The 60,948-nt window shown below is 38.4% G+C and overlaps 2 protein-coding genes and 1 pseudogene across 2 annotated transcripts in view; 2 read left to right on the top strand and 1 right to left on the bottom strand.

The window, feature by feature from the left end:
- Nucleotides 1-20,098: 20,098 nt before the first annotated feature.
- On the bottom strand, nt 20,099-20,629 carry LOC133817526 (pathogenesis-related protein 1-like). Its single transcript, XM_062250107.1, has one exon. The coding sequence runs from the start codon at nt 20,627-20,629 to the stop codon at nt 20,099-20,101; it is 531 nt and encodes a 176-aa protein (XP_062106091.1).
- Nucleotides 20,630-24,516: 3,887 nt separating this feature from the next.
- LOC133797074 (diphthine--ammonia ligase-like) lies at nt 24,517-28,239 on the top strand (annotated as a pseudogene).
- A 32,287-nt stretch (nt 28,240-60,526) lies between these two features.
- Nucleotides 60,527-60,948, top strand: part of LOC133797007 (uncharacterized) — a 534-nt gene continuing 112 nt past the window's right edge. The window contains exon 1 of the mRNA XM_062234791.1: nt 60,527-60,948. This exon is cut by the window's right edge and continues 112 nt beyond it. Within this exon, the coding sequence (XP_062090775.1) occupies nt 60,527-60,948 (422 nt within the window).

Here is a 60,948-nt window from a genome sequence, read left to right as displayed (position 1 = left end):
GGTACTTACGAATTCGCCTGAACGAGAAGTGTCTGGAAGGAGCCAAGCCATCCGTCCAAAAGAAAGCCTTCTTGAAGTCTGGGGGATGGTTGGGTTGATCCTCAAATATTTTCTTCTCTTTGGGATAGCTCGAGAGGTAATAGAAACCGTCTCCTCCCCGAGCTCGGGAGGGATTGCTTTTCAAAAAAAAGAGATATAGGATCTCCTTTGGTGAAGGTCCTTCCCACTTTAGCTCGTGGTAAAGCGACCTCAGGGCGGACAAAACCCTGTACGAATTGGTGTTGAGTTGGAAAGGGGCGAGCCCAACAAAGTCCGCGAAGTCCTTGAAAAGGACTTTAAGGGCAGTAAAGCCCCTGCCCTCATGTGTTCCTAGCTCCAGGCCGCATACTTCAGCTTGTTGTTAGGGTTCCCATCTACCGGGGCACGACAACTTCACTCGTGGGATGACGGAGCTTGACACCTCAGCGAGCCTGATAATCCAATGTTGTGAAGGCCCAAGATGGTGGAGATTTGCCCTAATGAAGAAATCGAGCTTTAGTAGTGCTCGGCCTCAAAGAACTCTCTCTTTGAAGTGGGAATGGAGGTTAGCTGCGAGGTAGAAGGGAGGTTTGACAGTTCTCCCATTAGTAAAAATTGAAGGTCCCCCAACTTGAAGGCGATTGTCACTCTAAGAGTGGGATCGACGGGAATTGGCCTGGGCTCAGAGTCTGGATCCGGGTATATGGTGACCCTAAGTCTCTTCCTTTTTCCCTCATCGACCTCGTCGATTTGGCGCGGAAAGTAATCTCGGGTGTCTTCTTGCTCGCGCCTTAGTTGGTGCTCCCGAATTAGACACTAGTTTTGGGTGAAAGGTGATTCCGGGCTCGGAGCCTTCGGCAAATAAGGAATTGCGAGCTTTGACCCCCACCGCTTTTTCGAGTTCTGCGGCATCTAGCAAGAGAAAAAAAGGTGAGGGCCAGGCGAACAAGCAGTTAATAATCGAGGCTACAAGGCAAACTCGGTCCAAAATATGAGGCCAGTCTCGGAGCATATATTCCACGAAAAGAAAGGAAGGTGGATTTATTTTTGAAGATCCCGAAATTTCAGGGAAAAAAGTTGGTGGTTACTCAAAAAGTGATATTTTTGGGAAACATGCAATTTATAAAACCCTAATTATGTACCCAATATCTTGGTGTGCAAGATATGTCATCCGAGATTCAAAAACTTAGTAAAAGAACCATTTTTGGGCCTTCTACGCATGATCTAGATTTGAAACTCGTGATATCAGAACTTAAGACTAATATTTACAAAAACACTCTAATGTGCAAAACTAGTGAAGGGATTAACAATACAACCATGCATGAAAAATATACAGCCATACGAAGCTATGAACAGAGACTTCAGCAATGCAGTTGGCAAACATGGAGAGATTGATGACCGAATGAGCAGTTGCAAAAACGATCTCACGGAGTCAAAGAGGCCAACGTTGCCCTGTCTTCTGAGCTTGGAGAACATGCAAGAACTGGGTAAAATTTTCTGGTTTTTTCTTCTTTTCTCTCTGCAAAAGCTTGAACATGAAAGTAAAATGGGGAAGATGAGTGGAGACATATTTATAGACCCATGGGAACGTAAAAAGCTGAATTAATCTGGGCCATTGGCTAGATTCCGTATCAGATCTGACGACCAGGGACTTGTGACATGATAGTACCATAAAGAGTGGCAGACGAAGGAACGTGGGCAGGTTTCCAAGGTACTCAAGTACTTTGATTGGCCAATGCCCAGTTGACGCGTTTCCACACTCAAGTGTTTTTTATGGTATAGTTTCCCAGGGGAGCAATTCAAAAGTTTCCTTCTCATAGGATTCGAATTGATACTTTTAAGGGGGCAAAATGTTACACCCAGATTTCGAGACAAGAGGTTATGACCCCGAAGACTGGGCTCGTCAAGTGTGAGCTCGAAAATGTATGAAAACATTGTATGGTCCAGCTATAAAATATCTGAAGTAAAACAATGACCTCGGAGATGTGTAACCTCGGGATACTTTCTGAGTTCAAAATAGCACAACGTTAGCATACATCAGTCTTCGATTATCTTCGGATTAAACAGTTTGAGCTTGGGAAGTGCAATCTCGAGTGTGATAGCTTCGACAGTGTCTATTCACTCCGAGCATGTCCTGAAGTAAGGTGGCAAGCTCGTAGCAGTACCATAAGTATTGATAGCCACAAGGTCGATTGCTAACCTCGAAGACCCGATGGGTCACCTGGGATAGCTCGTTACGTATGAACATATTTATTGTTGTAAAATCTCAATATTTAAGGGATATCATTTAGTCTGTTATCCATTCCCGATTCTTATGGGACGTTTCCGTGTATATAGGATATATTACAGTTAATGTCATTATTTAAATTGATATACAGAATATCTTCCCGAAATATGTGGGAATGAACTCTGTAACCTCCCCTATAAATAGAGGAGGAATGACCACTTCTAAAGGATCGATTTCTTTTGGCTACAGAAAAAGCTCTGGGTAATTCATCTCTGAAGAATTTCCAAAAATCTCTAAGTCTTAATAACATAGACTCGTGGACTAGGTATAATTAACTGCTGAACCACGTAAAAACCATCTTGTCTTTTTTCATCATTCATTCGCTTCATAGTTTACGTTCTTTAATTGCTCTACGATTTAAGTTGACGAAAAACGGCGTCAATAATATTCAATACATAACAAAAAAAATTTTAAAATACAAAGTTAAACTCCACTTACCTTAGGCAGAGGCTTCGGGTCGGGGATGGTGGTGGCGGCGATGAAGGCTTGGGGTGGTTGTGGGGAAGAAGAGAAAAGATTGTGTTGGTGGTGGCGTTGAAGGGAGGGTCGAGGTGGAGGGCGAGGGTGGTGGTCGGGGTGGTGGTGGAGGGTAGGGGTGGTGGTGGTGCCGATGAAGGGAGTATGAAGATGAGAAAATTGAAAGATTGCAAAAATGGGGAAAAAGGGCTCGGCGGCTGGGGTATATCATTATGACTTTTGCCGGCGCGTTTCATTGCGTCGGTAAAAGTCTAAAAATGCACTGGGAAAAGTCAATCAGAATACCCTAATCCAAAACGGTATCGTTTAAATAAGTATTTTTTACCGACGCAGTTTAGACTTTTGCCGGTGCAACGAAACGCGCCGACAAAAGTCTTGCCACCTACCTTCTTTAAAACGTGCATTAAGTTTAATATAACACGTTTGACTTTTGCCGGCGCGCTAGGTGAAATGCGCTGGAAAAAGTGTCTGCTATTTAATTTCCCAATTTCCATAAATCTTTGTCGGCGCAATTCGGGATTGCACCGGCAAAGGTTACCTTCGCCAGTGCAAATAAACGCCGACAAAAGACCTAGCTTTTGTCGGCGCCTTTCACTAATTGCACTGGTAAAGGTTTCTTTTACCGACGCAATTTCGAATTGCGCTGGCAAAGGCCTTCTTTCTTGTAGTGATTATAGTTTACCTTGTATGATAACTTCTTGAATATACGAAAATATTATTGATCAGTGACATTATTCATACTTGTTAGTTTTAGAAGTTGGCAGGTGTGATAAGTTATTATATACTATTGCTATTAAAATATATTACAATACATATACATATATTAAATATTTTATGTAGTAGCATATTTTGATGGGATGGTAAATTTATATTTTTTCCGTTCTATTTACTCGTATCTCTTCTGAAAAAAGGGAATGATTATTGGGAAAGATTATAGGCTTTTGTATCATAATTATAAGATTCAATTCAAATTGTACCAAAACTTCACATAATATAATAATAATAATATATTTAATAATATTCATCTAGAATAATATTTTATATTCATATACAAAAATATTTTTTTATAAAATATCATTAATTTAAAAAAAAAAGACTACAAAAATAGATATGAAGATATTATTATAAATAAATAAAAATAATATCTTATTTAAATTTAAAATAATAATAGTAAATTAATTAACCACAAAAAAGCAAATAAAAAATAAGATGGTTATATAAATTTTATTATTTTTCTATTTTCTATTTTCTATTCATTTTCAATAATAATATGTTACACCCAGATTTCGAGCCTTGAGAGTTGTGATCTTGAAAGCTGGATTCGTCAGGTGTGAGCTCACAATATCTAGAATACATGTTCGCAACCTAGGCGTCGAATCTTCATAGCAGGTGGCAACCTCGAAGATGGGCAGCCTCGAAGTTCTTACAAGCTCGAAAGACAGAACATCGGAGTACGTCCATTGTCAGATGAGCTCGGATCAAGTGGCCCGAGCTTGGCTGAGTGTGAGCTCGGGGTAAGGCGACCTCGGTGGTAATTACCCTCTCCGAACTGATTTCGGGAAAACAAGACAACTTGTACTTCACTCAGAGATATTATTGTTGAAGAGACACAGTTCATGCATTCAAGAGATATTATTGTTGTAACTTCCCTACAATAAAGGGATATTTATTAATCGGTTACACGCCCCCTGATCTCCAGGGGACATTTCCTTGTATATAGGAGTTACAGGCTTTAAAGCCATTAAATTTATTAATATACAGAATAACTTCCCAAAACGTGTGGGATAGTATTCTGAGACTTCCTATATAAATAGAGAAGTCATGTACCTTTGTAAATGGCCGAAATTTTGTGATCTTCAGAGAAACTCTAGAGAATTCATCCCTGAAGGATTTCCAGAAATTTCCTAAGTTCTAATAACAAAGACTCGTGGACTAGGCAGAGTTAACTGCTGAACTACGTAAAAAAACTCTCATTGTTTTATTGTGTTTTTCTGACCATAATTCTTTACTGTTAACGTGCTCTACATTTTAAGTTGACGAAAAACGGCGTCAACAGTTTGGTGCTTTCATTGAGAGCCTTAAGCAGTGCGATCCCTGAACAGTTATGGCCACACACGATCAAAACGTTCCTGAAGAAAACTATCCAAGACGCCCTGGGAAGCAGCCAATGGTAAACCCAGATACTGAAGAGAGAAGCGAGTCCTCCGATTCTCGGGGACCTCCAGCACCTCCATCCTCAAGGGATGAGGATATGTACTATAATCCTGAATGGTACGTCCCCATTGTGGAAAATGAAAACCAACAACTGAAAAAACAATTGGCTAAAGCCAATAAGCGGAATGAGGAGTTGGCTAGGTTAGCCGCAGAGGATCAGGCGGCTCAGCCCCCACCTCCGTGTGAGAACCAAGCCCCTCCTCTGAGGGACATGCATGTTCCTCCCCGCAGGCCTCGTGGATGTCCTTGAAAAAATGTCGCCACGAGGAGGCCAGAGCAACCTCTGGCACAAGCAGAGCAATCCGCTCCCTCGAGACCCCGAAGAAGTACCCGAGCTAGGGCTCCGGTTAATTCAACTGCGGAGGTACCAGCGGGAACTAGGAATAATCGAGCCCCTACAGAGGCTCGGACTGAAATCCCTGGTAACACGCAGAATGCAACCGACCCGTCTCGAGCAAACTCCAGACCGTCTAGGCCTCGAAATGGGTGGCAGCCACCATCACCCATACGATTCCCTCCATCGCCTATAAGATATCCTTCACTGCTTCGCAGGAATGCTCAACCAGTTCGAGATGATGAAGAAAGACGTACGGGAAGGAGGCAAGGCAGCAGAGAAGCCTTCAGGGAGCGGAGAGGCGCCCAATCTACAAGAAGTCAAATGTCCCGATCTCGCACTGCAGAGACAAGGCAGCATGAAAGAGACCCTTCTCAAAATAATCATGCGACGAGTCTTACCAGTGACGACTCAGGAGATACTAGATCAATCAGTATGTATGATCGAGGTCAAAAGAATACTGGGAACCACAGGAACCGCTCCGACCTGCGGGAACACTTGAATCAGAATCGGGGTAATGTTAACCCGTCAAACCCGGACCTGAGGGATCACCTAAATGGGCGTAAAGATCCTCTGCGGAGGCCCAAACCTGGAATTGTGATCAATGATAGCCAATTTCAAGCAAGGTCCCTCGCGAACCTGGTCCAAGAAAGAATTGATCAGTTGGAAAAGGCCTTCAGACTTTTGCAAAATGAGCAAGGTCGGAGTCGGCATGAGGATTCTGACAAGGAGCTCGAACCGTTCGCTCCCCATATTTCCAACACTCCGTTTCCTCAAGGATTTCGGATCCCTCATGTCCCAACTTTTGAGGGAAATTCTGACCCATACAACCATCTGAGTACATTCAATACCATTCATGAGATCAAGTAACGTGGGTTACGAGCATAGATGCATGTTATTTCCAACATCGCTTACGGGACCAGCCAAAAGCTGGTTCGAGAAATATAAAAGGCATTCAATCACTTCTTGGGATTAGCTATCAAAGGACTTCAAGAAGCAGTTCAGAGCCATGATGGGGGTTAGACCTGAGGCATTAACTCTGACCAACGTTCGACAACAACCAGGCGAGACATTGAAAAGTTACCTTACGAGGTTTAACTTGGAAGTTGCCCGGGCTCAGAATGTGGATGACAGCGGTCATCTAATGGCTGTCCAAGCCGGATTAATGCCAGGAAGTCCTCTCTAGGATGATATGCAGAGAAAACTGGTGAGGTCCCTGACCGAGTTTAATAAACGAGCTCAGAGGTTTGTCAATGTAGAGGAGGCAAGGTCGACACTAAATATGACCTCTCAGCCCGTAACTACAATGATAAATGTAAACTTTGCCTCAACCTAGGCGAACCCACCAGCCTCAAAGCCTACTGTGGAAAACCCTTCCAAGAGAGAGAAGAATGAAGGGAGTAACCCCGAGGCCGAAGGGGGAAAGAAGAAGAAGGGGGAAAGATATTTCTCCGTATAAAAAGTGTACACCGAGTTCAAGGAGTCTCGGGAGAACATATACCTGGCTAATGAAAACCAGGCCCTTTTCAGGCGTCCAGACCCCATGAGAAATCAGAAGTCCAAGAGGGACTCCAACAAATATTGTCGCTTCCACAGAGACACTGGGCACACTACTGATGAGTGCCAACAGTTGAAAGACTAGATCGAAGGATTGATCTCGAGAGGCTATTTCAGACAGTATGTCAAAAACCATAATACTAATTAGGCGCCCACAAGCCAGAGGGCAGCTGCACCATAACCTGCACAAAACAACAATTCTCGAGCCAGGGAAAGAAGATAGGCCCCCTCCAATTGATGGAGAAGACGTGATAACCATCTCGGGTGGGCCTTATCTCGTAGGTAAGGGCAGGAATGCCCAAAAAAGATATGTGAATGAGCTAAAGACTGGGGACAGGTCTCCTTATGAACCCGAACCTAGTGCTCCAAAATGCCAAAAAGTTGAGTCTCAACCGATTACCTTTACTAAAGACGATGCGTCCCATGTTCAGTTCCCCCACAATGACCCACTGGTCATCACTCTCCAGCTCGTGAACAAGAGAGTTCACCGAGTTCTCATTGATAATGGGAGCTCCAAGAACATCCTCTATAAGGCCACCCTAGAAAAGATGGGACTCACGCTTCGAGACCTAAAAGCGTGTGCAACAACTTTGTACGACTTTTCAGGAGAGGGGATTGCATGTATGGGGTCCATCAAACTCTCAGTAACATTGGGAGACTACCCGATCTCGGTAACCAAGATGATGGAGTTTGTGGTAGTGAACCTTCCATCAGCCTACAACGTGCTGCTCGGGAGACCCGCCCTAGTAGGGCTGGGGGCAGTCTCGTCTGTAAGGCATCTGGCCATCAAGTTCCCGACTTCTAGTGGCATTGGGACGCTGAAGGGAGATCCGTTAGCCGGAAGGGAATGCTATAGTATTTCCATAAGAGGAAAGAAACAGGAGAGCGAACAAGCACTCGTCATTATCCAGAATAAGGACGGGACCGTCTTGTAGATAGACGAAGAGATCGACCCAAGAGTGGATGAAAGAGCTAACCTCAAGCCATTAGAAGAGCTCGAGAATGTCAGGCTCGAAGAGTCAAATCCGTCGAGAATGGTAAAGGTCGGGAAACATCTGTGCGAAGAAACTAAATAGCAATTAATTTGCTTTCTGAAGAGAAACCAGGATGTCTTCGCGTGGTCACATTTGGACATGGTAGGAATAAGTCCAAATATTGTGAGCCACGCATTAAATATCGATAAAAGCTTCCCACCGAAGCAACAAAAGTGAAGACAGCTAGACGATGATAGAAAGAAGGAACTGAAAGAGGAAGTTGACAGGTTTAAAGCAAACCGATTCATTAGGGATGCTTTTTACCCCGATTGGGTAGCCAATTCGGTATTGGTTCCGAAGCCCAATGGGACGTGGCGCACCTGCATTGACTATTCGGATCTCAATAAGGCTTGTCCAAAAGACTGTTTTCCCTTACCACGGATTGACCAGCTCGTGGATGCCACGACAGGGCATGGACTGATGTCATTCATGGATGCCTATTCTGGATATAACCAGATTGCCATGCATGCCCCTGGCCAGGAGCATACGAGCTTCATAACGGACAATGGGTTATATTGTTATAACGTCATGCCATTCAGGCTCAAAAATGCTGGGGCCACATACCAGCGGCTCGTGAACATGATGTTTTTGGAGAAAATAGGGAACAACATGGAATTTTATGTTGACGACATGTTAGCCAAGTCCCAACTTAACGATAACCATGTTGATGATCTCGAAGAATGCTTTGCCATGCTCCGGAAGTATAACATGAAGCTTAACCCTCAGAAATGCTCCTTTGGGGTATCTTCAGAAAAATTCTTGGGTTTCATCGTAAACGCTCGTGGAATAGAAGCTAACCCAGACAAGATCCAGACCCTGATCGACATGCCCTCACCTCGAAGACACAAAGATGTCCAAAGTTTGACCAACAGGATGGCTGCACTAAGTAGGTTTATCTCGAAATCTATAGACTGTTGTCTTCCGTTTTTCAACCTATTGAGGGGAGGCAAGAAATTTGAATGGACGGAAGAATGCGAGTTAGCCTTCCAGGAGCTTAAAAAGCACCTCGCAGAACCCCCCATCTTATCAAAACTTGTTACGGGAGAAGTGTTATATTTGTATCTCACCACTACCGAGCACGCCATAAGTGCAGTACTCGTGCGAGAGGAAGAAAAGGTGCAAAGGCCCGTATATTACGTCAGTAAAAGATTACTGGGGGCAGAATCGAGATACCCCTTGATGGAAAAGCTAGCTCTCAGCTTAATTCATTCATCTCGAAAACTTCGACCCTACTTTCAGGCGCACCCCATCCATGTATTAACTGATCAACCACTAAGACAAATCTTGTCTAAGCCAGAAGCTTCAGGTTGACTTCTTAAATGGGCGGTTGAACTCGGACAATTCGAGATCACCTACCACACAAGGACGACCATCAGGGCACAAGCCTTGGCAGACTTTATAGTGGAATGTACTGGCATGACCAATGATGAAGTTATAACCCCAGCCCACGAGCTGTGGAAACTTTACGTTGATGGGTCATTTAATGAAAATGGATCGGGGACAGGAGTCATTTTGATCACTCCCATAGGAAGCAGATTCCATTCTGCCTTAAGATTCAACTTCAACGCATCAAATAACGAGGCCGAATACGAGGCTCTACTGGCGGGACTTCGTATAGCCAAGGAGCTCAATGCTAAAGCAATACATTGTTACAGCAACTCCCAGCTAGTAGTTAACCAAATTTTTGGAAAATACCAGGCTCGTGGCACGTAAATGGCAGCTTACTTAGAAAAGGCAAAGTCAGCGTTGGAACATTTCGAGTTTTACGCGATCAAACAGGTCCCCCGAGAACAAAACTCAAATATAGATCCTTAGCTCGGCTCGCTACTTCCACCGAGAATGATGAGCTAAATGTTGTGCCAATTGAACATCTCTCGGCACCTAGTATTAATGAGCCAGAGCTAGAAGACGTGTGTATGATCGACTCTGAGCCTACCTGGATGACTCCAATAGTCGAATATCTCGAGACCGACATCCTTCCAAAAGATCGAAACCAGGCTCGAAAGTTGATGTATCAAAACCCCCGTTACACCATCATGGATGGAAGGCTGTATAGAAGGGGATAGTCCATGCCATTACTTCGGTGTGTGACTTCACCCGAAGCCAAGAAAATCATTGAAGAAATTCACGAAGGGTTCTGTGGAGACCATACTGGGGGGCATAGCCTGTCCAAGAAAATCATACGCCAAGGTTATTTCTGGCCTACTATCAAGTCGGACGCTTTAGAGTACGTAAAGAAGTGTGATAAGTGCCAGCGATTCGCCACAATTCCTCGAGCTCCACCGTCCAAGCTGACCATGATGACCTCCCCATGGCCATTTGCGGTATGGGAAATCGACCTCATAGGCTCTCTCCCAACTGGCAAGGGCGGAGTGAAGTATGCGGTAGTTGCCGTAGACTACTTCACGAAGTGGATAGAAGCTGAATCGTTAGCAACAATAACCTCTAAAAAAGTCCTTGACTTTGTAGTAAAGAACATTATATGTCGATATGGGATGCCAAGGAAAATTGTGTCCGACAACAGAACCCAATTCGATAGCGACTTGTTCACCAACTTTTGCGAAAAAAATGGAATAATAAAGAGTTTTTCGTCAGTAGCTCATCCCCAAGCAAATGGCCAGTCCAAAAATAAAGTAACCAATCATTGGTATATATAAATACCACCAGCTTGAAAAATAAAGTAACATATACGAAATACATACAAGTGTTTGGAGATAACCAAATGCGCGAGCCAATATAGTTTGGATATAACCGAATTATCAAAAATATACAAGTGTTTGGATATAACCAAATGCGCGAGCTAAGATAGTTTGTGTTAGGAAAATATAAATTTGCCTCAATGAAAATAGTAAGAAATTACAACTCTATGCAAAATATTACAATAGACAAGGATTGATTAAATAAAGTGTTACAACTCTATAACTGAAAATACAAATAAAATAGAGAAAGAAGAAGAAGAGTATTGAAATAGAAAATACAACTCTTGACAAAAAGATACAAATAAACTTGAGGTAGTAAAAGGAAAGATGTAGATGAGATTACAAATCTTAAGCAAAGATACAAGTAAATATAACAAGAATGATATGAAGAAAAAACAATAGAAGAAAATAAGAAAAAGAACAAAAAAAAATAATAAGATACTCTCTCTCACACAACCAAAGTGAAGAGTGTTGGGGATCACCAACTTGAACAAGGTTTGAAACCTTTGTCAAAAAGCTTATTTCCCCCTAACTCAAGCACTAAGGGATCTCTCTCAGATTTTGGAAATGCTTTCTAGAATTATCAAGCCTTAAGGTGTTTCTAGCCAAGTGCTCTAATGGATAGAAAATGTTGTGTCTTACAAGTGAGCTATAGGCTCCTATTTATAGAGTTTAGAGACACCCTTTGAATTTCAAATTCCATCAACTCACATGGCTGTTACCAATGTTTAATTGGATTAATATGGAATTAAAAATGAGATTTGGGAGTTATTTGGATTTTTTGAGCCATTCAACAAAGATTGAAAAAACTGAAAATTTGGTCAGTTTTGGCCTGTGGCCGCGGCCACTGAATGTTGGTGGCCGCGGCCACTGACCAAATTTAGCACAAAAAATGTGTTGTTTTTCCAAACGGTTCCAAACCCTCCCAAATGATTTTGTAACTCTCAAAACACATTATTGGGCTTAAAATCATATCTCTAACAACAGCCATATCACATATGGCTTTATAAAATTCATCTCAATATTGTGTAACAACAATTTTACACAATAAAGGGTAATATTTGGAAGTTACAAATTTGTAACACCAAATATGTTATATTATTTGGATATATCTCATATATCTAAATATTGTAACTCTCTATTATATGTTACAATATGTGACACACTTTGTCACATTTATTTAATCTAAAACATTATATTATAATATAATATAATATAATATTACATTATATTATAAAATAATATAACAGTTTGGATCTAACCGAATTATCAAAAACATACAAGTGTTTGGATGTAACCAGATGCGCGAGCTTAGATAGTTTGGACGTAACCAAATTATCAAAAGATAAAATTGTTTGGATATAACCAAATATGCGAACTAGATTAAAAATATAAGTGTATGGATTACAAACCAAACACGACCTTAATAGGTTTGGAGCAAACCAGCTAAAACTAATCAACGATAAGTTGGAACATAAACCCACTTCGAGTTAAGTCGAGATTGAGGCTGGAGTATCTTATAAAACAATAGTTTCGAACTCATAACCTCGGAGAGATAACCGAGGACGAGAAAAAGTAACTAAAAAAAATATATAACTAAACCATTTGCATTACACACCATACAAATACTTTCGGGTTCATGGTTAAAGTAATATCCGACCTTGACAAATAACGAGATCGGAAGCGGATAATTCGAGCAAACTGTGCGTGAATGCATTGAACCTTGAGCCTAAATCCAAACTATGTTTGTGCGAATAAACAAGCATACACGATTCTTTAATATAAAATGTGCAAAATATTTCAAATCAAGAAATGTAAAGCATATATATTTAAAGAATGCCAAAAAGAAAAAGAAATTGTATCAGCCCTACGGGCATAAATTAAAACAATTACAAAAATAAAGGGACACAGCCCCGGAGTGAAATTACGAAGGAGCAGTCTCCTTGGCCTTCTAACCACCAGCAACACTAGACTCTCCAGGACGAATAGCATGACTGTCCTTCTGAGCAGCCTCCCGAACAGCCTCCTCCACGTCAAGCCGAGCCTGCCATTTAGCCACAAATCCTTCCTCGAAAGAGCCCAGGAAGCTGGTATTGAGGTCGGCGTTTCTAGCCCAGATCCTGTACATGGCTTGATCAACTGCCTTGTCCTTCTTTTCCTTGTACTCAGCAAGGAGGCGAGCCTTTTCATTCTCAATTATTTCGAAGGTGGCAGCCTTCTCCTCCTCAAGCTTGGCATTAGCCTTCTCCAGCTCCGCAAGCCGAGCATTCGCCTTTTCAAGCTCTACCTTCAAATCCTTGAGCTCATCAGCCATCTTAAGCTGAAGATTCCTCGACTCTTGGGCCAAAGACATGCTTGAGTGCACCTCATTGGTCAGCTTATAATTAAGCTGAGCTGAGACAACAAGAGCCTGAAACACAAAGAGATTGAGTTAGAACATAAGCCAAGGCACATAAGCAATTAAAAGTAAGTTGCGAAAATTACAGCGGCAGTAAGTTCAATACTCTTATCATAAAGAGTATTGCAGTCTTGAGCCTTATTCACGAACTCCCAGTGCTCAGCGTCGAATCTCGTAAGGCTCTGACCCACCCGAGAGAGGATATCCGAGCCAATTACAGCTCCGTGAGCCCCAGCGGCACTATCAAGCACGAACTCATCAACATGAGGTCGGGCCGACGACAAGAGTGACTTGGAGGTTGAGGGTTTTTTCGGGGGTGGGCCGAGTGCTGGAGGAATTGTAGCCGGAGGAAGCGTGGCAGTTGCGGCCGAGATGGATGCGTCGACCTGGGTAGTCAGGCCCTCGGGTATGCTTGCAGTAGTTGGAGCTGGTGGAGTCTTCTCAGTGCGCTTAAGGATTTTGGAGGGTCGGTCCGACCTCCGCGAGCCTCGCGGGCGCTTACTCCTTTGAGCCCCCTCGCCACTGGCAAGCACGGCGTCAAGGTCGGAGTCCATAGCACCTGCATGATAGCAATTAAAATTTAGCATGGCACTAACACACAAAGAATAAAAAAGACAAGTGGAGAAAACCTAACTGGAACTCTCCCCTGAGCTTGAGCTCGGCGACCAAGAAATTCCCCTATCTTCAGAAGAGGCGGGGGGAGTACCTTCCCTATAGGTGGACGTCAACCTCGAAAGGTCCCTATAGACGTTGGTCCCATATTGGACGGCTATTCCGTTCCATACCTCGTTCAAGCTATACATGGTGTCGTATTTCCCGAGCCAGCTATCGAACCTATGAACCCGTTCATCTACCCAAGTCCATACATAAAAATGGTCTCTATCGTCCTTGCACAATACTAACCTATCGGGTTTGTGTTTTAATAGGGAGGGGGACCACATTTTCAAGCTTAGGATGATTGTACGTTGATCATCCAAGCCCGAGCTCGAGGCTTCATCGTTGGCCTCGTTCCCTGATTGCGGGCTCCTTCGGCGAACTAGAGGCGGGGGCCTCACCTCTCTCCTTGAGGGGAGGATGCCTGTTGGCAAAGGCACGAGCTCCCAGCAGTCATATTTTTTATTGGACCAATCCGAGGTGGACTGGCCATTTCCCAAGAGCCCGCAAGCTCGAAGCTTACCTTCATCCAAAAGGTATGAGAGGGATCTCCTGCCATAAAGGAGTTGGAGCAGAGTGTCTCTATGCTCCTTCATCTCGTCAGTAGGAGTAGGACGATGGTAGTTGGCTGGAAAATAAAATACATTTCAACTAAGTACGGGCCTATAGACAAAATTCTAAGCACAGAAAAGAAGGAGGTTGGGATACTTATGAATCCGTCTGAACGAGTAGTATCGAGACGGAGCTAGGCCATCTATCAAGAAGAAGGCCTTCTTAAATTCAGGAGGATGGTTGGGAAGATCCTCAAACATCTTTTTCTCCTTGGGGTAGTTCAAGAGATAATAGAATCCGTCTCCTCCCCGAGCTCGGGAGGGATTGCTTTTCAAGCAGAAAAGATACAGGATCTCCTCTGGCGATGGGCCTTCCCTCTTCAGCTCGTGGTATAGCGACCTCAGGGCAGACAGAACCCTGTAAGAATTAGTGTTGAGCTGGAATGGAGCCAGCCCAATGAAGTCTGTGAAGTCCTTGAAGAAATACTTCAAAGGCAGTATCGCTCCTGCCTTCATGTGCTCTTGGCTCCAAGCCGCGTATCTCAGCTTATTGTCAGGATTTCCATCTCCTGGAGTGTGGCAGCTTCGCTCGTGGGAGGTAGGGGCTCGACACCTTAGCGAGCCTGATAATCTTATACCATGAAAGGCCAGGATATCATTTATCTAACCTAGCGAGGTAACCGAGCTCCAATAGTGCTCGACCTCAAAAAATTTCCTCCTCTACTGTGAGGTAGAGGGCTCCCCCATCAGTGAGAATCAAAGATCTCCCGGGTTGTACGCGACTGTCACTTTCAGCTTGGGATTAAGGGGGATCGGTCTGGGTCCTAAGTCAGATTCCGGATAAAGAGCCTCTCGAAGGATTTTTCGCTTCTTCTCTATAACCTCGACGATTTGACGATGATAATGAGCTCGGGTTTCTTCTTGTTCGCGAGTTAGCTCGTGTTCACGAATCAGACGCTGGTTCCGGGTAAACAACGACTCCGGGCTCGGAGGTTTTGGCAAGTATGGGACGGCAAGCAACGACCCCCACCGTCTTTCCAGATTCTGTGACATCTAGCAAGAAAGAAAAAATGGTGAGGGCCATGCAAGCAAGGAATTAAGAATAGCGAGCTTGGTGAAACAAGCTCGGAAATGCTTGAGTACGAGATGAGCTCGATCCTGGAGACCCAATTAAGTGTCACGACGTGTATTTCATGAAAAAGGGAAGGAAGTGGATTTAATTTTTTAGAATCCTGAAATATCAGGGAAAAAGGTGGCGGTTATTCAAAAATGGTATTTTTGGGTATCGTGCATTCTTTAAAACCAAGATTTTCTACCCAATATCTTGGTGTGCAAGATACGTCTTCCAAAATTTGAAAACCCATAAAAAAGAGACCATGTTTGGGTCTTTCTACATATAAACTGGATTTAGAACCAGTAATGGGAGAACCTAAACCTAATATCTATCGATCAAAGCGTCCTAGTACATCAAAGTAAAAAATGAACCAGTGCATTCCCAGAAACTAAAAAGCAGCAAAGCCAAAAACTGATAAAAAAAAATCAGATACTTACGCAATGAAGATGACGATTGCAGAGAAATAGTTGATTGAAGAAGAGGCTGCAGGTATAATCTCACGGTCTCGAACAAGCTGGCGGTCCTTTGCTTCTTTGGTTGGGAAAACATGCAAAAGCAAAAACCTTTCTGAGCTGGCCTCTGATTTTTTCTCTCTTCTCTTTTCTCTCTGATAAACGTAAAAATAAGAGGAAGCAAATGACTGGAGTCTTATATATAAACCATCAGAAGTGGTAAAAAAGGAATTAATCTAAGCCATTGGCCAGAATCCTTATCAAATCCGACGCCCAGGGATAAATGACAAGATGGTGCCGAAAAGATGGCAGGCGAACGATCGTGGGTAGATTTCCAAGGTACTCGAGTACCTTGAATGAGCAATACCCAATTGACGCGTCTCCATACTCGAGTGTGTGTGACGGTGCGGTTCTCGAAGAAAGTAGTTCAAAAGTTTCCTTCTCATAGGATTCGAACAAATACTTTTGAGGGGGCAAAATGTTACACCCAGATTTCGAGCCTTGAGAGTTGTGATCTCAAAAGCTGGATTCGTCAAGTGTGAGCTCACAATATCTAGAATACATGTTCGCAACCTAGGCGTCGAATCTTCATAGCAGGTGGCAACCTCGAAGATGGGCAGCCTCGAAGTTCTTGCAAGCTCGAAAGACATAACATCGGAGTACATCCATTATCAGATGAGCTCGGATCAAGTGGCCCAAGCTTGGCTGAGTGTGAGCTCGGGGTAAGGCGGCCTCGGTGGTACTTACCCTCTCCGAACTGATTTCGGGAAAACAAGACAACGTGTACTTCACTCAGAGATATTATTATTGAAGAGACATAGTCCATGCATTCAAGAGATATTATTGTTGTAACTTCCCTACAATAAAGGGATATTTATTAATCGGTTACACGCCCCCTGGTCTTCAAGGGACGTTTCCTTGTATATAGAAGTTACAGGCTTTAAAGCCATTAAATTTATTAATATACAGAATAACTTCTCAAAACGTGTGGGATAGTATTCTGAGACTTCCTCTATAAATAGAGAAGTCATGTACCTTTGTAAAGGGCCAAAATTTTGTGATCTTCAGAGAAACTCTGGAGAATTCATCCCTGAAGGATTTCCAGAAATTTCCTAAGTTCTAATAACAAAGACTCGTGGACTAGGCAGAGTTAACTGCTAAACCACGTAAAAACTCTCCTTGTTTTATTGTGTTTTTCTGGCCATAATTATTTACTGTTTACGTGCTCTACATTTTAAGTTGACGAAAAACGGCGTCAACATAATAGTAATTAAATGAAAAATATAAATATATTAGAATTCGCAATTGCTTCTACACCATTGAAGATGGTGGAAAATCTTTCGATTAATGATGCTACAGATTCTATCTGAAGATTTATCAATTAGCTTATACTTACTAATTTGTTAAAACTTTGATGTCTCTTTTTTCTTAACCACCTCCAACAATCTCAATATAACTTACACAACATAAGCATCCGATAACATCTAAAACATGATAGAAAAACAAGATGAAGATGTTAGAATATCAATATCAATAATTTAAAATAAAAACTTTATTGATTAACAAATATTAATAATTGAGTAAATACCCAAACTTTAAAGATTAACAAAAATTAATAATTGAATAAATATTCGAGAGGATTGTGTTATCATTAACACGTAAATCAATCAAATTTGGAGATATGAATTGGAATTCATTGAAAATTGAAATTGAAAGAGTTTAGAGAGAATAAGAGAAAAAAAATTAGAGTAGAGGAAAATATGAGATTAATAGAAAATGTTTAGAATATATATAGATTCACAAATATATATATGGAAGACTTCTCAATGGTTACTACCCATAGATGGGTAATAACAATTATGATGATTTGACAATATAGTGACTTGATATAGCAAGTCACCAACAAGTAAATATTTTTTATCTACATTAATTTTGAATTTAATTAATTTTTTTTGCTATAATTAATGATATTTCGAACCAATGAGAAACAATAGCTATATTTTGAAATTGACATACATTTGAAAAATGAAAAGCTTATAATATTATATTTTCATAATAAATACACATTTTTCATCAGGTAATCTTTCTAAAAATTTGAAAAAAAATCAAAATTTACTTTTAAAAATATTAATTAACAACTATAAATATGGACCATTGATCTTAATCCAATGGTTAACATTAAAGTAATCATCCATGGGTAGTAACCATTAAGAGTGCACCTATATATATATATATATTTATCTATATTTAAATAACAATATCTTATAAATATCTCATTTAAATTTAAAACATTATATTTATTATTATAATCTATAAAACGAATAAAATTATTATATTAAATGAGAAAATAGATAGAGTGGTTTGAAGAGTTTTTTAAAGTGTCACATCATCTCCTTGTTGCTCTCATTTATATAGATACTAGATACAAGCAACGTGCAATATGTACGTTTGCTTAGTTTTATTTGTAGAACTTATTAATTATTTTTATAAAATTTATACTAATGTCATATAAATTTTGAAATAAATATCTTATTTTAATTATATAATTTTTTTTTTAAGTTTATGTTTGTTCTAGTTTTTGAATTTGGGAGTGACAACAAGAGATTATATATTATATGTTTAATGTAATATTAAATATTATACGTGAATTTTAAATTTAAGTTTCTTGCTAGTTTTAAAAAAACAATTTGTTGATAATTCACAGTATATTATGTTATATGTTTAATATGATATTGTTATAATACGTGAGTTTAAATTTTATTTAAGTTATAAAACGTATGATTTTATTATTTTTAAATAATTATCATTGTAAAATATATCAAAATAAAATATCATATTTTAATTTGTTTAATTATTTATTATTTAAAAATAACTATCATCGTAAAATATCTTAAAAAATATTCTATTTTAATTTGTTTAATTATTTATTATTTTTAAATAATTAGTATTGTAAAATATCTCAAAAATATTCTATTTTAATTTTTTAATTATTTATTTTATTTTATTTAAGTATAAGTGTTTACAAACTACTGTTAAATATAAAAAAATTCTGTTAAATATGAGAATCTTCCGTTAAAGTTAACATTAAAAAAATAAAAGATCGTTAAAACCAAGAATTTCCGTTATCTACACACTTATTATATAGAAGAGATACATATTGGTTATCGAGTACATAAGTTTATTTTAATTTACAACAAATTTCAAAAAGAGAAAATATTGATTTTGCAAATTTATATTTTCACCAACTACTCTAAAAGATATATATATATATATATATATATATATACTAGATACAAGCAACGCGCAATATGCACGCTTGCTTAGTTTTATTTATAGAATTTATTAATTATTTTTATTAAATTAATATTAATGGCATATAAATTTCAAATAAATATCATATTTTAATTAAATAATTTATTTATTTTTGTTAAAGTTTATATTTGTTCTAGTTTTTGAATTTGAGAATGACAACAAGAGATTATCTATTATATGTTTAATGTAATATTAAACATTATACGCGAATTTTAAATTTAAGTTTCTTGCTAGTTTTTTTTTTTAAAAAAAGTCATTTGTTACTAATTCACAGTAGATTATATTATATGTTTAATATCATATTATTATAATAAGTGAGTTTAAGTTTAATTAAATTTTATTTAAATTATAAAATGTATGGTTTTATTATTTTTAAATAATTATCATTGTAAAATATTTCAAAAATATCATATTTTAATTTGTTTAATTATTTATTATTTTTAAATAATTATTATTGTAAAATATCTCAAAAATATCATATTTTAATTTTTTAATTATTTATTATTTTAAATAATTATCATTGTAAAATATCTCAAAAATATTTTATTTTAATTATTTATTTTATTTTATACAAGTTTAAGTGTTTACGAACTACTATGTGTTTAATTATTTATTATTTTTAAATAATTATTATTGTAAAATATATCAAAAATTTCTTATTTTAATTATTTATTTTATTTAAGTTTAAGTATTTACAAACTACAGCTAAATATAAAAATATTCTGTTAAATATAAAATTATTTCGTTAAAATTAATATTAAAATAATAAAATACCTTTAAAACGAAGAATATTTTTATAAGAGATATATATAATAGTTTAAGATTGATCACGAACATACGTATTCAAAATAAAAAAACATGATGATAATATTTAGCCAAAAATTAAGCTTTATAATTTCCACACGAAAAGACCACATATAATTACATGTATATGTGGTTGCATTATCACATTTGATATATATATATAGTACATTAAATATAACTATATATTTGTTTATTAATAGGGTCGTTGCCCTATATAACCCCCCGGGGGATCATAGCTGCAAATGACGAACATCCAGCCATTGGAGCACATGGTCCTGGCGCAGCCAAGGTGAATGGAGTTGCGCCACACCAGCTGAGTGTAGTGGCCGCACTCCCCACCCACGCACGAGTTGGAGGCGTAGTCATAATGGGACTTCTCGTCTGCCCAATACTTCACAGCCTGCCCGCCGCTCATTTCTCCATAACCTTCGGACAAGTTCTCGCCGTAAGGCCCTCCGGAGTGCTCGAACTCGCAGTTGTTTTTTAACCTTGAGTTGGCGTAGTTTTGTGCGTAGTTCTCTAGGGTCTTGTTCCAGGTCATTGGGCCAACGCCCACCTCTGCTCGTACGGCGTTGTGGGCATCAAGGAAGTCATTGTGAGAGGACTTCTTCGCCCGGAATGGTTTGGCAGCACTAGCGATCGCCATCATCACCATCAAGATTTGTCCCACCAACAAAACTTTTACTGAGGCCTCATGATTTAGAGACATTTTTAGAGACCTCATTATTTAGAGATTATTGGTGGTGATGATGATGAGCAATTCAGAGGCTTTTCTTATTAGTACAAATATGATACAAATGATTCTTATTTATAGTGCATATATCCAAAGGGTAGATAAATATTTGTGGTTTGAATTTTAGACACGTGAAAAGAAAAGAGGTAATAAGGTGCCTTGTGTTTCGTTATAATAATTAGTAAATGATGAGAATTATAAGATATTCGTAGAAAAGCAATGTAGTAATCAAAACGGAATTTCTTGAATAGTATTGTACAATAAATAGGGATGGCAATATAACTTAACTACCATTGGTTTAAATAGGGATCCATGTGTTTGTGTAAAGAGTTTTAAAAGCATCTATAAATATATATATATATAATATTTACTAAAAATACTCAAAATGTCTATTTTGTAAAAGAACCCTACCGAATAAACTAAACTTTTGCATCTTCCATCATATAGAACTTTTACAAAATTTGAACTACCAGCTAATCAGATGCATGTATATTTATATAGATAATATATAAAAAAAATTATTGATATGTCCTCTACATATAGGAAAATTCTAGAGTGATCCCATGTTTTTAGGAGTACTGGTGCACCCATTTCTTGTTTTTCGATACTGGAATGGTTTTCGGCATAAATTTTTTTTTATGATTGTGTACATTGTAATTATTTAGAACATCCTGCAAATTTTCAAGAAATTTCGAATAATTTACAATATCGAAAATATGGTTTAAACAGATTATCTTTCACGCGCATAAGAAAAAATAATTACGCATGCAACAGACTATTTGAATATTGTTTTTGGTACTGTAAATTATTCGAAATTTCTCAAAAATTTACAAGATCCTCAAAATAATTATAATATACATGGTCATAAAAAAAATTCGCCGAAAATCATCCTGGTATCAAAAAACATGAGGGGGTGCACAAGTATGCCCATTTTTAGGGGGGCACCCTAGACGTACTAATATATACACTACAAGAAAAAGGCTCTACAGCGACGACTTTTGTCGTCGCAGTCATCACTGTAGGTATACAGCAACGACATGTCGTCGCAACAATGGCGTCGTTGTAGGTCCGTATGTGTAGCAATCTACGGCGACGACAAAACACAGTCGTCGCAGTAGGGTTTTACTATAGCGACGACATGTTGGTCGCAATAGGAAATCATTTTTTTCAGTTGGACTGGGATATTGCGACGACATGTCGTCATTGTTGGTGGTGCAAGATTTGAAAATTTGAATTTCAAAAAACTTCTACAACGACGACATGTGGTCGTTGTAGGTCCATCGACTGCTCCATCTACAGCGACATAGGTATACAATTTTAAAAAAATATATATATGTAATAAATTATATTGATTAAAATTTATTTAATAAATTATTAAATATTAATTAAATAAATATAACCAATTTATTAATTAAATAATAAAACAAATTTAACAATATTCATAGTCTCCAAAATGTAAAATAACAAAACATAAGTAGTATTGTCTCCAAAATAAAAAAAAAAAAACAACACAAAATATTAATAATTTAAAAATAGTAACTTAATAAAACTAAATGTCATAAAAATCAATTCAAAAGTCATTATCGTCAAGTTGTTGTGGTGGTTGTTGTTGTGGTAGCTGTGGTGGTTGTGGCTGCTGTGGTTATTGTGATTGAAAGCTTGCCATCATGGACTGTATCATGTTCATGTCCAAGCTGATAGGCAGAAAGTTATGGAGGTTGGATGCTCGGATTTGTTGTTGGCAAATATTGCTGCATTTTCTGGAAGTTGTTGTTCTGGATCATAAAGGCTTGACTGAAGTGTTGAATCATGGGCTGGAAAGCCTCAGGTGGTATTGTCGGAGGGCCAATGGTGGTGGACGGAAACGGTGATGCCTCTGATTGTAAAGAGGATCCAGTGGCGCTTGAGGCAAATGTACTAGATGTATGATCTTGGAATTTAAATTTAGATGCATATTTCCTATTATTTTTCCAAAGACATAATAGAAACATAGAATAACATGACATACATATGAACATCAGATTCGTAAATTAACATAAACACAAAGATGTAGAAGCTTACGAATACGCAGCGGAACCAGAACAACTCCATCCTTCAACCTCTCTAATCCTTGATTCCTTTCTGTAGCAAAGTATTATCAAGAGATTGAATAAGATCAGTAACACAGTCTTCTTCACCAAACATTTGATCAACCTAGAACAAGTGTGGGCTGGTTCTTAACACATGAGATAGAGATCTTGAAGAGAAGAAGAAGAAGAGAGACTGGCCAAGAAAGGTTAGACTGTCTAGGTTTTCACTTACCAATCAACTGAAGCTCACTTCCTTATGAAAACCCTAGATATCATATTCCTTATATAGGCAACTTAATAGGCTTTATTTAAATTTAAATTTAAATTAATTAAAAATAATAAATAAAAAATAAAAGCATTGGGCTGCCACAAATGGCCTTGGGCCCTAGATTCAAAACTTTTTAATTAATTAATCAAATCCTTATTCAAATTAACAAATTATAATTTGAAACTTGATTTAATATTATTCATTTATATTGACACTAATTTATCAATATTAATAAATTTACTCAAAGATTCTCTTTTATTCTCTAATCCCATATCTCTGTAAATTTTCCAAAATTTACATATTCAACTTTAAAAATCCTAATTGATAATTAAATCAATTAATTGAGTCATTCTAGATAATTTATTCAAAGGTGATGCGAGGACCATGGATCCATGAAATCAAGCTCCAACAAGTTACCGTGAATTTATTTACGAATAATTTCACTACCTTATTAATTCCTCGTGACTCCACTATAGACTCAGAATTGAACTCTTGAATTCATGGAACGTATTTTCAAAACCATAAATACGTTATCCATTGTGATAACCATTACAGTCAGTCAATCTTCTATCGATGACTTACTAACGAGATGGATGCAAATTACCGTTTTACCCCTCATCAATATTTTATCCTTATCTCCCACTAAGTTCCTTATAAATGATATTTCTGTAAACTTAATCACAAAAATGAGATCTCAATCATTTAACCTTTTGAACAAAGCAATTAAGGAAACCATATTTTTACTTCTCATACAGAAGTTATAGATTTCATATCTATGAATAATACTCCCACTCAATTACACTACTAAATCTCCAAGATGTAAGTATGGGCTAGACCGTAGGCTAAGCTAGTAACGAACAAGTCAAAAGATTTAAATAGTACAATTAGAATAATATTATCACTTAGAATTAAGATCGACTTAACATATGGTCAACGTTGTGACATTGATTAGATTCGATAACAACCACTACAACAATTTTGACTATATATTACGGTAAAAAATGACATATATTACAAAGCGTTATTAATGGGAACACACGCTTTTTTTTTTCAGAGACAATTTAGGCGCCAACTATTTCATTTGCCGCCTAATGAAAATCTATCTATCCCATTTGCCTCCTCTGCCCTCTCTTTCACACTCACTCCATCGAATCTCTTCTCCCTCATGCGATTCTCCATCACGGCATCTCTCTTGTTGGAAGTAAGAACCCAAGAGTCTCCTGCCTATGGAAAGAACCCCTTCATTCCATCTGAACCTCTTTCCCTTTTCCCTCTTTCTCTCTTCAATTCCGAATGTGTGCTCCTCTCAGAAATTAGGGTTTTTTATTTCCCTCTTTCCTCTTCAAAACCTCACAACCGAAACTAAAGATGTTATATTCCCTAAAATTTGCCCAACTTTCGACATCTTCTTTGGATGGGTAAGTTTCTACACTTTTAGTTTCAGATTTTTGGCGATTTCTCCCTTACGTTGCTATGTATCTATATCATATTTATATATATATACTGACTCCGTAGCCTCCACCACTTCGAAAACAGCGACAATGGAACCCCCGGAAGAGGCCGAAGAGACACCGCAGACAAAGCTTGAGTCCGAGAAGCCTGCTCCGGTTTCTTCCAGGGTATCTTTTTTCTTTGTTATCTATTATCTATATTCAGCAGTATTTTTGTAAGTATCTATTTCAAGAATTTTTTTTTTTTTTTTTGTGTTGCTTGAATGGAATTATGGACTTAGCAAAATCAATTTCTACTTTTGTTATTCCTTATGATCTGTTCGAAACGTGATTTTAAGGACGAAAGGGAAAAGCAAGATTTATGGGATTTTCATTATAAAGAGGGTTGAAGGAGGAAATTTAGGGATGTAAATTCAGTGAAAGTTTGGATTTTTCATTTTTCTACGCCATGATGAAATGCATCCAATACGGTCACCAGGTCCTTTCACTTTTCTCTATTTGGCTCTCTCGAAAATCCGTTATTAGTTTTTTGAGTTTCTTTTTTTGTTTTGGTTAAATTCATTTTTATCATCTTCATGAACTCAACTGCCCAACTGAATAATCTAATGCTAGTTATTGTTATGGAATTTGATGAATTGGGTTTGTGTTATATCCACTAATGTTGGGTTGGGTTAAACTGAAAGAGTACCGATTTTTCACTTAATCATGTTGCCATTGGGTAGGTTGTGGCATTGGCGAACTTGATGCCAGTTGATGATTCAGTTGACGAGCTCGATAGCTACATGTACCAAACTGTAAGTTTTTTATTTTTTTAAATGAATGCCCCAGAACTTTATTTAATGATGAAATATGAGCTTCAAGTCCCGGAAAATGTATCTTAATTAGCTGTTTGGATTGGACTATTGATTGCTTTGATCAGGTTGGGCACCAGATAATCGTTAGCTATGCTGAATGCATGGGACTGCCCCTATTCAGAAGGAGAATACAAGGATCCACAAGGCAAGCCTTTATGCAGAAACTTTTGGTAAAACCTGTATCTGATATTTTGGCAAGTTACAACGTTTTCTTCATTTTTTCATAAAGTGATATGGGGAACAGTAACAGTATGACTAGCTTCATGATCAGATTTCAGAAGTAGAAGGGTTAGGAGAAATCTTTTATTTTTTTTGAAAGCTGCAGCTTTTTGAATGAAGTTATCTTGATGAGATCTTTGTACTTAAAAAAAGGATCTTTACTACATCACAAGAGCTTACAGTAGTGTCTTTTTTATTAGGCGATTTGGTCTTCTTAAAGAATTTTTTGTGTCCTGTGATAGAAGGGTGCATGTAAAGCTTACTTTTCAGTTTCCAATGAATTTTGTGGATATTTCAGGCATGAGAAGCTTAGCTACACAACAACTCCAGGTGATGAAGTTGAAGATATGTTCATTTTGTTAAATGAAGTGAAAAAGCAGATTCCTTCTATTGGTGTTGTATCTTCTGGTGCCATTGCATCCGATTATCAGAGGCTGCGGGTGGAAAGTGTGTGTTCAAGGATAGGGCTTGTTTCTCTGGCATATTTGTGGAAACAAGATCAGTCATTGCGCCTTCAGGAAATGGTAATTTGTATTTTGGTATGTGAATTTGTTCATTTAACATTGAAGATTCGTACATCTCATACAATGGTTTTCTTTTCTACTATAATCAGATAACAAGTGGGATATTGGCTATTACCGTAAAGGTATAATTTTTAATTTCACTTGTTATTTAGTCATGCCTTTTCTTGTTATATTTTGGAAAGAGTTCTACCTTCTATTGAACAGTATTTTTTCTCCTGTTATAGGTCGCTGCAATGGGGTTGGACCCTGCAAAGCACTTGGGCAAAGATTTAGCTTCCCTGAGTCCCTATCTGCATAAGTTGAAGGGGTATGCTATTTTTTTCCCTTATATTATTTTAAGTTTATCATTGTAAATTGATGGTTAACTATCATCCTTGGCAGGTTGTATGGAATTAATGTTTGTGGTGAAGGAGGGGAATATGAAACATAAACACTTGATTGCCCTCTCTTTGTTGTGAGTTTCTTCCTTTCCTATTGCCTGTGGATATTTTATAATTTCCTGCTTTCTTAAGAGGCTTGTTGTCTTCATGATGACCATGAGTGTGCAGTTAGTAACTTAGCATCATATATTTATAAATTTTTTGTTTGTGTAATTATCTGGTTTAGGTAATGATCTCTGCTACTAGAGGAAATGTTTTCAGATTATTTATATTTTGATAAAATATACACTTGTTATGGTGTCACCGTTACAAGGTTTATGGTGATTGTATTTCCATTTTTGGCTCTATTTTATTTATTTAATTTTGTGGTTACAGAATGCTCGGATTATGCTTGATGACTCTCAAGTTATTTTGCACTCTTCAGATTCTATTGCTCCAGCTGCGGTCCTTCATACCTTAGCTTTTCATTTGGAACATAAGAAATTGCATTGTTCTTTGCCTGGCAATGGTGAAACCCACGAGATCTGTCTGGAGAATAAGGGTACTGTCTTTGAAGTGGAGGGAGACATCTCACAAGTATGTGACGCTGCATTCCAGTCTGCTATTGAAGTCCTTGACTCGATCACTATTGCAGAAAATAAGCTTCACATTTCGAGAACACAGAAAGGTGATACGTTTTCCATTTGTTGCTGGTTGGAACATTCAAGCAAATCTTCAGCAGGTAATCAAAGGATAATTAGTTTGTAGTACACAGATCTGCAAGCTTCTGTGTTTCCCTCTTGTTCATTCCTTATGGTCAGTGCTTCTAGTCTACAACATAATCATTTTATGTTTTCTGAATATTTTGGTAGGCGTACAAGAAGAGTTGACAGCTGTGCTAAGGAAAATGGAATTGAAACTTGCGGAATATGGTTTTGGATGGGAAAATGTCCTCTATATTCATCTCTATATTGCTGATATGAAGGAATTTGCAACAGCAAATGAAACATATGTGAGATTTATCAAACAGGAGAAATGCCGTTTTGGTGTCCCATCGCGCAGTACAATTGAACTGCCTTTACTGGAAGAGGGGTTGGGTAATGCATACGTGGAAGTTTTAGTGGCAAATGACCATACCAAAAGAGTTCTACATGTACAAAGTATTTCCTCTTGGGCTCCCAGTTGTATTGGACCATATAGCCAGGTGCAAAGCTGCATGATCCTTGTTACTGAATTGATAATTGGGATAAGCAATGTGCATTATTCTTGTTTGGTCAATTATTTAATTCTAGAGAATTTCTTTTCTTGCTCTGATTTCATGTTTTTGTTTGTTGATAGGCAACACTGCACAAGAATATACTTCATATGGCCGGGCAATTAGGGCTTGATCCTCCCACAATGATCTTATGTGAGGGGGGCGTCACTGCTGAGTTGGAAAAGGCATTAGAAAACAGTGAAGCTGTGGAAAAATGTTTTAATGGTTCAATATCTACTTCAACTATTGTATTTGTCATTTACTGTTCAGCACGTATTCCCTCATCTGAGAGACATCAGATTCAAGATAAGCTAGATGTATTCCTTAAGCAAATAAGGCCTTCCCATTTCAACAAATCGAGCATATTTGAAGCTGTTGATCCCATTTTTCTGTATATCCTAGCCCCTGATCTGCCAAAAAGGTATATATGTAGTTTATCTATATGTAAACTAACTTTTCTACATTTTCACTAAATGTGTCTCCTGAAATTTGGTTAAATTTATATTCATATGCCATCGGCGTCTTTTGTCATACAGAGCACTTGTGGAAGTTAAGCCCATTCTTTTCATCCACACCTGGTGACTGTATTGGATGCATTTCATCAGGTTTGTTCTTTTTTTTCTTGGAAACATCTACCCTCGCTGCCCTGGTGGACATTGTTTGCACATGTTTAGAAACTCTATTATGTGGTCAGGGAATTTTTGAGCCTTTTTCTCCTTATTTAATGTTTAAGTTAAACTAATTGCTCATTGTTTTTTGTTGTTTTTTGTTGGAAGTTAAACTATGCTGAGCCTTTTACATATTTTATTTATGCATATTCTATAATATGATTTACACTAATGAACATGACTTTTATATATGTTTCATATCTTGCAAAGCTGCTTTGTTATGGTTTATACTGTACATATTTTTGTTTAATCTAACATTACTTAAGTAGTGTTGGGTTTCATTTCTTTTTGCTTTTCATATATGTTTCATTGCAGAGTTAAATTGTTTGACAATAAGAAGAGATTAACAGTTGTAGGCTTTAAAAAATTTCAGAGCAATATCATGAGGAGGTTTGCCTTGGAAACCTGAGGAGATTTCAATTTAGAGAGCTTCAGATGGCAACAAACAACTTCAGTAGCAAGTACTTGGTTGGATGATGAATTGAAGGATGGAGCAAGTTTCATGCATGATTTATTTTTGTGTATCTTGTAATGATTCTGTTTTTCATTTTTAAAGTAAAAAATGTTCTAAGATTATAAAACTTTATTATGTTATGCTTTCAAACTTAAGTTAGAACTAAGATCTCATGAAGTAGACACATTCATGGTTTGAATTAGTTATTGTTTAATGTAATACTTATGGTTTATCAATCTATTGAGAATTACATTTTATGATTAATTTTGAATTTTTTTATCAAAATACAATAATGAAAATCTTTTAATTAAAAAAAAACCATATAAGTATACTTATCAAAATAAAATTTAAAATTTTATTACTATATGTTATGATTTAAAAACATATTATAAGCGTAAAAAATCGTTATGGTTTATATAATATAACAAACTAAAAATGTTATCAAAATAATCAAATGTAATAGTTGAAAAGTGTTATGAAAAAAGTACAAGATTAAACTTCAAATTTATAATCAAAAACTCTATCTATATGTTATTATTTGAATATTATAGCACCTAAAAATGTGTTATTGAATAGTTTAAGATAACACCGAACATAACATTCAAAAAATGTTATAGAAAAGACTGGACTTTTAATAACATGGGCTACGTTAGCATTTTCAGAAGTGCTATCAATAGTCCCAGATAGCACTTTTTAAGTGTTATGAATACTGTTTTTTCTTGTAGTGAACGATACTTATTTATCAATCAATAATCAATACGGTCCTAGTCCAATGTAACTAAATACATCTGATCTTATCTACTTGGTCGATGCCTTGGACAAGACACCACACCCCGAATGTGTAAGTAGATCATATCGTAGCTTGCCTAATCAGTGAAAATCCAATGCACTGATCTAATCTTAGGACTCGTTCTTTTGAACATATAATTACAACTATAATCCACTGTGACCTAGTCACTATAATTGTAACTATCCATATGTTTGGGATTTTATAAATGTTTGTATTATTTCAATAATCATGTAATAAAACAAGCAAGCAACACAGTTGTCAAACTAAATTATTTCTACTACTTTTATTGATAATATGAAATAGTGCTACATGTACGACATGGTTTTATAAGGGCATAAAACCCAACAAACTCCAACTTTCCATTTTAAAACAAATGGGACATGTTTCTCAAAACCTTGCATTCTACATGCTTCACAATTATGCTCTCTTTTTATATCTTTGTAAAGGGATATGAAAGATTTCCTTCCAATGCAATCTTCATCACCTTCACTTCACGCCTTCGCCACACATCCTCGATAATAAGGTACTTTCTCTCTATATGATTTGCTCTTTTGCAGCTTCGATGTTCTTTCGAATTCGCTATTACCTCATTACTGTTACTAGACAAAATGAGTGGTTTATCCATTTCTGGAATAACACCAAGATCCGTATAGAACTTCCTTAGCTGCCATAGACGCAACTATGTACTCAGCCTCCAAGGTGGATTCTGAAATGGCAGATAACCTAACACTTCTCCAAATCACAGCTACTGAAATGGCAGACAACCTATCGCTTCTCCAAATCATAGCTCCACCCCCAAGAGTAAACACATTTTTCAGAAGTAGACTTCTTGTCTTCAACATTAGTCTAAAATCTGAATCTGTGTAGCCCAATAGGTTCAAAGATCCACCCGAAAAGACTAACATATAGTCTTTAGTCCATCAAAGATACCGACCCGCTCTATTGTTCATTTACAAAGTTTTACTGACACTTGCCCACCACTCCCACTGCATAGTAGATCTCCAGTCAAAACACACAACATAGTATGCGTTAGACTTCTAATTGCAAATGCATTAGGAATTCGTTACATCTTTTCTTTCTCTTGAGGAGTCTGTGGAGACTGCTGCTTAGAAAAATAAATTCCATGTCAAGATGCTAAGCATCTTTTCTCGGAATTTGATTAGAGTAATGACCAAGCACCTCACTAAAGAAGGTCGCTTGAGTTAGAGCCAAAATTCAGTTAGTTATTTCCCTGATGTTCTGGATACCAAGAACACGACTTGCTACAGCAAAATCTGGAATTTCATTTCTAGCCAATTCTTTATGTTTGATAATTTCTTGACATTGTTTCTAATTATAAGATATCATCTACATAAAGGATTAAGAACACAACAATGTCTTTTTCCCTAAGTTGTCAAACACAAGGGTCAACTACATTTTGTTCAAAACCTCAGGTCTTAATGTTTCCATTTAAACCTTAAGTTCCAAAAGCGCGAAGCATGTTTAAGTCCATAGATTGACCTACTCAACTTGCCAACTTTCTTGTCCAATTACTTTAAATCCTTCTGATTGATCCATGTTTATGGTCTCATCAAGATAGCCATTAAAAATTCTTCTTTGATATCCATTTTCCTTATCTCTTAATCAAGAGTCGTGGCTATGGATAAGAGTATACTAAATGAATTTTAACATGGCTGCCGGAGAAAAAGTTTTCTCTAAGTCAAGTTTCTCTCTCTGCCACGAGTCGAGCCTTTAATGTCTCGACCTTTCCATTAGCTCCTCTCTTTTTCTTATAGGTCCACTTGCACCTCATGGACCTAAAGTCTAATGGCACATCTACAAGTTCTCAGAAAAATTAAGAGTACTTAGACTTTATCTCCTGGTACTTGGCTTCGAGTGAAAGATCCCTTTCAGACTTACCCATTGCCTATTTAAAGGCCAACGAATCATTGTTACTTGTATCCCCAACCAACTTGTGGGTTTCACTATTCATATCATAGGTACTGGGTTCCGAGAAACCCTCCCACTATGACGAGGCATCGTAACTTTCTGACTTGGATTAATGGTTTCTAAATCTACCTTGTTTTCATTGACTTACGTCGGTGAGGATGGAACAATAGTTTATTGTTTTTCCATCTAATATTATTTTTCTACGAGACTTGAAATTCATTATGTAGTCGTTATCCAGTAAAGATGCATTTGTAAAGCCAAACAATTTCTTGTCTACTAGGCTATAAAACAGACTACCCTGAGTACCTTTAGAATAGCCATCAAACAAGCAAACCCTCAGTTCGTTGTTCTAGCTTTCTACCTTTTTCCTCAGGATATAAACATGACACCGCCAAATTCCATAATGAGGTAAACCAGGTTCACGACTATTTCATAATTCTAGTGGTGTCTTTGAGACATCTTTTGAGATGGCACAACATTTAAAAAATGTCACATGCGGTCTAGGTAGTACGTCTCTAGAAAAGATATGTGTAAGAAGTTGGTAGAGTTGAATAGATTATCTTAGAATACACACATGTTCATAAACATGTGATTTACGTCGTTTAGCAACACCGTTCTGTTGCGGAGTCCTTGGGATGGTTGCTTTAGACAATTCTCCAAGTTCAATTAAATGATCTAGGTTCTGATTATCCAAATATCCTCCACCCCAATCAGATCGCAAGATCTTTAACGTTTTACTTAATATGGTTTTAAAGCCATAGCAATGAATTTTTTGAACTTCTTAACAAATTCACATAATTTCTATGCTTTAGGTACTTACTGTTATATTATTTTATAATATAATGTTTTAGATTAAATAAATGTTACAAAGAGTGTCACATATTGTAACATATAATAGAGAGTTACATTATTTAGGTATATGTGAAATATCCAAATATGTAACATATTTGGTGTTACAAATTCAATCACAAATTTGTAACTTCCAAATATTACCCATTATTGTGTAGATTTGTTGTTACACAATATTGAGATGAATTTCTTAAATCCATATGTGAAATGGCTGTTTTTGATGTGATTTTAACTCACATAATATGTATGAAAGTTACAAAATCAAGTGGGAATGAATTTGGAACGTTTTGGCAAATTTGGAAAATTGTCGCGACCCAAGAGGAAAAAAAACATCGTGGGTCGTGACTCATGCGGCTGACAACATGTTCCAAACTTCGATTTTATCCAATTTTGAACGTTTCCAACAGCCAAGTAACTCCCAAATCTCTATTTTAATTCCATAAACATCCAATTAATCATTGGTAACAGCTATGGGGGTTGGTGGAATTTAAAATTCAAAGGGTGTCTCAAAACTCTATAAATAGGAGCCTATTGCTCACTTGAAAAACACAACTTTTCTATCCACTAGAGCACTTGGCTAAAAACACCTTGAGGCTTGATTATCCAAGAAAGCATTTCCAAAATTTGTGAGAGATCCCTTAGTGCTTAAGTTAGGGGGAAATAAGCTTTTGGACAAAGGTTTCAAACCTTGTTCAAGTTGGTGATTCCCAACACTCTTCACTTTGGTTGTGTGAGTGAGAGTTTCTTATTGTTTTGTTCTTGTTCTTATTTTTCTTCTATTGCTTCTCTTCTCATCATTCTTGTTATATTTACTTGTATCTTTGTTTAGAGTTGTAATCTTTATTTCCTTTGTTTCAAACCCTTCACTTTATTTGTATCTTTGTTTGAAGTTGTAATCCTTATTTCCTTTGTTTCAAATCCTTCACTCTATTTGTATCTTTTGCTTAGAGTTGTATTTCATTATTCTCTACTTCTATTTCTTCTTTTGTTTATTTGTATTTTCAGTCATAGAGTTGTAACACTTTATTTAATCAATCCTTGTCTATTGTATTTTTTGCATAGAGTTGTAATTTTCTTACCATTTCCATTGAGGCAAATATATATTTTCCTAACACTTACATGAGTCTCTATAGCAATCGTCGATGAAGGTGAGAAAATACTCGTAACCACCCCTTGTTTGAACATTCATATGTCCCCAGGCATTTGAACATACTAGCCCTAGTGGTTCTTTGGCCCTTTCTCCTATCACAGAGAATGGACGCTTTGTCATTCTGCCCTCGAGACTAGATTCACAAACAGGTAGGTCACCTTAGGTGAGTTCCCTCAAAGGCTCAGCCTTTGTTAGCCTTTGAATCCTACAATAGCAAATATAACCAAAGCGAAAATGCCAAAGGTACGTCATTTCTAACGTTATTGACATTTTGTCGTTTAACGGTCCTAGAATTAGCTATCTTAAGCAACTCATTATTTAGAACGTAGGATCCGTTTAGTTGCAATAGGTATAGCCTATTTTTCATACATCTACCCCACAATTCACATCCATTTAAAGAAATAGGATTGTATTACTTGTGAAAGTAACTACAAATTGTTGTTGATGTAATAAGAAAAACTAAAATTAAAATTTCTATTGAAATTTGAAATAAAATAAACATTGTCTTAAAACAATATATTTATTTCCAAAATCCATTCAAACTTATCCTTTTGCCTTGTTTGATACGAACAACCTTGATGGATTTTAAGCTTTGGCTTTTTATCCTTCATGGCTTTCATAGTGTTAAAAAGTTGAAAATAAAGGTACATGCATGGTTAGTAGATTTTGATTCGGCAATCCAAAACCGAAGTATCATCCTCTAAAATCACATGCATCCAAGACAAATTTTTTTATCTTGGGTTCCATATGCCTTGAGTGCCGGGCAATCTTGTTCTGATTCTCAGTCTCCTTGTAGTTGGAAACATTCCCTATTTTGTGTACTTATAATCAGGCCTTGCTCCAAGATGCTTTGCAGCATTTGGTGCCTTGCCAGTGCACTTCTTATTCTTTTTGTTTGAATTTCTTTCTCATTTACTCTTCGAAGAAGAAGCTTAAAACAACTTCTCCTTGAACTTGTTTAGTAGTATTAGCATCGTTTCCTTTGCTCGAACCACTAGCAACTATCCTCTTTTGAAGGATTTGGTAATCGTTGCATAAGAAAAATTAGAATATCTTTGATTATCAAGAACTCGATGTTTTCCATAATTAACACCATGTTGATGTTGGACAAACATTTCGTGAGGTTCTCACCGTAGAGTAACCTTTTAGAGATTAGAGAGAGTATGAGGTGGGAAGCCTAGAGCTACGATTATCAACTAAGTAAAAATCAACGCATTGCTTGACAAACATTTATTCATTAAATTTTTAGAAATATCATAACATACAAAATATTTTGAGATAAGAAAAATACTAAAACACTTATCTTCTATTTCTTAGGAACTTTAACTAGCCATGAATCCATGTGTCCCGGTAGGCGAGAGTCACAAATATTCACTTAGTTAAATAGAGAAACATCTCAATTAATAAAACGTCATAGACTTTTATTAACTACCTATTCCATCCGATCAAAGTAACGAAAACTCATATGTCCCGGTAGGCGAGAGTCACAAATATTTCTTACTTTATGAGTTTGACCCACGATTTCGATTATTATAGACTTAATTCATATAGTCACCGTAAGGATGAGTCTATAGAAGGTCCATCTATAACCATCTATTCTAAGAAATTTAACCATGTTAAGAAGTCCAGTGAACACCTTCCGTAGGGAGACGAAATCAAAGCGCCATGAGGCCCCGCTTGACTCTAACCTTGTTAAATCAAAAGTGGAGATCGAATTTAAATTTTTAAAACTCATTATTAAATATTTTAGTATTTTATTCTTTTTGAAAAATATCAACTTAGGTTTTCCAAATTATTAAAATAATTAATAAACCAACTCAGGTTTTCCAAATTATCAAATTAATTAATAAACCATAGTTTATAATTTTTCCATTAATTCTAAAATTACCATTGAAAATTAATCCAAAAATTAGAATTGATTTGTTTCTAATCAATTATTAGATCCAACTAAAAAGAATAACCTAATACAATTAAGTTTAACTTAGGTAAATGGGCCTTAACAATTCGAGCTTGCATGGAGGAGAGCTGGGTTTAGTATGTCGGACCCACTACTAAGGCTCCCAAACTTCCACACAAAGCCCGAAAAGACAGGAATTTGAACATTCGTTTTATTAATTGTTATTCAATTGATTAAGCCCAATCTAGTAATGTAAAACAAATGGGTCTTCACAAGTGGAACCACCCACAAGAGAGGAATTTAAACTTTACATGTTCAATGGAACCCAAATAAAACCTAACATTTTATGAAAGTTTTATTTGAGTTTTCCCACATTTTCATAAACAAAAAAAAAAAAGGGTCATCATCATACTTATATTTAAAGCCCAAATACAAAAATAACTTAATAATGATGCTAGATATGTTAATTTTCTTATTAATTGGATGGGCCTAACATGAAAACCTATATGACATGTTACACATCTTTATGCATCATTACATTTATCACCAAAATAAATAAATCAATTGCTAAAATAAATAAATCAATAAATATCTAAAACAATTAATTGAGTTATCAAAATTAATTTATTTATTAATTAATTACCATAAAGTTTTTTCCAATTGAAAACTTACCACATAATTAATTAAACATAAAATTAATTTAATTGTCATTAAAGAAAATATCTTAAATTTTTAAAATTAGATACTTAGATATTTCTTTAGCACAACAAAAATAAAAAATATATATATTAACCAAATTTTATATTATATATATAAATATATATAAACACATACGTTTTTTTTTCAATATATATAATTTTTTAAATTAACCATATAAAACAACTTTTTAAGATATTTTTTTTTTATACATAATTGTTATTGTTTACCCAAAAATGACTGCTTATGACGTGACAAGTATTTCTCACACGCGGTTGACACGTGGCAGAATTGAAGTGAAGAGGTGTTGTTCGGTTATCGACCAGCTACACATTGCTTCATCAAGGCTGACTATTAGGTATGACCAAGCTGGTCGTATGATTCGGTTTATTCCCTTATAAGACTATGATCTTCTAATAGTTATATTGATAATTTCATCTTTATTACCTTGATACACGGATATTAAGGAGAGTTAAGGCCCAATGGCCCATGTAACCCCCCTTGAGTCTATATATATGCATGAAATAGCTCAAGGAGGGGACTTTTGGCTTTTGAATCTTTTTCCTGAATATTGAAAGAGAGCCTATAGTGTGATTATCCATCGTCTTATTATAATTCCCCCAAGGTTTGTGAAACTCAAGAACCCTAGTTCTTTTATCACGGCATTGGGATTCAATATTAATAATAGCACTAAGTGGACGTAGGTCATTACCATTCTTTGGGGCCGAACCACTATCAATTGTTGGTGTTTTCTTTTTTACCATTAGATTAAACTCTCAATTTTCATCTCATTTCTTGTCGTATATTTGACTCCGTGTCGTTGGCCAAATTGAGGGTCAACAGTTATATATATAAATATATATCTTCCACAATTAAAAATGGCAGCCGCCAACTACAAAAAAAATTGTGCAATTTTTCAATGAGCATTTTACCAAGCACCGATTAAGATCTCAAAATGCATGAAAAATATGACAACTTAAATTAGCAATATGACACATAAACATTCAAAACATTCATATCAAATTTTATGTACCATCCAATTAAACTTTTAAAATTAAACATGTCAACAAACCTATAATCATGTATTCTTAACATCTAGATCTAGGCAACCTAGGCTCTGAGCCCATTTGTAGGATCTTGGAATTTAAATCTAGATGCATGCTTCCTATTATTTTTCCAAACACATAATAGAAACATAGAATAACATGACATACATATGAACATCAGATTCGTAAATTAACATAAACACAAAGATGTAGAAACTTACGAATACGCAGCAGAACTGGAAAAACTTCATCCTTCAATCTCTCAAACCATTGATTCCTTTCTATAGCATAGTATTATCAAGAGATTGAGCAAGATCAGCAACACAGTCTTCCTCACCAACCCTTTGATCAACCTAGACCTAGTGTGGGTTGGTTTTTAACACATGAGATAGAGATCTTGAAGAGAAGAAGAAGAAGAAGAGAGAGTGGCCAAGAAAGGTTAGACTGTCTAGGTTTTCACGTACCAATCAACTGAAGCTCACTTCTTTACGAAAACCCTAGATATCATATTCCTTATATAGGCAACTTAATGGGATTTATTTATGTTGACGCCGTTTTTCGTCAACTTAAATCGTAGAGCAATTAAACAATGTACACTATGAAGTGAATGGATGATAAAGAGAAACAAGAAGATTTTTACGTGGTTCAGTAGTTAATTCTGCCTAGTCCACGAGTCTATGTTATTAAGACTTAGAATTTTCTATAAATTCTTCAAAGATGAATTACCCAGAGCTTTCTCTCAAGAAATCATAAATCGATCCTTTACAAGTGGTCATTCCTCCTCTATTTATAGGGAAGGTTACAGAGTTCATTCCCACATATTTCGGGAAGATATTTTGTATATCAATTCAAATAATGACATTAAATGCAATATCTCCTATATACATGGAAACATCCCATAAGAATCGGGAACAAATAACAGACTAAATGGTATCCCTTAAATATTGGGATTATACAACAATAAATATGTTCACACGTAACGGGCTATCCCAGGTGACTCATCAGGTCATCGAGATCAGCAATCGGCACTGTGACTGTCAACCCAACTTCAAGACACGCTCGGAGTAGATAGATATTGTCGAAGCTATCATACCCGAGCTTGCACTTCCCAAGCTCGGACTGTCTTATCTGAAGACAATTGGTAACAGTTGTATCCCAATGTCGTGCCATTTCGAACTCAGAAAGTATCCCGAGGTTACACATCTTCGAGGTCGTTGTTTTACTTCAGAGATTTTACAGTTGGACCATACAATGTTTTCTTACATTTCGAGCTCACACTTGACGAGCCCAGCTTTCGGGGTTATAACCTCTTATCTCGAAATCTGGGTGTAACAATTTAAATTAATTAAAAATAATAAAAAAAAAATAAAAGCCTTGGGCTGCCATAAATGGAATTGGGTCCAATCTCTTTATTTTGAATTTAAATCCCAATTGGGCCTAAATTCAAAACATTTTATTTTTTTAATTAATTAATCAAATTCTAATTCAAATTAACAAATTATAATTTGAAACTTGATTTAATATTATTTATTTATATTGACACTAATTTATCAATATTAATAAATTTACCCAAAGATTCTCTTTTATTCTCCAAATCTCATATCTCTGTAAATTTTCAAAAATTGACTTATTCAACTTTAAAAATCATAATTGATAATTGAATCAATTAATTGAGACATTCTAGATGATTTATTCAAAGGTGATGCGGGGACCATGGATCCATGAAATCAAGCTCCAGCAAGTTACTATGAATTTATTTACGAATAATTTCACTACCTTGTTAATTCCTCGTGACTCCACTATAGACTCAGAATTGAACTCTTGAATTCATGGAACGTATTTTCAAAACCATAAATACGTTATTTATTGTTATAATCATTACAGTCAGTCAATCCTTTATCGATGACTTACTAACGAGATGGGTGCAAATTACTGTTTTACCCCTCATCAGTATTTTATCATTAACTCTCACTAAGTTCCTTATAAATGATATTTCTGTGGACTTAATCACAAAAATGAGATCTCAATCATTTAACCTCTTGAACAAAGCAATTACGGAAATCATCTTTTCACTTCTCATACAGAAGTTATAGATTTCATATCTATGAATAATACTCCCACTCAATTACACTACTAAATCTCCAAGATGTAAGTATGGGCTAGACCGTAGGGTAAGCTGGTAACGAACAAGTCAAAAGATTTAAATAGTATAATTAGCAGAATATTATCACTTAGAATTAAGATCGACTTAACATATGGTCAACATTGTGACATTGATTAGATTCAATAACAACGATACTTATTTATCAATCAATAATCAATATCGGTCCTAGTTCGATGTAACTAAATACATCTGATCTTATCTACTTGGTCGATGCCTTGGACAAGACACCACACCCTGAATGTGTAAGTAGATCATATCATAGATTGCCTAATCAATGAAAATCCAATGCACTGATCTAATCTTAGGGCTCGTTCTTTTGAACATATAATTACAACTATAATCCACTGTGACCTAGTCACTATAATTGTAACTATCCATATGTTCAGGATTTTATAAATGTTTGTATTATTTCAATAATCATGTAATAAAACAAGCAAGCAACATGGTTGTTAAACTAAATGATTTCAACTACTTTTATTGATAATATGAAATTGTGCTAAATGTACGAAATAGTTTTATAAGGGCATAAAACCCAACACTAGTGTTCTTCAACTTCCGTCCAATACCTCGGTTGTGGCCACGAAGTTGACCAAGTACCTTTGAGAAGACTTGTGTCTCATTGACATTGGCACTTCCTGCTTCAGATTCAGATTGAGACTGAGATTGGGATTGTGTCTGGACTTCTTGTTGTAAGGCATCCTGCAGTTTAGAAACAAGACAATTAATACATAATATAATTGAATAATATACATAGATACAAAACTTAGAAAGTTACTTACATATGCATCCTTAGCATTCATGTTCACCCATCCTCGTGTCGGATGATTGTGCATGTCATGGAACGTATCGATAATGCTGGGCAGTTCCTTGGTCTGAAGATTCATCTTTAGAAAACAAAATTTAACAAAATCTCAGTTAAATATTGAAATTATTATTAAGATAACTTAAAATATTTCAAATTATCTATATTTTTTTATTTACCTTCTTAATTCGAGAAGAAGCATAAGAAGTCAATCTATGGAGACTTGGATACTTCTGTTTTGCTCTGTTGGCAACATTTGCCTTTGAGTGTGCCATGAACTATGGAGTGGTGAAAAGGTTACCCAACTTCTGCCAACTCTCATTGTCAATGTCCTCCGGTGGATTCTTTCTGGCTGTCTCGATATCATCATACCCTCCATGTTCATCGAAGTGTCTTTTCTTGCGACCTTTTCTATCCTTGTAGCAATCCTAAAACTCTCCCTCAATCTCAATCTCTATCACTCGCTACTCAGGGAGATTTTTGGGAAGAACGAAAAATTCCTTAAAAAAAATGGTGAGATTTTTTAAATTATAAAAAAAAACATTACACGTGAATAAGTAGATAAATTAACCTCAAGTTTTTGCATCAATCCAATCTTATGCTCATCCAGAACACTCTACCACGAGTCATAATATAACAGGACATGGTGACCAATAAGGTTGCCAATAAGTCTCGTGAACAACCTCCCAATATCACCAACTACTTTGTAGGTTCCCTCCTTCAGATCAAATTGTAGAGCCAACGGACCTTTATTGGTGTTGACGAGTTACTGCAAATTTTTGGATCGAGACTGACCTCTTCTTTTTGCGGCAGCCGCTGCATATGTTAATTAAACAATACAATTAAATTGAATAAAATAATAACAATTTGTCATTTATTGATAAAAGATAAACTAATTATAGTATATTACTAGTCTCACAGGAAGTAGGAACTCACGTGGGATCTGGAGGAGGAGGAGGATCCACTCCATCACCGCCATGAGAACGAGCAACAGTAGTAGACATATCTTTGCAGTTTAAATAATTATTAACTTAAACTCAATTATAGTTGGAGGTTAATTACTTAAATAATTTTGGTAATGTAGTTGAAACTTTTGAAAAACAAACATTGTTGAGATAATTCATATATTGATTGAAAAGTCTTCAAATTAAAACATACAAATATGAATATTATCTGTTGTTATCCCAAAAATTTGAAAAGAATGACGTGGCAGTAAAATCGACACATGGCATGAGTTAGTGGGGTGATCTAACTTAGTAATGGCCTAATACATCAGTTAAGGAATTGGACAGATAGTCAAGCCAAATATGCCCGATTGAAGAGGATATTTGGACTGGGGGTTGCTTGGCTCAGACCTCAATTTGAAGACCCTTGTAATTAAATTGGAGCCAAGTCCAAGAAGTTGAAGGGGAGGTTTGAATTTTGGTTCAAAGTATAAAAGCAATAGGTCTGATCGGACCTAGGCTTAAGGGACCTCTTGTTAAGTTTGGCTCGAATGAGCTCAAAGAGAATGGCCAGGGCTCAAGTTTTACTCAAGGGGAAAGCCACATAATGGCCGATCGGGTATGATGTGGAAGAGGTACACTTGGGCTTGAATGAGGTGAGGAAAAGTATACCTCGGACCAATTTGGTCCGAGGAGAAGATGTTGAAGTCCGATCGAGCTTTGGTTGAAAAGGAGATGTTGGAGTCCGATCGGACATACTCATCGAAGAGGTACCTTGGACCATTTAGGTCCAAGGAGGTGATATGCAAAAGGAGGCTCGAACCACCTTGGCCCAAGGAGAAAGGTCCAAGGTCCGATCAGACCTTGGTTGAACAAAGGAGGCTCGGACCATTTTTGTCCGAGGAAAAGAGCATTGTGCCCGATCGGAGGTACCCATAGGAGAGCTACCTTGGGTCATTTGGGTCCAAGATGTTGGCGTGTAAAAGAAGGCTCGGACCCTTCTGGTCCGAGGAGAGGAGTCCAAGGTCCGATCGGACCTTGGTTGAACGAAGAAAGGCTCGGACCATGTTGGTCCGAGGAGAAGAAAGTAGTGTCCGATCGGACATGGTGCTTATGGGGTGCTTTGGACCATTTTGGTCCGAGGAGATGCTAAGAAGACATGGCTCGGACCACCTTGGTCCGAGGAGGAGAGTGCAAGGTCCGATCGGACCTTGACTGAAGGAGCCAAAGAGGGTGGTTTGAACCACCTTAAGCCAAGGAGAGAACCATTGTGTCCGATCGGGCACAATGGGGGGATGCCTCGAATTTGCCCGAAGTAAGAAGAAAAGTAAGTACCTTCAGACGACCTTGGTCTGAGGAGAGCCATGCACATACCACCTTTGACCTACGTAGAGCTTAAAGAGTAGTCAACATGCATGAGGGACTACATCAAACTGCCCGAAACTACATCAGTGAGAATTGGTCCAAACATCCGGGAATCTCTCAATCCTCATTTGAATTTAGGGATCAGTTGTATTTTGAATATTTATTTTGTAATATAAATATTAGGAAAATAATGAAATATCCCTATCTAAAGGGGATATCAGTTGAGAATCCCAGGTCTATAAATAGAGAGTTGGGAGGATCATAAAAGGACTTTTGGAAAAATCAAGAGTGAACTTGTGTTCTAGAGAGAGAAAGTGTTTTCCCTGAGAGAACCCCTTTTTGTATTCTGGAATATTTCACACTGAAGAAAATCAGTTGACACGGTTCATCTGATCTTGAGTGTGAATACATAATAAAATCTCTAAGTGGATTAGGCTATTACCGATCATCGGGGCTGAACCACTATAAAATCTCGTGTTATCTACTTTCATTGATAAAAACTGTCTGTTGTCGTTTATAATTCTCTTGAAGGTTTGTCGTAGTTGACGTTCTTACGTCGTTGGCTAAATTCACAGTCAACATTTTGGTGCTTTCATTGAGAGCCTGAAGAGAAGACAGACAGTCCCTGAAGCATTATGGCGCCTAAGAACACCACCACGGCCTCCAAGAGGGTAAGCACCTCCATGGAGCATGCTAGATCGGAGAATCCCAGCATTCAAGATCGTGAGAATGAGCCTAGAGTTGTGCTCGAGGATGCAGTTCCAGAAGTAGAGGAGCTCTAGGAGACTATGAGCGCATTCCAGGAGGAGCTAGCTCAGTTCAATGCTAGGCAGGAGGCCTTTGCTGAAGAAATGGCCAAGCAGAGGCGAGAGATGGACGCTAGGAGCGAGGAGATCCGTCGACAACAGGAGGAGGCCGACAGGCGACATCGCGAAGCTGCGCTTGCTCTGGAGGCAGCTACGCAATTGACCCGAGCCAATGCTCAAGCTGCGCCTGGGGTAATACCCACCCCAGAAGCAAGGACCACAGAGGCTGGTCATAAAAAAGCTGATAGACCAGGCAGGGGTAGTGGTAACCCACCTGGTCATGAGGAGGAGGGAGTACGATCGCGCACTGCCTCTACCCAAAGGGGGAATTCTAAGACCCCCTCAAGGAGCCACAGATCAGAGACTTCCAGGTCAGGAAGTCATAAGTCTGGCAGTAAGAAAACACCTTCTAAGCAGGGGCACAACAAAGCTCCTCGTGGCAAGGAAACTTCACACTTCAAAGATGGACATGGGCGTGATGAAGGGGACAGTTACCACACCAACCAGTCGAAGGAGAAGAATAATAACCAACGAGGAGGAGATGATCAACCTGCTCAAACAGGGAAGCCACCACGGCATCCCAACCAGCGTAATGGCAAGGAGCACGCTCCACCTAGCAGGCCCTCCGAAAATACTCAGAGTACGGTGTTCGACCGGTTGGGAAAGAACACTGCTCAGAAAGACCTAAGGGACGTCATTGATGACAGAAGGAGGACCGCTCCGGTCGAAGGGCAGGAGCCAATCCGTCCTACCAGTCGAGTAGAAATACTCGATGTGGACACGCCGGATAGGAGTGCCCGACCAAGCGGTCCCGAAGGTGCATCCCCAGCAGTAGCCCCAGCCATCCAAGCCCAGCTTGATGCTTTGACGGCGGCAGTACAAAGTTTGTCAAAACAACCAGTTATTGATCTGGTAGACCACAGGAGTGGCAGCCCTTTTTGTGCTAGAATAAGAGCAGCCCAACCACCAAGGAAATACAAAGCACCGGTACTGCCAGTTTATACAGAAAAGGCAGACCCGGTGAGACACGTTGGAAAGTTTGAAGATCAGATGGAGCTGCTTGGGGTGAGTGATGACTACCGCTGCAGAGTCTTCCCCACCACCTTGTCAGACACTGCCCAGGAGTGGTACCGGAAGTTCAAACCCGACTCCATCACCTCTTGGGAGAGCTTTAGGAAGGAGTTCTGCAGGCAGTTCAATACTGCCCGAACCCCTCCTGTTTATGCCAACCACTTGGTGGATATTAGGCAGGATAAGGATGAGTCTCTCAAGAACTACATTCAAAGGTTTATGAGAGAAGCCAATCGGGCTACCGCGGTTGGAGATGAAGGGAAGATGGTTGCAATCTCCTCGGGTATTATTTATCGAAGTCCTTTGTGGGACAGCATTCACCGCCATCCGATTTCAACTTTACAACAGTTTTTGGACCGGGCAGATAAGTACATGAAGTTGGATGATGCCATTGAGAAAGGAGAGAACGGGTTGAACAACCCAAGCGGATCAGAGGATACTCCAAAGGATAGCGGAAATGATCAAGGCGGTAGTAAGAAACGTGGGAATAATGGGTCTGACCGCCGCAGTGAGAAAAAATCTAAGTCTGGGTCGAATGACAAACCTACGAAGTATGAACCTCGATTCACCAACTACACCACTCTTTCGGCAACCCGAGCGGAGATCTATCTAGCCAGCCATCAGGAGGTCCCTTACCGGAGACCCCCTCCAATCAAAAAGGAAATGAGTAAGAGGGATAAGAACAAGTTCTGTCGTTTCCATGGAGACTATGGTCACGACACGAATGAGTGTAATCACCTTAAGGATGAGATAGAGTTTCTCCTCCGGTCAGGGAAACTAAAAAAGTATAAGGCAGAGAAGACCCAGGGAGAGGGAAGCAGCAATAATCCTGGGTTCAAGCGGCAACGGTCCCCACCTTTGCAACCTGAACCCGTGGACTTCACACTAGATACAATATGTGGAGGACCACATCTTTCTGGAGATAGCAACAAGGCAAGGGAGAGGTATGCTCGCACCCTTCGTCATGAGTTGGGGGCGACATCCACTTCCGAGGTTATGACGGTGGAGGAGAGACCATCAAAGAACCCAATGTATGAAAGTGAATCCCTCACTTTCACTGAGGAGGATGCAAAACACGTGAGGTATCCTCACAATGACCCTCTTGTTGTGACAGTTCAAATAGCTAATATGAAGGTGAAAAGATGTCTGGTTGATACGAGAAGCTCCGTAAACATTATTTATAAGTCCTCTTTTGAAAAAATGAAGCTATCCATCAATGACTTGAAGCCATGCTCTCACGTCATTTATGGGTTTACTGGAGAGGGACTGTCACCAGCTGGGACAATAAATTTGCCAGTCACCACGGGGGAAGCTCCCAAGCATGAAACCGTGATGACTGAGTTTCTGATTGTTGATTGCCCGTCTGCCTACAATGTGGTTATTGGTCGACCACTACTCACCAACTTGCATGCGGTAGTTTCAATTTGGCACCTCTCTATGAAGTTCCTTACCAGCGCTGGCATAGGTTGCGTCCAAGGAGACCAAAGGGAAGCTAGAGAGTGTTATAATGCCTCCATAGCTAAGGCAAAGAAAGGTGCCAAGGAGAACAACATGATTGTATGCGTTGAAAGAGAGGAGGTGGATGAGATGGATGTAGACCATAATCTTGTAGCAATGAACGATGAAGAAGTGTTGGAGGAGTGTGGCCAGGAGAGCACTCCTAGTTTAAAAGAGCAGAAGACCCCATCAGGTGATGAAGTCACCAAATAGGGCGTTGCCCAAAGCGAGGGAAGAGATATTGATCCTCGCTTTGGGGATTATGAAAGTGATGTGGGACTGTCCGAGGAGTTAGAGGAGGTCCCTATAGATGAGAATGACCCGACGAGAATGGTCAAGATTGGGAAGAAGTTGAAAGCTGAGGTGAGAGTACAGCTGATAGAGTTCTTGGGAAGGAATCAAGATGTCTTCGCCTGGTCTCACAAGGATATGGTGGGTATCTCACCAACTGTGATCAGCCACGTGCTCAACGTGGATGAAAGGTATCCAGCGGTACAGCAGAAAAGGAGGTTGCTTGACAAGGATCGAGCAAAGGCTCTTAAGGAGGAGGTAGAGCGGTTGAAGGAGAACGGGTTTATTAGAGAGGCATACTACCCAGCTTGGGTTTCAAACCCAGTCTTGGTGCCTAAACCCAATGGAAAGTGGAGGACTTGTGTAGATTTTACTGATCTAAACAAAGCATGCCCGAAGGATTGTTTTCCTTTACCAAGAATAGACCAGTTGGTGGATGCAACCTCAGGTCACGAGACCTTGTCCTTCATGGACGCATATTCGGGATACAACCAAATCAGCATGCATCCTCCTGATGAAGAGCATACCAGCTTCCGAACGGATATAGGGCTGTATTGCTATAGAGTGATGCCCTTCGGATTAAAGAATGCAGGAGCTACCTACCAGCGCTTGGTGAATGGTATGTTTCGTGACTTAATCGGCAAGAGCATGGAGGTATACGTAGATGATATGCTGGTGAAGTCAAAGGAAGCTGGGGGGCACGTGGGAGACTTAGAGGAGTGCTTTGCAATCTTGAGGAGGTATAGCATGAAGTTAAACCCCCTTAAGTGTTCGTTTGGAGTAGGTTCCGGGAAATTCCTTGGGTTTATTGTTAACTCCCGAGGAATAGAAGCAAACCCTGAGAAGATCAAGGCTCTCATGGAGATGAAGTCTCCCACAAGAATAAAGGATGTGCAAAGCTTGACTGGGCGGATTGCGGCTCTAAGCAGGTTCGTCTCAAAATCAACGGACAAGTGCGTCCCGTTTTTTAACCTGCTTAAAGGAGGCAAGAAGTTCGAGTGGACCGCAGAGTGTGAACAAGCTTTCCAGGAAATAAAGGAGCATTTGGCTCAACCTCCTGTTCTTTCTAAGCCAGTTGATGGAGAGGACCTATTTATGTATCTAGCAGTCACGGAACACGCTGTTAGTGCTGCCTTAGTACGTGAGGAGGATAAGGTGCAGCACCCTGTGTATTATGTTTAGCAAGCGTTTGGCAGGAGCGGAGTCCCGATACCCCATGATTGAAAAGTTGGCTTACTGCTTGGTACTTGCGTCACGAAAGTTGAGGCCATATTTCCAAGCACACCCCATCAAGGTCCTCACTGACCAGCATCTTCGCCAAGTTTTACAAAAGCCAGAGTCATCTGGTCAGCTACTTAAATGGGCGGTCGAGCTAGGCCAGTTTGAAATCAAGTACTAACCAAGGACTGCTATTAAAGGTCAAGCCTTGGCAGATTTCATCGCTGAGTGTACCAGAATCGTTGAGGTCCCTGACCAGCAGGAGAGTGTTACTGGGCTAAAAGAAGAACTTCCTACTTGGCAACTTTTCGTTGATGGATCGTTGAACGAGCACCATTCAGGAGCTGGGATTATACTAGTCACACCAGAGAAGCACCGAATTCATTGTGCACTGAGGTTCGGATTTAGTGCTTCTAATAACGAAGCGGAGTATGAGGCCCTCTTAGCAGGCTTGCGATTGGCTAGAGATGTACGTGCCCGGTCGGTGGAGATAAACAGTGATTCCCAATTGGTGGTTTATCAAGTATTAGGGGAGTACCAGGCAAGGGGCCTACGCATGGTGGCATACTTAAACAAAACTAAAGATTTGCTAGCCCAGTTCGAGGAGTATACCATCAAATTAGTACCAAGGGAGCAGAATTCCAATGCCGATGCTCTAGCAAAGCTTGCAAGTGCGAAAGATGCCGAAACACTGAATATAGTTCCAGTAGAGTACTTGGCGGAGCCAAGCATTGATAGACAAGAGGCCATGCCGATTACGATAGTCGAAACCTGGATGACTCCCATCATTGCTTACCTTGAGCAAGGGACACTCCCAGATGGTCGTAATGAAGCAAGGAAAGTTATGAGGCAAGCTGCTAGATACACCATGGTGGATGGAGTGTTATATAGGAGAGGATACTCCTTACCTCTACTCAGGTGCATAACTCCCGACCAGTCAAAGAACTTATTAGCTGAGGTGCATGAGGGGTTTTGTGGAGATCATGCTGGGGGGCAGAGTCTATCTAAAAAGATCTTGAGGCAAGGATTTTTCTGGCCTACTATGAACGAGGACTCTATGGAATATGTGAAAAGGTGTGACAAATGCCAAAGATTTTCTAAAGTACCCAGAGCACCCCCAAATCTTTTGAAGTAAATGCAAAGTCCGTGGCCTTTTGCAGTGTGGGGCATTGATCTGATTGGGAAGTTAGCCAAAGGAAAAGGAGGAGTGCAGTTCGCAGTAGTCGCGGTAGATTATTTTACTAAATGGACTGAAGCCGAGCCATTAGCCACGATCACATCGAAGAAAGTATTAGACTTTGTAGTTAAAAATATAATATGTCGTTATGGTCTACCTAAGAAGATAGTGTCTGACAATGGCACCCAGTTTGATAGCGACATATTTACCGATTTTTGCACTCGGCATGGCATCACCAAAAGTTTCTCCTCGGTTGCCCATCCTCAAGCCAATGGGAAGGTTGAAGCGGTGAACAAAACATTGAAGGACACTTTAAAGAAGCGCCTGGAGCAAGCTAAGGGTGCTTGGGAAGAAGAGTTACCAGAGGTCCTTTGGTCATATAGGACTACCGCTCGGACGGCAACTAGCCATACCCCATTCTCTTTAGCATATGGGTATGAAGCCATGTTACCTGTGGAGATAGATCCACCCTCTCATAGAAGGACCGTTTACAATCAAGAGGAGAACCATCAGTTGTTGGCAGAATCATTGGACTTCCTCGAAGAGAGAAGAGAGGAGGCAAGCCTCAGAGTAGCAACTCATCAGCAAAAAGTGGCACGCTACTTCAATTCCAGAGTGCGAGATCGAAAGTTCCAGGTCGGGGATTTGGTCCTCAGGAAGGTGTTTGTTAGAGACCTAGCAGCTGGTGTACTAGGACCAAACTGGGAAGGACCGTATCAAATTGAGCAAGTCTTACCACCCGGAACCTACAAGCTTGCTCAGTTGAATGGGGAGCTGATCAGAAACTCCTGGAATGGCGAGCACTTGAGACAATATTATCAATAAATACTGCTTGCAGAGTAGTAACTTTGTATCAAGTGCATAACTTGTTATTTAAGTTTTTGTTTGTGAACTGGTTATTTGCTACCCAGTCACACTATTTTGAACAATGGTATTTTGTTTGGAACTCGTTGTTAGACACGTTTTGTCATTTTTTATTACGAGTAATAAAAGGGACCACGCGCAGCGTGGTTGCATCTTGCTACTATTTTGCATATGTGTTGATTATTTTTGCTTGGCAGTGTTCAACTGTCATAATAATTTAAACAAAACAGGTCTTCTAAAAACTAAGTGTAAGTATATACCGGACAGTGTTCAACTGATCGGTATCATGATATGAAGGACCAACGTTTAAATAATATTTTTTGTAGTGGTCAACTATTGAGATATTTTCCTATATTTTGTGTGTTTCACGAGTAGTAACTACTTGAACAAATTCGATCAAGTAGCAAGTGATCAAGAATTTATCAACCCTCAATCACTTGAGGGGCACATAGGGTATACTGGTATGTATTTCAACACAGGCAATAAGAGCACGAGCAAATATATTTGTTTTTGGGCTGACTTGTAAGTTTGGAAGTCTAAAATAGCCATTAAGCTAACTTGTTTTACAAAGCTTAAAGTAACTTAGAATTTTTCAAATTTTAAGTTAGAAACAGATATTCGTGTAATAAGAAATTTATGCTCATAAAAAGTTAGAGCAATAAGACCATGAGGAAGTATATTTAGTATGAACTTATGGAATGGTAAAAAAATTTTAAGTTAAAAAACTAAATTCTCATGTGAAACTAAAGGCATCTAAGAACTTTGCTATGTACAATAAAAACTTAAAAGTTTAAAAGTTGTCAACAAAGAAAGAGTAAAGTGCTAAATGTCAAAATAGCTCACTAGTTCGAGCAACAAAATACAAAGTAAAGCAAACTATGATGAACTACGAAAGGGAATCACTGGCGGGTTCCTCTAGGGGGTTGATCCACTCCCTCCTCTGCATCAGCTGCCCCTCTCGCTCGGAAAGATAAAGCAGAGCAGGCGGGGGTGAGTGCAGGAGGATTGGCAGCTTCTTCATCGGCCCTTGCTTCGCATCTGGCAAGCTCCTCTGCCTGAGCCTCCTTGGAGAAACAACCAAGATTAAGAGGCTTGTTCAGCTTCCAGACCTTGTAAAAGCAGTCGAAACTGGCCTCCTCAAAGCGAATCAAGTCAAGCTCCTTTTCTTGCTTCAGCTCTTCGTTCTCGCCGATTAATCTCTCATTGTCTCGAACTAACTCTTTATTCTCGAGGGATTGCTTCTCCAATTGAGTTGTCAAGGAGGCGTTGTTTTGAGCCTGCTTCTGGCTCTCGTCAGAAAGCTTTTTGAGAGACTCGTCCCGTTCAGCTACAGTTCTCTCTGCTTGCTCCAGCTTGGATTTGGCCTCCACCAGTTGATCGTTCTGCACCTTGATCAACTCTTTGTAGTCTACGGCCCGGAGCTGAGCATGACCAATGGTGACAAGTGACTGCATGGAAGACAAAAGGCTAGTACAAGTAAAAATACTAATAACAAATTGTCTCAAGAAAAAATGCTTACCTTCATCAATTAAGCGAGTCCTCTCTTCAAGACAACTTCGACACTAAGTCGAGGGTAGGAGTCTAGGCTCTGAAGCGTCGATGCATCATGGCCAATATCCTCAAGAAGTCCCTTGCCCAGGTCGCTAACAGCACGAAAAAGCTCGCTCGAACTACCCTGGTGAGTAGGAGTTAGGCTCGCAGAAGAAGGAAGGGAAGAGGGGGTCAATGGCGGAAGTGTAGTCGGTCCCTCAGGTTGCCTCCCTTGACTTGGCAGTGCTACCTTCTGAATCTTCTATGGAGGCATAGAGCCACTTCCATCACCAATTTTCCTCTTTGAAGCAACGCACTCTCTGAACATGTCTGAATCTGCAAAGGATGAAAAAACAAGATTGTTAGAGAAATAAACATAATGAAACGTGTACAAGTGTATACTACAATTTTGTTACTCTCTAATTATCGATTATCAAAAATATTCCTATTTTCACTAGACATGTGTTACCTGCGTTGAGGATCTGATCAAGGAACTCATCCTCGTCGTCCGAGGATGAGCTAAGTTCCCCGTCAACTTGGATAGCTTTTCCTTTCCCAGGCTGGGCGGGAATAGTAGATCTGCGCTGAGGATCAGGTTCTCTAATGACTAGGTCTCCGGGCCTACAAGAAAGCGGAGAAGGCCCGGGAGAGAGCCGATCAGTCATTTGCTATGTGCCCTCATTAGACTGACCAGGCGTGTCGTTCTCCCCAGTGGTACTTTCCACCACCAAATCTTGCTCGCACGGCACCAGGCCCACCATTTGAAGGAAATCCAAGGTGACCAACTTTTTCACATCGTTCTCTTTAAGACTCATGTTAGCCAACTTCTTGGCCCGCCTAAACATCTCTTCAGTAGGCAATGGTCGCTCAAATGGACCCGAGCGCGTAAAGGCCAAGTTGTTGGCCTCAATATCCAATGTGAGGAAGTATTCCTTATGATACTTCCCGGCGTTTGATTTGTGGGAGATGTCGTTGAGATATGTAATCCCCCTATGCCTGTGATAGAAGTGGAAGAAGCCTGAGTTGTTGTGGGAAGGATTGGTCCGAAGATCAAACAGGTAATGCACCTCATGAGGGGTGGGCTCGTCCCAACCATTCAGGAAGTAAAGGATGTACAGCGCAGAGAGTGCCTGGATCCCATTCGGTGTGATCTGAAATGGGGAGACGTTGAAGTAGTCTGCTACAGACCGGAAATAGATGTGCAGCGGGAGTGTTGCTCCAGCATGCACATGGTGCCTGGACCAGGCGCAGTACCTTCCCCCGGGCCTATTGGCTCTTTGATGCGAGCCCGGACACGTCACATTTGCCTCGCTCAAGCCTAAAGCTTCAATGTGTTTCTGGAATAGCGCGGGATTAAGTTTTGAAGCTTCGGCAACGAACCAGGAAGGTTCTTCTTCTCCCTCATCACGTGGCTTCTGGACAGCCAAATCCTGGATCGTGGTAGCAAATTTCAGAGAAGGCTTTCTTGAAGCTGTGGTAGTTTTGGTTTGATTGCGCTTTACCACCTTCTGTACTGCTCTGCGGGCAACCTGCGGATCGTGTTCCTGAGGGAGCCTGTTAGATTGCTTCACCCTCATCGTCGACTGAGAAGCCTGTCGAAGGAACTGTTCCTCGTGGAAAATATATAAGGCTGAGCGAGGGAGGATCTGCTTGAAGCGGCGAAGACGATCCTCTGGGGTGTAACCAGTAGACGAGCCTGGTGAGGAATCGCTATTCAAGGGAGTCTCGATTGTTTGCAGGGCGGATGATTCGGAGTCCGTATGATTGTCACCTCCCCTATAGTCAGAGCGATTCATCTACACAAATGAATAAAAAATGGGGAGGTGAGTAACCATACAGAAAAAATTCATCAAAAATAAGAATTATTTTTATACTTGGAAAATTTTGTCTAAGTTATAACAATATAACACGTATGGAAAAAATAATCTTAATGCTCAAAATTGCCTAAAAAGTACTTGGAGTGTTGAATTTATTAAAATTTATAGAAGGGGGCAATTTTGAGGTTTTCCTATAGAATGATGCGTGTAAGTTAACATAAAGAGTTGGGTTATGCATTTGGAAGGGAAGAAGGCCAAGGCCTAAGGAGTTAAGTGTGGTCCGATCGGACCATATTTCAAGCTCAAGGGAATGGTCTTAAGCCTCCGATCGGATGCCTAGACCCATTAAGTGGGCATGACCACAAAGGCATGCAAGCCAAGGGAATTTGAAGACAGTCCGATCGGACCGTGTGCTTATTCTAGGGGATAACTTAGCATTCGATCGAATGCCAAAAAGGGTTGGATACTCATGACCAAAAGAGGCGTTCAGAGCCCATGGGTCAAGGAACCGTGCATTTACGTGAGCCCAGAGCAAAGTGCAATTGGTCCGATCGGACACATTTCAGCCAGGAGACGTCCTGCCTCGCCACCGCCCAAGCCTCACGCGAAGTCCCCAGGACGTCCGATCGAACATAGCACGCCCGATCGGACGTGTGCCTCGTGCCTCCAAAAACTCCTATCCAGAAGCAGCAACAATTCAGGTCCGATCGAGCATGGGTGTCTAGGGAGGTTTGAAATTGGCTGTCAAAAACTTGGGCACTTAGAGGCAAAGGGAGGAACGTGTGGTCCGATCGGACCACACACTTGTCTGAAGTTTTCAATGCCCGATCGGAAATTATCACTCGCCTCGTTCAAAGAAATGTCTGAAAATCTTAGAGGCCCGATCGGAGGTGACTGTCTCGCCTCGTTCAAAAGGGACGCACGCCTCAAGCTTAAGCAAAATTTCATCATCCCCGATCGAGCGTGGGCTCACGATGAAGACAAAGTGTGGTCCGATCGGACCACACGCGTATGCCCAGAATTTCTGGGCAAAACTATGTAAAAATTGGTCCCTAAATGGCATACTTTGCCTACCCCGAATCCGAACCAAATAGACAAAGCCCTAAAAATCCCTAGTCTCAAACACATTCCATCATTCACACAAACAAAAAACAAGATCAAAGTATAAAAATGAAAGGTTTTCCTTCATGATCTTAGAAACCCATTACACTATCAAAACCCATATTCATATTCATGTCAAAATAGCCGAAATGTCTTGAAATCCCTATGAAATTAGGGGTGAATTCGGGTTACCCATGCCACAAACCTCATCAAAACAACAAGCAAACACATTGTACAAAACATTTTCAAGAACTTCAAGAACATTCAAGGCACACAAGCATATTCGGCCATGGCATTTTTTGAGAATTTCTGAAGAAAAAAAAAAGTATATATCAATCTAAAGGGCATGGAAAATAAGACTTACCCAAGGTTGGAGAGCTTTGGGTTTGCTTGGAGGATGCTTGAAGATGAAGAGCTCCCCCTTGAAGCTTGTGAAATCGGCAAGATGATGGGATCCTTGGGAGTTTCAGCCAAGAGAGAAGTTGAAGGGTTTTTGAGAGTGATTTTTGTATATGTGAAGAAGAGAGTGTAGAGTGGGGATATTTAAAGGGAAAAAAGTGGGTTTTTCATTTACTTTTGGACCTTTGGTATTCTGAGACTATTTTTCTCTCCACGATCATGGGTGGATTTTTGCAGTAATCGTGGGTCTGCTGCATGAAGATGAACAGTTATTATTTTTTATAATGACGTCAGCTGGAGAAAAAGTTTATTACGTGAATGAATCATATAATAAACTTGGGGGGCAAATGTTATCCCAAAAATTTGAAAAGAATGACGTGGCAGTAAAATCGACACATGGCATGAGTTATTGGGGTGATCTGACTTAGTAATGGCCTAATACATCAGTTAAGGAATTGGACAGATAGTCAAGCCAAATATGCCCGATCGAAGAGGATATTTGGACTGGGGGTTGCTTGGCTCAGACCTCAGTTTGAAGACCCTTGTAATTAAATTGGAGCCAAGTCCAAGAAGTTGAAGGGGAGGTTTGAATTTTGGTTCAAAGTATAAAAGCAATAGGTCCGATCGGACCTAGGCTTAGGGGACCTCTTGTTAAGTTTGGCTCGAATGAGCTCAAAGAGAATGACCAAGGCTCAAGTTTTACTCAAGGGGAAAGCCACATAATGGCCGATCGGGTATGATGTGGAAAAGGTACACTTGGGCTTGAATGAGGTGAGGAAAAGTATACCTCGGACCAATTTGGTCCGAGGAGAAGATGTTGAAGTCCGATCGAGCTTTGGTTGAAAAGGAGATGTTGGAGTCCGATCGGACATACTCATCGAAGAGGTACCTTGGACCATTTAGGTCCAAGGAGCTGATATGCAAAAGGAGGCTCTAACCACCTTGGCCCAAGGAGAAAGGTCCAAGGTCCGATCGGACCTTGGTTGAACAAAGGAGGCTCGGACCATTTTGGTCCGAGGAAAGGAGCATTGTGCCCGATCGGAGGTACCCATAGGAGAGCTACCTTGGGTCATTTGGGTCCAAGATGTTGGTGTGTAAAAGAAGGCTCGGACCCTTCTGGTCCGAGGAGAGGAGTCCAAGGTCCAATCGAACCTTGGTTGAACGAAGAAAGGCTCGGACCATGTTGGTCCGAGGAGAAGAAAGTAGTGTCCGATCGGACATGGTGCTTATGGGGTGCTTTGGACCATTTTGGTCCGAGGAGATGCTAAGAAGACATGGCTCGGACCACCTTGGTCCGAGGAGGAGAGTGCAAGGTCCGATCGGACCTTGACTGAAGGAGCCAAAGAGGGTGGTTTGAACCACCTTAAGCCAAGGAGAGAACCATTGTGTCCGATCGGGCACAATGGGGGGATGCCTCGAATTTGCCCGAAGTAAGAAGCAAAGTAAGTACCTTCGGACGACCTTGGTCTGAGGAGAGCCATGCACATACCACCTTTGACCTACATAGAGCTTAAAGAGTAGTCAACATGCATGAGAGACTACGTCAAACTGCCCGAAACTACTTCAGTGAGAATTGGTCCAAACATCCGGGAATTTCTCAATCCTCATTTGAATTTAGAGATCAGTTGTATTTTGAATATTTATTTTGTAATATAAATATTAGGAAAATAATGAAATATCCCTATCTAAAGGGGATATCAAATGAGAATCCCAGGTCTATAAATAGAGAGTTGGGAGGATCATAAAAGGACTTTTGGAAAAATCAAGAGTGAACTTGTGTTCTAGAGAGAGAAAGTGTTTTCCCTGAGAGAACCCCTTTTTTTATTCTGGAATATTTCACACTGAAGAAACTCAGTTGACACGGTTCATCTGATCTTGAGTGTGAATACATAATAAAATCTCTAAGTGGATTAGGCTATTACCGATCATCGGGGCTGAACCACTATAAAATCTCGTGTTATTTACTTTCATTGATAAAAACTGTCTGTTGTCGTTTATAATTCTCTTGAAGGTTTGTCGTAGTTGACGTTCTTACGTCTTGGCTAAATTCACAGTCAACATCTGTACTTTCTAAATATTATTCCTCATCAATGTCGATTACTACATCATCATCTGTACTTTCTAAATCATCTTCACTAATTTCATCATCATCATCATCGTCATTGATGAAATCATCAGCCACATCCGGAACAGATCGAGTACGTTTCCCCAATTATGCTGGTGTGACTAGGTCGATCCAAATGCATAATCTCGAACTCTCCTAATTCCACAGTGAGTAAAAAATTTGATTAAGTGCTATCATGTACGACATCAACCTCGTTATCATAATCGATACTTGGATGATCCCAGATCTTTCAATGATTGAATTCTTGTACTACCTTCCAATTTTTTGTTTCTTGAAGGATCTTCCAAGTAGAAAACTTGTTTTGCTTGAGTGGCGAGAATAAACAGATCATTCTTGTACCATTAAGAATTAATCATGATACTAGTTATGTAATTCTCAGTCACATTTCGACCCTTACTTGCATCGGTGTTGAACCATTTGCATCGAAACAATACTACCGAGTAACCATGGGAATAGCATAACTCTACAATCTCCTCAAGTTGGCCATAGAAAGTGAAACCATCGGTTCCTGGCACCGAAACTCCACTATTTTGAGTGGTACGTCTTTCGTCATGACTATGGACCAAAAACCTCACACTATAAACAATGCAAGCCGTGTAGGAGTATGTATTCTGATTGGACCCGTTTGTTAAAGCAAATAATTCATCAGTACACTCAATTGACTGTACTTGCCGCAAACGACCCATCTATAGAGTATGACACAAAAAAAGAAAACACAATGAGATGAGTATTAATCGATACAAATTTCGTAAGAATTCTACAGTTTCGATAATTTACCTTCAATTTAAACCAGATAGGTAAATCTTTTTGAAGATTTATGTTTTAATTTTCTCGAAGGCATTCATTGTATAGCACAAGGATTAAGGTAAGATAACATTTTTACATTATTAAATTTAATGAATTCATATATGTGTTGAGCTACTTACATGCAGAATATTACCGGCCACATGTTAAGATAAACTCTTGTTACCAAATGGATTAAAACCATCAGCAGCCAAACCCAATCGAACGTTTCAAGGTTCTTTGGAAAAATGAGGATATCTAGAATCAAATTGTTTCCAAGCACCCCCATCAACAGGATGGTGCATCACACCATCTTCTTTTGACCGTCCCGTACTATGCCAGGTCATATCATTTGTTGTATGCCTTGAACCATAAAGACGCTTTAGCCTAGGAGTCAAAGGGAAGTATCGCAACACTTTGTGGGCGACTTTTTTCCCCTTTGTGTCTTTGTCAACCCATCGGCTCTCACCACATACAGGACAAATCTGTTTTTGGGAATTCTCCTTCCAGAACAAACAATAGTCATACTTGCAAGCATGAATTGATTGATAACCTAACCCTAACTTCCTCATTTTTTTATTAGACTCATAGAATGAAGCCAGAATCTTATTCCCCTTCGGGAATGCAAATTTCATAAACTTCCAAAGTTCATCAAATGAACTATTTGTCCATTTATTCATAATATTCATGTGCATCATCTTCGCCAAGAAGTTCAAGGAAGACAACCATATACAACTAGGGTATAGCTCAGCTTCGACCTCTTGAAATAGATTATCAAATTGATTATCCGCACTATTGCCACCACCATCTAAAATTCCTTCATTTACGCCTTCTTCATTAGTGTCTTGTTCACCAATAACATCATTGATAATCTCAATCATCTCATCAGTCACTGGAGCTCCGTCGTCCACTACTGGAGGCATATCAACTTTACCATGGTAGTCCACTTCACATATCGCTGCGAAAACCCATATATGTGTATGTGAGCCTCCACCACATCCAGTTTCTGATTCAACATATTGACACACTGAATGCATGGGCATTTGACTTCTCCCGAAGCAGTCATATGATTCTTAGCCATTTGTATGAATGCTTGAAGACCATTCCAAAACTCATCAGAGTTACGTCGTCTATTAGTTATCCAACTGTTGTCAATCGTCATAACTGATTCAAGTGGAAAATAAATTATCACAATGTGATAATCATAAAATACTACATTTATTTGGTAATAAATTTTCATCACCAAAGCACTAATTGTTTTAATTAACTTATGATATCTTATTGAATTTTATGAATACATTAGTAAATTTTATGAATATATTATCAAATTTTTATTTCTTATTATATTGATTTACACTTTATAATTTTTTAATTAATTGATTTAAAATTTACAATCATAAAATTTCTAATAAAACTAATTTTAAAATTACATTGTTAAAATTTGTACTTTTTATTTTTAATTATATATTTATAATTTTCTATTTAATATTATTATTTTGATTTACACTTTATAATTTTTTAATTAATTGATTTAAAAATACAATCATAAAAATTCTAATAACACTAATTTTAAAATTATATTGTTAAAATTTGTACTTTTTATTTTTAATTATATATTTATAATTTTCTATTTAATATTATTATTTTGATTTACACTTTATAATTTTTTAATTAATTGATTTAAAATTTACAATCATACAATTTCTAATAACACTAATTTTAAAATTACATTGTTAAAATTTGTACCTTTTATTTATAATTAATTGTTTTAAAATTAATTAAAAATTAAATTTTAATGTTTAATATTTCTAAAACTACTAAAATTTCGACAGCATAACAACTATAATCTAACATATCCTAAAATTTAAAACATGCATAAAAACTACAAAACCAGTCCCAGAACATACATATAATTGATTTCAAAGATTTATATCTCATATCAACAACATAAATCATATTATAAACATTTAATTATATTTATCTAACATAATAATCTAATTATTATATAAATTCTAATATTCACATCCACATTAAATCATAAAAACATATTCACATTTTTTATACATGCATTCATAAACACATAACAAAATAAACATACATATATTAATAAATAAAATTATATCATCTAATATCTAAACCTATCATATGCATTTTTTTATATCATCTACTATTTAATTGAAAACAAAAAATTATAATAAACATCTAATCATATTAATCTAACCTACCACACAATTTAAAAATAAATTTCACATTCACATTTATATACATATAAACATATTCACATTTATATACATATACTTATACATATATTTAATCTATCACACATTTTTTTATTACATAACATTTAATTAAATTAAATTAACATAAAACAAAATTAAAAATCACAAATATAATAAAATTAACAAAACATACAAATTTATTTTAAAAACTACTAGAATTTAATTTAATTTAAAAATTATCTACACACTATTAATCACAAATCAAAAAAAAAATATTAAAAATTAAAAACAATACCCAAAAGCTTGAGATGCTCTAGATGCTCCAATACAATCTAAAAACAAAACAAAAAAACAATAGAAAATTTAACTAACTCATAAAAAATACACAAAAAAAATCATAAAAATACTAAATTTGAAAGAAAAAATTAAACATTAAGGTTTAATAATACTAACCTTACAAAAGGGGGACAAAAATGGCTCTAGGCGGCCCTGGGAGGAGCTGGGTGGCGTTGGGAGGCGGTGGAAAACAGAGAAAAATTGTCTCTGTTTTGGAAAATTGCAACAGAAATGAGGAAGAAAGGCTCTGCCTGGGGGGTTATATCGCTGGGACCTATAACGACGACATGTCGTCGCTATAGGGAATATTGTTGATTAACTAAATATTGAACATAAGGATCCAGCCTTGTTATATTGTGACAACAAGGCAGCACATTACATAGCAGCCAACCCTTTGTTTCATGAAAGAACCAAACATATAGAAATTGATTGCCATTTGGTTCGGGAAAAGGTTCAGCAAGGGGTGATCAAAACTATCCATGTCTCTTCTAAAGATCAACTAGCTGATGTGTTCACTAAAGCCCTATTTCCTACTCAGTTCAATAGCTTCAAAGACAAGATGGGATTAATAAGCATTAGCTCTCCATCTTGAGGGGGAGTGTTAAGAGTAAAAGTCAGTTAGTTAGTTGGTGTGTTAGTTTAAGTAAGCTGACAAGTTAATGAGCTGTTTATGAGCTGTCATAAACAAGTGTAACTAATTTCAGTTACTGAACTATTATGAGCATGAGCTATATAAGGCTCACTCATTTTTCTGTACTGATTGATTGATCAATACAATTCATTCTTTGATTCATTTTTCTCTGCTTCTTGTTTTAGTTTTCTGTCTTGTAATATGGTACCAGAGCCCCGATCACGGCTTCTTTGCGTTTTCTCTGATTGATGATCACGGTTGCTGATGGTTATGGCTCGTGGTGGAGTTCACACTCGAAGCACAGCAAATCAAGGAGTTGGATCTGAAACTGCAAACATGTTCTCTGTTCTTGAATCTCATGATCGCCCACCTGGTGATGATCCTCGCAGTCCTTACTACATTTCTAATGGAGATCAATCTGTTGTTAGCCTTGTTCCAAAGATCTTGACTGGATGTGAAAATTACAGCTCCTGGAGGCGATCGATGGTTGTTGCTCTTGCTGCAAGAAACAAGATTAAGTTCGTTGATGGTCGATTACCTGCACCTGAAGGTGATGATGAAGCTTATGATGTCTGGTTTAGGTGCAACATTTTGGTGATCTCATGGATTCTGCATGCCATTTCTAGTGAAATTGCAGACAGTGTGATGTATCTTGACAATGCAGCTAGGATTTGGTATGAACTTCAGGAAAG

This window comes from Humulus lupulus, chromosome 1, assembly GCF_963169125.1.
Source record: "Humulus lupulus chromosome 1, drHumLupu1.1, whole genome shotgun sequence".
Lineage (NCBI taxonomy): Eukaryota > Viridiplantae > Streptophyta > Magnoliopsida > Rosales > Cannabaceae > Humulus > Humulus lupulus.
Note: the sequence above shows the minus strand (reverse complement) of the source record. Positions and strands in the feature narration are given on the sequence as shown.

What these genes read in the sequence shown, in the direction of transcription:
- LOC133817526 (XM_062250107.1), bottom strand. Translation starts at nt 20,629, where the DNA reads ATGAGGTCTCTAAAAATGTCTCTAAATCATGAGGCCTCAGTAAAAGTT.